At 42.7% G+C, this 72,089-nt stretch overlaps 1 protein-coding gene across 1 annotated transcript; it reads right to left on the reverse strand.

The window, feature by feature from the left end:
- Positions 1 to 24,020: 24,020 nt before the first annotated feature.
- On the reverse strand, positions 24,021 to 40,377 carry LOC128582214 (cytochrome P450 4F2-like). Its single transcript, XM_053585908.1, has 12 exons — positions 40,180 to 40,377; positions 38,205 to 38,349; positions 35,272 to 35,325; positions 35,030 to 35,157; positions 33,385 to 33,506; positions 32,391 to 32,661; positions 31,436 to 31,502; positions 31,125 to 31,254; positions 25,085 to 25,218; positions 24,926 to 24,990; positions 24,653 to 24,735; positions 24,021 to 24,218 (listed from the first exon to the last, which is right to left on the reverse strand). Exons 1-12 carry the CDS (start codon positions 40,375 to 40,377, stop codon positions 24,041 to 24,043), a joined length of 1,575 nt encoding a protein of 524 aa, XP_053441883.1. The 3' UTR covers positions 24,021 to 24,040.
- Positions 40,378 to 72,089: the final 31,712 nt, after the last annotated feature.

A 72,089-nucleotide genomic window follows, 5' to 3' on the forward strand; every position in this document is an offset into this window, starting at 1 on the left:
CTTAGAAGTGATCAAGGAATACAGCAGTGTCTCAGGTTACAAAATCAACATTCATAAATCAGTAGCCTTTATATATACCAACAATAGTCAAGCTGAAAAAACAGTCATGGACTCTATCCCATTCACAGTAGTGCCAAAGAAGATGAAATATTTGGGAATTTATCTCACAAAGGATGTGAAAGATCTCTATTAAGAGAACTATGAAACTCTAAGGAAAGAAATAGCTGAAAATATTAACAAATAGAAAAACATACCATGCTCATGGCTGGGAAGAATCAACATTGTTAAAATGTCCACACTATCCAAAGCAATATATAATTTCAACGCCATCCCCATTAAAGCTCCACTGTCATACTTTAAAGATCTTGAAAAAACAATACTTCGTTTTATATGGAATCAGAAAAAACCTCGAATATCCAAGACATTACTCAGAAATAAAAACAAAGCAGGAGGAATCACACTACCAGACCTCAGACTATACTACAAATCGATAGTGATCAAAACAGCATGGTACTGGCACAAAAACAGAGAAGTAGACGTCTGGAACAGAATAGAGAACCAAGAGATGAATCCAGCTACTTACCATTATTTAATCTTTTCCAAGCCAATTAAAAACATTCAGTGGGGAAAAGATTCCCTATTTAACAAATGGTGCTGGGTGAACTGGCTGGCAACCTGCAGAAGACTGAAACTGGACCCACACCTCTCACCATTAACTAAGATAGACTCTCACGGGATTAAAGATTTAAACCTAAGACATGAAACTATAAAGATACTAGAGAAGAGTGCAGGGAAAACCCTTGAAGAAATCGGTCTGGGCGAGTATTTTATGAATAGAACCCCCCCGCCCCCCAGGCAATTGAAGCAGCTTCAAAAATACACTACTGGGACTTGATCAAACTAAAAAGCTTCTGCACAGCCAAGAACACAGTAAGTAAAGCAAGCCAACAGCCCTCAGAATGGGAAAAGTTATTTGCAGGTTATGTCTCCAACAAAGGTTTAATAACCAGAATCCACGGAGAACTCAAACGCATTAGCAAGAAAAGAACAAGGGATTCCATCGCAGGCTAGGCAAGGGACTTGAAGAGCAACTTCTCTGAAGAAGACAGGCGCACGGCCTTCAGACATACGAAAAAATGCTCATCATCTTTAATCAGCAGAGAAATGGAAATCAAAACTACTTTGAGATATCATCTAACTCCAGTGAGACTAGCCTACATCACAAAATCCCAAGACCAGAGATGTTGGCACAGATGTGGAGAAAAGGGAACACTTCTGCACTGCTGGTGGGAATGCAAATTAATACATTCCTTTTGGAAAGAGATATGGAGAACACTTAGAGATCTAAAAATAGATCTGCCATTCAATCCTGTAATCCCTGTACTGGGCAAATACCCAGAAGACCAAAAATCACATCATAACAAAGATATTTGTATCAGAATATTTATTGCAGCCCTATTCATAATTGCTAAGTCATGGAAAAAGCACAAGTGCCCATCAATCCACGAATGGATTAATAAATTGTGGTATATGTACACCATGGAATATTATGCAGCCTTAAAAAAAGATGGAGACTTTACCTCTTTCATGTTTACATGGATGGAACAGGAACATATTCTTCTTAGTAAAGTGTCTCAAGAATGGAAGAAAAATACCCAATGTACTCACCCTTATTATGAAACTAATCTAGGACCTTCACATGAAAGCTATAACCCAGTTACAACCTAAGAATAGGGAGAAGGGGAAAAGGGAGAGGAGGGAGGGGGGAGGTAGGTGGAGGGAGGGGGATTAATGGGGATTACACCAGCGGTGCATCTTACAAGGGTATATGTGAATCCTAGTAAATGTGGAATGTAAAGGTCTTAGCAAAATAACTAAGAAAATGCCATGAAAGCTATGTTAACTAGTGTGATGAAAATGTGTCAAACGGTCTATGAACCAAGTGTATGGTGCCCCATGGTCATACTAATGTACACAGCTATGATTTAATAAATAAATAAATAAATAAATAAAATAATAAAAAATAAAAAATAAATTAGTTAATGGAATAAACAAAAAACAAAACAAACAAAAAAAAATCAAAAAAAGATCTTCAGCTATTTCTTTTCTCAGAGTTTCATAGTTCTCTTTATAGAGATATTTAATGTCCTTTGTTAGGTAAATTCCCAAATATTTCATCTTCTTTGGCACAATTTTAAAGGGAATAGAGTCCTTTTTTTCAGCTTGACTATTATTGGTATATATAAAAGCTACTGATTTGCGGGTATTGATTTTGTATCCTGAGATGCCACTGTATTCCTTGATCACTTCTAAGAGTTTTGTAGTTGAGTCCCAGGGGTTTTCCAGACATAAAATCATATCATCTGTGAAGAGTGAAAGTTTGATTTACTCTGACCCTATTTGTATACGCTTGATCACCTTCTCTTGCCTGATTGAGATGGATAAGACTTCCATTACAATGTTAAAAAGCAGTGGAGACAATGGACAACCTTGCCTGATTCCTGATCTGAGTGGAAATGTTTTCAATTTTATTCCATTCAATATGATATTAGCTGTGGGTTTCCTGTAGATGGCCTGTATCAGTTTAAGGAAAGTCCCTTCTAAACCTATTTTCTTAAATGTTCTGATCATGAAAAGATGCTGGATATTGTCAAAAGCTTTTTCTGCATCTATTGAGAGAATCATATGGTCTTTGTGTTTGTAGTTTGTTTATGTGATGTATTATATTTATAGTTTTACGTATATTTAACCAATCTTGCGACCCTGGGATAAAACCCACTTGGTCATGGTGTATAATTCATTTGATATGTTGCAATAACTCCTATAAGAAAGAAAAAAGGGGGGGAAAGCAAAAAGAATGAGCAAAGAGAAAAAAGGCAACAAAATTATCATTATTATTATTATTATATACAACTATATATATATGCTGTAGGGATCAATAGTAGAAATATACTTATGTTGCAATATCCTTTCTGGACACCAGGTGGTGCCGTGAGTGATTCCCAGGCGTATACTTGTCTCCCGCCTTAACCATTCTTGGTGTTTGCTAACTACCCGTTTGGCGTCTAGATCCTGTGGAACTGCTGATTCCACCCATCTCAAAAAATCTTCATAGGCAGGTTTCCTAAATTTGCCCTGCAATACTTCCCATGAAGTGTGGGATGTCCTGGGCCAGTTCCAAGTGTAGGACGACTGAGGGTGAGACTCAAATCACTGCACCTGGACGGCCCAGAAAGGTGCCTGCAGCAACCACCATCTCCCAAATTCCAAAACAATGGCCTCTCCCTATCCAGGATCTTTCCTGTATGAGTGTCTCTCCCACCACCTATCCATGGTGGTGCCGCAGCAGATGGTACCCCACCCTGGCTGCCTAATTCCGCTTGGGAGTCCACACTTCATCAATCTTTGCACACAATACCTAGTTTCCCCACAAACTGGGAACTGCAATACTCTGTGGAGGGGCTGGTTGACCCGCTGCCACTGCAACCAGGGGCAGAATCTTTTCCTGGCAGTTTCTGCAGCTGCAGATTATACTCCAAGTCCAACAAACTGTCACCTCACTGCACACCCTGAATTGCCACTCCACACCAATATTCCACACTGGGAATGATCCAGCCCACCCACTGTCACCTGTTGTTCCCGGAGAGCTGAGCTAAACCCTTCCCATCCACCATCATGTTCCGCCTCCTGAAACTCTGTTTTAATGGCCTCTGCAGGGGAGGGGAAAAAATCAAAGCCAATGGATGATACCAGGAGAGGAAGTTAGAAGACACTCCTTAGGTTAGGTAAGTGGAAGCCTACATCTACATCAAAAGTCTACATCTCTCAAGGTGAGAGGAAACTGAAGTGAAGAAACCTTCAAGTATGGTTTCATCTTCAACAGAAACTGCCCTAGTGATCTTAAGCACAACAAGCCTTGAATGCCATTTAAGATAATACTCAAGGAGCAGTGCTCCAAAGACTCCTCTCTAGAGAAATCTGCCTTCTTCAAATCCACAAATCTTATTTCAAATATGACAGCCAAAACCCAGGCAAAGATAGCCAGGCAAACAAAACCACTTACTCCATCAGTGAAATCCAGAGGGAAAAGCAGGCAATATAATAGACACACACCACAAGGATCAGGTGCACTGTAAAATATCCTGGCTTATTATGTTTAACAAAAATAGCAACTTGGTAGCCATAGATACACTGAAAAATGCCCTGAACACCAGTGAGCTAAATATAAAACTAAAAATAATTTTTAAAAGAAACAGAGTCTCATCTTACCTTAAAAAAATTTTTAAAGCCTCAGGGTGAAGGGATTATCATCTATAATACAGGCAAATGAAAATCAGAAAAAAAGGCAGGGGTTACAGTTTTATTTGCAATAAACTTGGTTTCAAATCAACAAAGATAACAATGGACACTACATATTTGTCAAAGGAAACACTCAACACAAAGTGATTTCAATAATTAACATTTATGTGCCCTACCAGAATGCTCCTCAATTTATAAAGTAAATCCTAACAGATATGAACAATTTGATATCTTCCTGCACTATAACAGTTGAGAGATTTTAACACCCCTTTGGCAGTTTTGGATAGATCCTCTGAGAAGAAACTAAATAGAGAAAGAATGGACTTAAACATGACCCTAAACAAATAAACTTAACAGATATCTATAGAACATTTCATATGAATAAAAATGAATACACATTCTTCTCATCAGCCCATGGATCATCCTCTAAAACTGATCACATCTTAGGTCAGAAGTCTAACCTCACAGCAGCACCTGTGGCTCAAAAGAGTAAGGCACCAGCCCCATATGCCAGAGGTGGCAGGTTCAAACCAGCCCCAGCCAAACACTGAAAAAAAAAAAAAAGAAGAAGAAGAAGAAGAAGAAGAAGAAAAAGTCTAACCTCAGCAAATTCAAAGGAATAGAAATTATTCTTTATATTTTCATATGACCATCACAGAATAAAAGTTGAATTCAACAGGAACAGGAATCCTCGTACTCAAACAAAGTCATGGAAACTAAATAAACTTATGCTGAATGATAGCTGAGTCAAAGATGAGATTAAGGAGAAATTTAGCAAATAACCTGGCAGATTAGAGCTACACCAAGGGAGAAGGTTGAAGAACGCACATCAACCGTACTAGGTGAGCTGCGACCCCAAGGATACAAACACAAGGTGCAAAATCCATCACCAAGCAGACGGGAGTCCCCTCCCCCATGAGAATGGCCCAGACTACCCCATAAACAAACGAGCAGAGTTCAAAATCCTCCCATTATACTCCACGGGAGAGACCCTCTAAAAACTGAACCTACTTCCCCTACTAGGCTGCCATGGCACTCTCCTGCCAGGCATAAAACGGTGTAAAACTGTATATATTCTCTACCTGCAATTCTGAGTTCCCAGCGCTCCCCTCCACTCTCACTCTGAGATCTGGAAGCATGTCCCCCAGGAGTCCAGATTCTTGGGTGATTTCTTGAAGGGTGTGAACAGGGCCTGGCCTGCTGCTGGCCAGTGCTGATTCTGTGGCACAGGAGTGAAGAGAGGAGAGATGGCTGAGAGGGAACCACGCCGGAGCAGCAGTGCTGTGAGGTGCAGAGCAGCAGCCGTTTGGGGCAACAATAGGGCTCACCCCTGGATATTCTGAAGTCACACTCCCTGTGTCTCTGGGCAACCAGAGGAGGCTGGGCATCTTCTCAGGTGGCAACCATCGGCCAAACAGATCTGGGATGGAAACGCAGGCCCCATAAGTAAAGGCTTTGCCTGAGGCAGTACCAGCTTGGGTGGAGCACGGGGACTAGAAAACGCACGTGCAGTGCCGCAGACTTCCAAGGTGGGGCTCACCCAGAGGACTGCTTTACTGAGCCTAAGATGCAACAGGCCGTCAGGGATTATCAGCCTAAACAAAGGAGGGCAGGAGGCTAGAACTGACAGCTAATTGTGCTGCGAATACAAACCTGCAGGAGCAAAGACAGGTCCTGAGGCACAGGCTCTGTGAACTCAAAACAGCTTCTCTTCTGCAGGGGAATTTAGCTGGGACAGAAACAAATCTGCAAAGCTGTTCTGTTCTGTCAGTAACATCAATCAGGGGCAGGGCTGGAACTGAGTGAACACGCACAGCCTCCATCAAGCCCCACCTCCCCCTGCCAAATAGTGGCAGAGAGCAGTGGCCTGGCAGAGGAGACATAGATTTCCTTGTGATGCAGGCAGGTGAAAACCCCTGGAGTATCTGCCCATTGGAGGCAACTGGGTCACAGCCCTGCGGGGTTATCAGTGGCTGGGTGTGATAGTGGTGCAATGTGGGGAAGGAGGCATCAACCTTTCCAGACTAATCTATTTCCTGGGTGGGTCCTCCTGACAACACAGAGCACCGGAGCAAGTTATATTTGAGTGGTCAGCAGACCCTGCAATCTAGTTGCCAGAGACCTTTTAAACTCTTCCACCTGAGACAGGTGCTGAATGAGACAATTGATTTTGACCTTTTGAACTGATCCAATCACCCAAGGACTATCCAAGTGGTGCCCTGGGTGTTTGCTTGTAGGAAGGTTTGATTTTCCTTTTCAAATTGTTGCCTGTGGCGGGCAAGGTGACATAATTGCTGGTATTTCTCCACAGCTGAGACTTCAACCCAGAGTAACTGTTTCACTAGGGTCAGACAGAGAACAGCTGAAAATAAGACAGAGCCACTTAGCGCCACCACAACAAACAGGTCCCCAGTTTCTCAGGCCATAGCACTGTACGGGTCCTTGGCAAAGCTCCAGGGGAAAAGTCAAATGGTGTAAATTAATCATGGAGTGGACTCAATGGAAAAATTCTGGTAACATGAATAACCAGAGAAGATCAACCCCCCAAGGAAAGATATGGCAGATGTAACTGAAGATCCCATACATAAACAGATGACTGAGATGTCAGAAATCGAATTCAGGAGAGGCGGAGCAAGATGGCAGCCGAGTAACAGCTTCCTTGCATCTGGGCACCGTGAGTCTGGGGAGATAGGATTCCAGGCATCTCTGGCTGGTGGGAACTGCCTATCATCACTCCTATGAGGATACAGGGAGTCAGCGAGAGACTTCTGGACCCCAAGAGGAGGACTAAAACAGTGGAAAACTGGCAAGTGGTCGCGTGTGTTCAATCCGTCTAAACCCGCCCACAACTGTAAGTTCAGTAGCAGCGAGACTGCAAACCAGAAAGGCCTTACCTGTGAACTGTTTTGATGTCCTTGGGCTTGGCACTGAGTTGAACTGCCCTGGGGAAGGCCTGAGCGGGAGTGCGGAGAACTTTGGCCGTTGTCTAGGACCCCAGTCTGAGCCGCTGAGCCAGACGGAGCTAATAGTGTTTGGCGGTGGGTCACACGGAACCATTGTCAGTGATCTGCCCCGGCAAGCTCCGCCCTCAGGGTCACAGAGCTAGAAACGGGTGGGAGCTTGTAACCCAGCAACCAAGTAGCCTAAGGATGGGGTCTGAGCCGCCTTGCAGCCCTAACCCCCAGGGGCAGAGTGAGACCGGTTTTGGCACACTGGGTAAGCGGATAGCCACTTCAGCAGTGATTCCAGCGAGAAAGCTGGGAAAGCTTCTGCTCAGCAAGTTTACAAGTTCAAAGTGCCTTTTAAGTGGGCTGAAGAGACATTTAGGGTGTCTACCTGCTGGGGTTTGAGAAATCAGCAGCCTCCAGTCGTATCAGAACTGTGACTAACATCTCATACCCCAGAAGACCACGTGTTGCCCAGACAATATTCAATAACATATACAAACTGCTTTGTTTTTGGTTGTGTATTTTTTTTTTTTTGGTTTGGTTGTTTTTTTGTTTTTTTTTTTTTTTATTTTGACGTTGTTGATGTTCTTCTGTTTTTTAATTTCAATCTTTTCCATACAGATCCCTTTTTCTTTCTCAACTTTTCTAGTTTAATTAGAATTTCCCATTGCTGCCTTTTTTAATAACTAGAACTTCATTTTTGCTAGTGTTTCTACCGCTATCATTTGGTTTTTCACCCAATTGTATCCCCGTAAAGTTTTCTGTTTGCTTGTTTTGGTTTGATTTATAGCATTTTTGTCTTTCCTCTCTACTTGGTGGAGGTGGGGTACTGTGTCTGATTAGGTTAGCAAAGAGCTGCTGACCTCAAGGGAACCACCCAAGTGGGCACACCCAGAAGGTGGGGTTTTTTAAGGTTGTGTCAAAGTACCCTACTGTACACCTATATTGCCCTGTCTCCCTCTTTCTGCACCTCTCTTCTTTTTGTCAATATTCCTTATCCCCACCCCCTCTCCTTTCTCTATCATTCTTTTTTTTCTTATCACTCGGTCCTCCTTTCTTTCATCCCTTTTTTGCTCCTCAACCTTCTCACACTTCTGGTCCTGTAACCCTTAGTCCACAGGCACAAGAACTTAAAGAGCAAGAGGAAGTGAAAGGAAAATTAGGGCAAGGAAACAGATAAAAGAAATCACTCATGAGGAAGAATCAGAATAAATCTCCAGGCAACATGAAAAACCAGTCCAGAACAACCCCGCCAAGGGACCATGAGGTAGCTACTGCAGAGGATTCCACCTATACAGAAATGTTAGGAATGACAGAAAGGGAATTTAGAATACACATGTTGAAAACAATGAAAGAAATGATGGAAACAATGAAGGAAACTGCTAATAAAGTGGAAAATAACCAAAAAGAAATCCAAAAACAGAATCAAATCAGAGATGAACGATATGAAGAATATCAAAAGGATATAGCAGAGCTGAAGGAAATGAAACAGTCAATCAGGGAACTTAAAGATGCAATGGAAAGTATCAGCAACAGGTTAGACCATGCAGAAGAAAGAATTTCAGAGGTAGAAGACAAAGTTTTTGAGATAACTCAGATAGTAAAAGAGGCAGAAAAGAAGAGAGAGAAAGCAGAACGTTCACTGTCAGAATTATGGGACTTTATGAAGCGTTCCAACATACGAGTTATAGGAATTCCAGAAGGGGAAGAAGAATGCCCCAGAGGAATGGAAGACATACTAGAGAATATTATAAAAGAAAATTTCCCAAACATCACCAAAGATTCTGACACACTGCTTTCACAGGGATATCGGACCCCAGGTCGCCTCAACTCTAACCAGGCTTCTCCAAGTCACATTGTGATGAACCTGTCCAAAGTCAAGACAAAAGAAAAGATTCTGCAAGCTGCCAGGAGTAAGCACCAGTTGACCTACAGTGGCAAATCCATCAGAGTGACCGCAGACTTCTCTAATGAAACTTTTCAAACAAGAAGACAATGGTCATCTACCTTTAATCTACTTAAACAGAACAATTTCCTGCCCAGAATTCTGTACCCTGCTAAGCTAAGCTTCAAAATTGATGGAGAAATCAAATCATTTACGGATATACAAACATTGAGGAAATTCGCCAAAACAAGACCAGCTCTACAGGAAATACTTCAACCTGTTCTGCACACTGACCATCACAATGGATCAGCAGCAAAGTAAGAACTCAGAAATCAAAGGACAGAACCTAACCTCAACACTGATGCAAAAGATAAAACTAAGCAATGGACTCTCACCAAATAAGACGAATAGAATAATACCACACTTATCAATTATCTCCATAAATGTTAATGGCTTGAATTCCCCACTGAAAAGACACAGATTGGCTGACTGGATTAAAAAACACAAGCCATCCATTTGCTGTCTGCAAGAAACACACCTGGCTTCAAAAGACAAATTAAAGCTCCGAGTCAAGGGTTGGAAGACAATTTTTCAGGCAAATGGAATTCAGAAGAAAAGAGGAGTTGCAATCTTATTTTCAGATACGTGTGGATTTAAAGCAACTAAAGTCAAAAAAGACAAAGATGGTCACTTTATATTGGTCAAGGGAAAACTACAACAAGAAGACATTTCAATTCTAAATATTTATGCACCCAATTTAAATGCTCCCAGATTCTTGAAACAGACCTTACTCAGTCTGAGCAATATGATATCTGATAATATCATCATAACAGGGGACTTTAACACACCTCTTACAGAGCTGGACAGAACCTCTAAACAGAAATTAAACAAAGATATAAGAGATTTAAATGAGACCTTAGACCAACTATGCTTGATAGACGCATATAGAACACTCCACCCCAAAGACAAATAATATACATTCTTCTCATCACCCCTTGGAACATTCTCCAAAATTGATCATATCCTGGGACACAAAACAAATATCAACAGAATCAAAAGAATTGAAATTTTACCTTGTATCTTCTCAGACCATAAGGCACTAAAGGTGGAACTCAACTCTAACAAAAATGCTCGACCCCACCCAAAGGCATGGAAACTAAACAATCTTCTGTTGAATAACAGATGGGTGCAGGAAGAAATAAAACAGGAAATCATTAACTTCTTGAGCATAACAACAATGAAGACACAAGCTACTGCAAAAGCAGTTTTGAGAGGAAAATTCATCGCTTTAGATGCCTACATTCGAAAAACAGAAAGAGAGCGCATCAACAATCTCACAAGAGATCTTATGGAATTGGAAAAAGAAGAACAATCTAAGCCTAAACTCAGTAGAAGAAAAGAAATATCCAAAATCAAATCAGAGATCAGTGAAATTGAAAACAAAAGAATCATTCAGAAAATTAATGAAACAAGGAGTTGGTTTTTTGAGAAAATAAATAAAATAGATAAACCATTGGCCAGACTAAGTAGAAATAGAAAAGTAAAATCTCTAGTAACCTCAATCAGAAACGATAAAGGGGAAATAACAACTGATCCCACAGAGATACAAGAGATCATCTCTGAATACTACCAGAAACTCTATGCCCAGAAATTTGACAATGTGAAGGAAATGGATCAATATTGGAATCACACCCTCTCCCTAGACTTAGACAGGAAGAAATAGATCTCCTGAACAGACCAATTTCAAGCACTGAGATCAAAGAAACAATAAAAAAGCTTCCAACTAAAAAATGCCCTGGTCCAGATGGCTTCACTCCAGAATTCTATCAAACCCTTAAGGAAGAGCTTATTCCTGTACTGCAGAAATTATTCCAAAAAACTGAGGAAGAAGGAATCTTCCCCAACACATTCTATGAAGCAAACATCACCCTGATACCAAAACCAGGAAAAGACCCAAACAAAAAGGAGAATTTCAGACCAATCTCACTCATGAATATAGACGGAAAAATTCTCAACAAAATCCTAGCCAATAGATTACAGCTTATCATCAAAAAAGTCATTCATCATGATCAAGTAGGCTTCATCCCAGGGATGCAAGGCTGGTTTAACATACGCAAGTCCATAAACGTTATCCACCATATTAACAGAGGCAAAAGAAAGATCACATGATCCTCTCAATAGATGCAGAAAAAGCATTTGATAAAATCCAGCATCCTTGTCTAATTAGAACACTGAAGAGTATAGGCATAGGTGGCACATTTCTAAAACTGATTGAAGCTATCTATGACAAACCCACAGCCAATATTTTACTGAATGGAGTAAAACTGAAAGCTTTTCCTCTTAGAACTGGAACCAGACAAGGTTGTCCTCTGTCACCTTTACTATTCAACGTAGTGCTGGAAGTTCTAGCCAATACAATTAGGCAAGACAAGGAAATAAAGGGAATCCAAATGGGAGCAGACGAGGTCAAACTCTCCCTCTTTGCTGATGACATGATCTTATACTTAGAGAACCCCAAACTCAACCACAAGACTCCTAGAAGTCATCAAAAAATACAGTAATGTTTCAGGATATAAAATCAATGTCCACAAGTCAGTAGCCTTTGTATACACCAATAACAGTCAAGATGAGAAGCTAATTAAGGACACAACTCCCTTCACCATAGTTTCAAAGAAAATGAAATACCTAGGAATATACCTAACGAAGGAGGTGAAGGACCTCTATAAAGAAAACTATGAACTCCTCAGAAAGGAAATAGCAGAGGATATTAACAAATGGAAGAACATACCATGCTCATGGATTGGAAGAATCAACATTGTTAAAATGTCTATACTTCCCAAAGCAATCTACCTATTCAATGCCATTCCTATCAAAGTACCTACATCGTACTTTCAAGATTTGGAAAAAATAATTCTGCGTTTTGTGTGGAACCGGAAAAAACCCCGTATAGCTAAGGCAGTTCTTAGTAACAAAAATAAAGCTGGGGGCATCAGCATACCAGATTTTAGTCTGTACTACAAAGCCATAGTGCTCAAGACAGCATGGTACTGGCACAAAAACAGAGACATAGACACTTGGAATCGAATTGAACCCCAAGAAATGAAACTAACATCTTACAACCACCTAATCTTCAATAAACCAAACAAGAACTTACCTTGGGGGAAAGACTCCCTATTCAATAAATGGTGTTGGGAGAACTGGATGTCTACATGTAAAAGACTGAAACTGGACCCACACCTTTCCCCACCTACAAAAATTGACTCAAGATGGATAAAGGACTTAAATTTAAGGCATGAAACAATAAAAATCCTCAAAGAAAGCATAGGAAAAACACTGGAAGATATTGGCCTGGGGAAAGACTTCATGAAGAAGACTGCCATGGCAATTGCAACAACAACAAAAGTAAACAAATGGGACTTCATTAAACTGAAAAGCTTCTGTACAGCTAAGGAGACAATAACCAATGCAAAGAGACAACCCACACAATGGGAAAGGATATTTGCATATTTTCAATCAGACAAAAGCTTGATAACTAGGATCTATAGAGAACTCAAATTAATCCACATGAAAGAAGCCAACAATCCCTTATATCAATGGGCAAGAGACATGAATAGAACTTTCTCTAAAGACGACAGACGAATGGCTAACAAACACATGAAAAAATGTTCATCATCTCTATATATTAGAGAAATGCAAATCAAAACATCCCTGAGATATCATCTAACCCCAGTGGGAATGGCCCACATCACAAAATCTCAAAACTGCAGATGCTGGCGTGGATGTGGAGAGAAGGGAACACTTTTACACTGCTGGTGGGACTGCAAACTAGTACAACCTTTCTGGAAGGAAGTATGGAGAAACCTCAAAGCACTCAACCTAGACCTCCCATTCGATCCTGCAATCCCATTACTGGGCATCTACCCAGAAGGAAAAAAATCCTTTTATCATAAGGACACTTTTACTAGACTGTTTATTGCAGCTCAATTTACAATCGCCAAAATGTGGAAAGAGCCTAAATGCCCACCAACCCAGGAATGGATTAACAAGGTGTGGTATATGTATACCATGGAATACTATTCAGCCATTAAAAAAAATGGAGACTTTACATCCTTCGTATTAACCTGGATGGAAGTGGAAGACATTATTCTTAGTAAAGCATCACAAGAATGGAGAAGCATGAATCCTATGTACTCAATCTTGATATGAGGACAATTAATGACAATTAAGGTTATGGGGGGGAAGCAGAAAGAGGGATGGAGGGAGGGGTTGGGGCCTTGATGTATGTCACACTTTATGGGGGCAAGACATGATTGCAGGAGGGACTTTACCTAACAATTGCAATCAGTGTAACTGGCTTATTGTACCCTCAATGAATCCCCAACAATAAAAAAAAAAAAAAGAAATCGAATTCAGAATTTGGATTGCAAACAAGATTAATAGAGTGGAGGAAAATTTGGAATTAGAATTCAAAGAGCAATTCAAAAGTTGCAATTAGAAATTCGAGGAGAAATTAGAAATTTGTCTCAAGAATTCAATGAATTTAAAGACAAAAACACCAAAGAATTTAACACATTGAAGCAAGAATTTGAAGTCCTCAAAGATATGAAAAATACAGTAGAATCCCTCAGTAACACAATAGAGCAAGCAGAAGAAAGGATTTCTGACACTGAAGACAAAGCTTTTGAATGCTCCCAAACTCTCAAAGTGGAAGAGAAATGGAGAGCAAAATAGATCATTCTCTCAGAGAGTGCTGGGATAAATCAAAGAAGGCTGATATCCGCTTCATTGGAATCCCTGAAAGCAATAAAGTGGCTTCACAAGGAACAGAGGCTCTTCTCCATGAAATTATGAAAGAGGATTTTCCCGATAAGACAAGAGATTCTGAAATTCAGATAGCAGACAGTTTCAGAACCCCAGCACAACTCAACCCAAATAATACATCCCCCAGGCACATCTTAATTAACTTCACTAAAGTTAATATGAAGGAGAAGATTCTTAAATCAGCCAGACGTAAGAACACTGTAACCTACAAGGAAAGACTATTAGAATGACTGCAGATCTCTCTGCTGAAACTTTTCAAGCCAGATGAGGGTGGTCATCGACATGTAATCTCCTAAAACAAAATAACTTTCAACCCAGGAACCTGTATCCAGCTAACTTGAGTTTCATTTATCATGGAGAAATTAAATATTTTAATGACATTCACATGTTGAAGAAATTTGCCATAACCAAACCAGCTCTTCAGGATATTCTCAGATCTATCCTCCATAATGACCAGCCCAATCCTCCACCATAAAAGTAAACTCACTCACAAAGTTTTGATCAAACTCCAACTTCCACACTGGCAAAAGGATTAAAAATGTCCACTGGACTTTCAAAAAACTCGATACCCAAAATTTTACCAGACTTATCAATATTCTCCATTAATGTGAACAGCTTAAACTGTCCTCTAAAGAGGCACAGGTTGGCTGACTGGATACAAAAACTCAGGTCAGATATGTGCTGCATACAGGAATCACATCTTTCCTTAAAAGATACATATAGACTCAGGGTGAAGGAATGGTCATCCATATTTCAGGCAAATGGTAATCAGAAAAAAGCAGGTGTTGCAATTCTATTTGCAGATACAATAGGCTTTAAACCAACAAAAGTAAGAAAGGATAAGAAGGGTAACTTCGGCGGCGCCTGTGGCTCAAGGAGTAGGGCGCCGGTCCCATATGCCGGAGGTGGCGGGTTCAAACCTAGCCCTGGCCAAAAATCACAAAAAAAAAAAAAAAGGGGTAACTTCATATTTGTTGAGGGTAATACTCAATATGATGAGATTTCAATTATTAATATTTATGCATCCAACCAGAATGCACCTCAATTTATAAGAGAAATTCTAACAGATATGAGCCACTTAATTTCCTCCAGCTCCATAATAGTCGGAGATTTCAACACTCCTTTGGCAGTGTTGGATAGATCCTCCAATAAGAAGCAGAGCAAAGAAAATTTAGATTTAAATGTAACCATCCAACATTTGGATTTAGCAGACATCTAAGAAATTTCATCCCAACAAAACTGAATACACATACTTCTCATCAGCCCATGGAACATACTCCAAAATTGATCACAACTTAGGTCACAAGTCTAACCTCAGTAAATTTAAAGGAATAGAAATTATTCCTTGCATCTTCTCAGACCACCATGGAATAAAAGTTGAACTTTTATTTATGAAAAAGTTTTACAGAAAACACTAGGGATTCTACTACAAAACTCTTAGAAGTGATCAAGGGATACAGCAGCGTCTCAGGTTACAAAATCAACATTTATAAATTGGTACCCTTTATATAAACCAACAATAGTCAAGGTGAAAAAAACAGTTAAAGACTCTATTCCATTCACAGTAGTGCCAAAGAAGATGAAATATTTGGGAGTTTATCTAACAAAGGAAGTGAAAGATCTCTATAAAGAGAACTATGAAACTCTAAGAAAAGAAATACCTGAAAATGTTAACAAATGGAAAAATATTCCATGCTCATGGCTGGGAAGAATCAACATTGTTAAAATGTGCATACTACACAAAGCAATATACAATTTTAATGCAATCCCTATTAAAGCTCCACTGTCATACTTTAAAGATCTTGAAAAAACAATACTTCATTTTATATGGAATCAGAAAAAAGAACTCAAATAGCCAAGATATTACTCAGAAATAAGAACAAAACAGGAGGCATCACACTACCGGACCTCAGACTATACTGTAAATCGATAGTGATCAAAACAGCATGGTACTGGCACAAGAACAGAGAGGTAGATGTATGGAACAGTACAGAGAACAAAGAGATGAACCCAGCTACTTACCATTATTTGATCTTTAACAAGCCAATTAAAAACATTCAGTGGGGAAAACATTCCCTAATTAACAAATTGTGCTGGGTGACCTGGCTGGCAACCTGTAGAAGACTGAAACTGGACCCATGCCTTTCACCATTAACTAAGATAGACTCTCACTGGATTAAGGATTTAGACTTAAGACATGAAACTATAAAAATACTAGAAGAGAGTGCAGGGAAAACTCTTGAAGAAATAGGTCTGGGCGAATATTTTATGAGGAGGACCCCCCCGGGCAATTGAAGCAGCTTCAAAAATACACTACTGGGACTTGATCAAACTAAAAAGCTTCTGCACAGCCAAGAACACAGTAAGTAAAGCAAGCAGACAGCCCTCAGAATGGGAGAAGATATTTGCAGGTTATATCTCAGACAAAGGTTTAATAACCAGAATCCACAGAGAACTCAAATGTATAAGTAAGAAAAGAACAAGTGATCCCATCTCAGGCTGGCAAGGGACTTGAAGAGAAACTTCTCTGAAGAAGACAGGTGCAAAGCCTACAGACATATTTAAAAATGCTCACCATTCTTAATCATCAGAGAAATGCAAATCAAACCTACTTTGAGATATCATCTAACTCCAGTAAGATAAGCCCATATCACAAAATCCCAAGACCAGAGATGTTGGCGTGGATGTGGAGAAAAGGGAACACTTCTACAGTGCTGGTGGGAATGCAAATTAATACATTCCTTTTGAAAAGATAGTTGGAGAACACTTAGAGATCTAAAAATGGATCTGCCATTTAATCTTATAATTCCTCTTCTAGGTATATACCCAGAAGACCAAAAATCACATTATAACAAAGATATTTGTACCAGAATGTTTACTGCAGCCCAAATTATAATTGCTAAGTCATGGAAAAAGCCCATGTGCCCATCAATCCACAAATGGATTAATAAATTGTGGTATGTGTACACCATGGAATATTATGCAGCCTGAAAGAAAGATGGAGACTTTACCTCTTTCATGTTTACGTAGATGGAGCTGGAACATATTCTTCTTAGTAAAGTATCTCCAGAATGGAAGAAAAAGTATCCAATGTACTCAGCCCTACTATGAAACTCTTAATGGCTTTCATATGAAAGCTATAACCCAGTTATAACCTAAGAATATGGGGAAGGGGGAGAGGGATGGAAGGGGGGGATGGGCGGAGGGAGAGTGATTGTTGGGATTACACCTATGGTGCATCTTAAAAGGTACATGTGAAACTTAGTAAATGTAGAATATAAGTGTCTTAACACAATAACTAAGAAAATGCCAGGAAGGCTATGTTAAACAGAGTGATGAAAATATGTCATATGGTCTATAAAACCAGTTTATGGTGCCCCATGATCGCATAATGTACACAGCTATGATTTATTTTAAAAAATAATAAAATAAAATAAAAAGATGAGATTAAGAAGGAAATCACCAAATTTATGCAACAAAATGATAATGAAGACACAAATTATCAAAACCTGTGGGATACTGCCCAGTATCTGTAAGAGGGAAATTTATAGCATTTCAAGCCTTCATCAAGAAAACAGGAAGACAAGAAGCCAACAACTTAATGTATCATCTCAAGCAACTGGAAAAGGAAGAACATTCCAACCCCAAACCCAGAAGAACAAAAGAAATAACCAAAATTAGAGCAGAATTAAATGAAATTGAAAACAAAAGAATAATTCAGAAGATTAATGAATCATAAACTTGGTTTTTTTAAAAAAAAGATTAACAAAGTTATAAAACTTTGGCTAACCTAACCAGAAACAGAAAAGTGAAATCCCTAATACTGTCAATCGGAAATGATAAAGGAGAAATAACACCTGACACCTCAGGAATTTAAAAAAATTCTTAATGATTACTACAAAAAAACCTATTCTCAGAAATATGAAAATCTGGAGGAAATGGACCAATACCTGCAAGCACACCACCTTCCTAGACTCAGCCAGAAAGAATTACAAATTTTAAATAGACCTATGTCAAGCCCTGAAAAAGCATCAACTATACAAAACCTCCCAGAAAAGAAAAGTCTGGGACCAGAATTCTACCAACCTTTAAAGAGGAACTAATACCTCTATTACATAAACTGTTCCAAAACATAGAAAAAGGAATACTTCCCAACAGATTCTACAAAGCAAATATCACCCTGATCCCCAAACCAAGAAAGGATCCAACATAGAAAGAAAATTATAGGCCAAAATCATTAATGAATATCGATGCAAAAATATTCAATAAAATCCTAGCAAACAGAATTCAACAACACATCAAAAAAATTATACACCATGACCAAGTTGGTTTTATCCCAGGGTTACAAGGTTGGTTCAACATATGTAAATCTACAAATACAATGCATCACTTAAAAAAATAAAAAACAAAGACCATATCATTCTCTCAATTGATGCAGAGAAAGCTTTTGATAATATCCAACATCCTTTCATAATCAGAACAATTAAGAAAATAGGCTTAGACAAGTCATTTCTTAAACTGATAGAAGCCATCTACAGAAAACCCACAGCCAATATCATGTTGAACAGAGTAAAATTGAAATCATTTACATTCAGATCTGCAACTAGGCAAGGATGCCCATTGTCTCCACTGCTATTCAACATGGTAATGGAAGTCTTAGCCATTACAATCAAGGAAGAGAAGGCAATCAAGGGTATCCAAATGGGGTCAGAGGAGATCAAACTCTCATTCTTCATGGCTGATATGATCTTGTACCTGGCAAATCCCAGGGACTCAACTACAAAACTCTTAGAAGTGATCAAGGGATACAGCAGCATCTCAGGATACAAAATCAATACTTACAAATCAGTAGCTTTTATATATACCAACAATAGTCAAGCTGAAACAATATTCAAGGACTCTATTCCTTTTATAGTAGTGCCAAAGAAGATGAAATATTTGGGAATTTACCTGACAAAGGATGTGAAAGATCATAAAGAGAATTATGAAACTCTGAGGAAAGAAATAGCTGAAGATGTTAACAAATGGAAAAATATACCATACTCATGGCTGGGAAGAATCAACATTGTTAAAATGTACATACTTCCCAAAGCAATAAACAAATTTAATGCAATTCCTATTAAAGCACCATTGTCATACTTTAAGATCGTGGGGAGGGGGGATAATACTTCATTTTATATAGAATTAGAAAAAACCTTGAATAGCCAAGACCTCAATAGCTAAGAAGTAAAAACAAATCAGGAGGAATCATGCTACCAGACGTCAGGCTATATTATAAATCTCTAGTGACCAAAACAGCATGGTATTGGCACAAAAAATAGAGGGATAGATGTATGGAACAGAATAGAGAACCAAGAGATGAACTGAGTCACTTATCATCATTTGATCTTTGATAAGCCTATCAAAAGCATTAATTGGGGGAAAGATTCCCTATTTAACAAATGGTGCTAGATGAACTGGCTGGCAACCTGTGGAACACTGAAACTGGACCCTTACCTTTCACCATTAACAAAAATTGATTCTCACTGGATAAAAGATTTAAACTTAAGACATAAAACTATAAAGATCCTTGGAGACTACAGGGAAAACACTTGAAGAAATTGGCCTGGGAGAATATTTTATGAGGAGGACCCCCCAGGCCAATTGGAGCAACACCAAAAATTTATTACTGGGATCTAATCAAACCAAAAACTTCTATACAGCCAAGAGCACGGTAAGTAAAGTAAGCAGACAGCCCTCAGAATGGGAGAAGACATTTGCAGGTTATGTTTCTGACAAACATTTGATAACTAGAATCCACAGAGAACTCAAACCAATCAATAAGAAAAGAACAAGTGATCCCATTTCATTGTGGCCAAGAGATTTTTAGAGGCTTCTCTGAAGAAGACAAGTGCACGGCCTACAGACACATGAAAAATGCTCACCATCTGTAATCATCAGAGAAATGCAAATCAAAACCACTTTGAGATATCATCTAACTCCAGTGAGATTAGCCCACATCACAAAATCCCAAAACTATAGATGTGGGCATGGATATGGAGAGAAGGGAAAACTTCTGCACTGCTGGTGGAAATGCAAACTAATATGACCTTTTTGGAAAGAAGTTTGGAGAATACTCAAAAATTCTCAAAAGTAGACATACCATTTGATCTTGCAATTCCTCTACTAGGTATATACGCAGATGATCAAAAATCATTTTACAACAAAGACATTTGCACCAGAATGTTTATCACAGCCCAATTCATAATTGCCAAGACATCAAAACAGCCCAAGTGCCCATCAGCCCATGAATGGATTAACAAATTGTGGTATGTACACCATGGAATATTATGCAGCCTTTAAAAAGATGGAGATTTTACCTCTTTCATGTTTACATGGATGTGGCTAGAACATATTCTTCTTAGCAAAGTATCTCAAGAATGGAAGAAAAATTATCCAATGTACTCAGCCTTACTATGAAGCCAAGTTACAACTTTCATATGAAAGCTATAACCCAATTACAGCCCAAGAATATGGGGCAAGCAGATAGGGAGGGGAGGGGAGGGGGTAGGATGGGTGGAGGGAGCATAATTGGTGGGACCACACCTACCATGCTTCTCACAAGAGTACATGTGAAATTTACTAAATGTAGAATATGAATGTCTTAACACAATAACTAAGAAAATGCCATGAAGGCTATGTTAACTAGTTTGATGAAAATATTTCAAATTGTATATAAAACCAGTACATTGTACCCCACAATTGCATTAATGTACACAGCTATGATTTAATAAAAAAATTAAAAATTAAAAAAAAATTCACCTAGAACAAATTGTGGTATATGTACACCATGGAATACTATGCAACCATAAAAAAGATGGAAACTTCACATCTTTTATGTTTACCTGGATGGAGCTAGAACATATTTTTCTTAGTAAAGTATTTCAAGAATGGAAGAAAAAGTATCCAATGTACTCAGTACTATTATGAAACCAATATATAATCACCCACACTTTCATATGAATGATAAAACACAACTATAGTCCAGAATGAAGGAGGGAAGAGGTGGGAGAGGAAAAGGGAAGAGGGAGGCTGGGAGAGGAAGGGCATTTGGTGGGACCTCACCTAACGTGCACAATGCAAGGGTACATGTCAAAACTATTAAGAGTAGAGTATAAATGTCTTAACACAACAAATAAGTAAGTGAGGTGAAGTTTATGTTAACCAGTTTGATGGAAGCATTCCCAGTTGTACATAAAATCAGTACATTGCACCCCATAAATGCAATGATGTACACAGTTACGATTTAATAAAAAATAAATAAAATTTTGACATTCAGTGTTTAAATTATCATTTAATTTTAAATATTTCTTAATTTATTTTATGATTCACCATTAAACTAAAGTTTATTTAATTAAATAGTTAGCTTTCAAACATATGGGGTTTGAAAACCTATTCTTCCTCTATGTATTTTTAATTTTAATGAATTGTAATCTATATAATATTTATGCTTTGGAATTTATGCAGAATTTTTTACATCCTATTGAAATGTGTATTGTAAAGTTTTCTGTATGCTTGAAAAAATGTTCTATGTTTTGGTTTTCTGAACTCTGTTAAAATTTCTAACTATAATTATCAACATAAATTTAACTATTTCTATCCATCTTTGTGAAGTTGTACTGATTATTTTTTAGTGACTATTCCAGAGTATATATTGGTATATACTATATATATATATATACTATATTGGTATTTAGCTTTACAATATTTATGCTTCTGGCTATGATTTTCTAACCAGTAGAAATATTATTCTTGGTGCCTTAAAGTGTGTGCACGTGTGTGTGATTTTCAAATTTTATTATCACTGAGAAAATATTGATAGCAAAAATAACCAGATCACACTTGAAATTAATAATTAGATCTATAATTTCTTGATATAATTCATACCTAATCATTCATTCATATCATAATTAAAATTGTCTCTATTGACTTAAAAATATATACAGCTGGTTTATCTCAATGAAGATCCAATCTTGTACTCTACATTAGGTTGGGCTGTTACCATCCTTGAATTTCATTTATCCTTCCAATGACCCTGATTTATTGATGAAACCAGACCAATTGCTCTCTGGAATGTTCCACCTTGTGGACTGGTCTTGTTGCTTCCTCATGGTGTCGTTAAACTTGTTCCTCTATATTTGGTGCAATGACTTTTTTTATCAATTGGCATGTTTTCAATCCAGTACCTAAATATTTCACTCAGTGAAAGTTTCATATTACACTGCATAAAATGTCCTAGTTTTATTCCATGTCCAGATCAAAATAAGCCATTTCTCAAGGAACCTTTAGTGGCATATGCTGTTAGAGACATCGTGATCATTATTTCTTTAAATTCCATTGTTTTGATTATTAAGATGGGAGCCTCAGCTTTCATTTGGTACATATTTGCCTGGCATACACATATAGGTAACTGAATTTTGCCAAAGGTGCAAAGACAATATAATGGCCCTGAGACAAGAAAAGATAATCTATTAAAGGAAAAGGATCAAGTCCAGGGTGGCTGAGCCCAGGAGGAGAGTGTTCAGCTGGAGAGGAGGTCTGAGGACTCAGCAGAGCTTTGTGGTACAAGTCCCTTACCCTGTGAGAAGAGATCACTGTAGCGAACAAACAAAATCTATCCTCTAAAAAATGTCTCAGAACGGGACACTACTTGAGACACTGACTGAAGTTACTCTCCTTCTCTACCTCTTTGCACTCTCAGAAAAAAGTGCTTCCTGTATGCGCAACTACAAATATTACAATCCTTGCTTCTGAGTTCCAAGTCATGGCAGGGAATAGATATCTTGAAAGCCAACATGCTTCAGCAGATCTTCTGAGACAGGCAGTGATAATGGCCACACTTATTGAGCACTAGTTGTGCACAGATACAGCTCCATGTCATTTTTTTTTTTTACTTATTTTTATTAAGTCATTTGTACATAGATCATAAATACATTTATGCCATTACGGGATTCGATGTGTTGATTATTTGTAACAATTGGAGTGCTTACATCCTACTAATCAACATAGCTTTCCACCTCATTTACCCAATTACAGCATTAAGACATTTGTGTTTTACAACTGATAGATCCAACTTGTACTTGCAATGTGCTCCATAGGTGTGGTCCCCCTACTATCCCTCCTCCATGTCATTTTTAATCAGCCCTCAGAACAATCCTGAGGTAGGCAGTGTTGTTATCTCAATTACATGGTTGAAAAAACTGAGGCACAGCACAGAGAGGGAAATTAACTTGCCCAAGTCACACAGCACAGCCGACACTTCAGCCCAAACCGTCAGTCTCCAGATCCCATGCTTTCAGAGGATGGAGTTTGTTTCCAATGATCTGACTTTGAATCTCAAGGGTCAAACAGGATGGCGCTGGCCCAAACCCTACCTCAAGATGAAGGAAGAACCTAGCAGTGAAAAGGGTGGGGATGAGCTCCTCATCCACACTCTTCCTGAGTGCTCCTGAGTGACCTCAATCAGGATGTGTTGTCCAGGCTGCACGGGCAGAATCAGGGGAACAGAAGGGGAAAGAGAGGGGCTTCATGAAGATAGGGGTCAGGGGTCACAGACAGGAACACGAGCGAGGACGGACACAGGGATCGACACTGCAAGAGTAGGAAGGGAACTAGCAATCTCCGAGAGGCTGCCAGGGTGAAGGCCTCCTCCCCTGTCTCCTGGAATGCTCAAGGGGCTTTGTTGGGGCTGTTCCCAGCCCCCAATCTAGGCGAAGGGATCCGCCTCTAAGAGTTCTTTCCCCGTCTCAGAGCCTCCGTCTTGCCCCTTAAATTTGTCTTTAATGCTGGTCCCTCTCCTGTACAAACACCTCCTTGGGCTCCATATCGCCTGCAGCATAAAGTCCCATACTTGGGCTCTGAGAGAACCAGCGGTCAGCCAGGGAGCTGGCCCCAGAGACACAGCCCCGCCTTCACCCACCCTGGAGCTCGCCCCGAATCTCCGCAGTCCCCACGCGCCCCCTGGTGGCAGCCGACGAGGCTCAGACAGAGGAGACCGCAGATTTTTATTCCTGGGAATCCGCAACAGTAGGAGGGTGCTGTAGCCGGCTCACTGCCCGCCAGCCTTCAGCGGCTCCACGCGCAGCCAAAGGCCGCCCTCCGCGCGCAGAATCAACTCCACCCTCCTGCGCGGCTCCGTGTGGTCACACAGGACTCGGAAGCGCAGCAGCGTGAGCGCCAGGACCACCTTTATCTCCGTCATGGCGAAGATCTGCCCTATGCAGTTCCTGTGGGCGGGGGTGGGGACTCTGAATTCGCCTGGGACAAGCATCCAGGCCACGCGCCTCTGGATGCTGGCGCGGTGCCCTCAGTCCCACCCAGATCAGCTTGAGGGCCAGAAAGTGAAGCTAACGATCCCTGGAACCCCACCCAGCATCCCTGCCCGGTGTGAAATTGCAAACTTCCCAGCCTGGCTCAGACTCTAGCCCCAGCTCACAACAGCAGACGCGGGAAGGGGGCTCTGAACTCAACCACGCTCTGCTCTTGGTGACCCCCATTCTGTGGACCTTTACCCTTAAACTCTGGAGTCGGGGAAGGAGGAAGAGCTGAACCTCTGACCATCTGCAGCTCCCCAACCCTGCACGTTTTCCTACAGTCCTGATCAGACACCTCTCCCAGAGCCCCGCCCCCACACCATCCCAGGGACACACGTCACACTTACCTGGGCCCTGCAGAAAAGGGTATAAAAGCCAGAGGCGACCTCTCCTTGATGTTTTCTGGGTCAAAGCGGGAGGGGTCATAGATCTGGAGGAGACACAGAGAGACTGAGACTGCCTTGCTGGGTGGGTTCTCCCAGGACAGCCAGCCTTGCAAAGACAAAGCAGAGTGTCTAGTAGGGGCGGGAAGGGAGGACATCTTGGATTTCCCTGTCAAAGCCCTGCCCCCTCCTCTAGGACCCCTGACATGAATACAAATCTGGAAGGGTAGTCTGCACCTCAGGGTCAGGCCACACAGCGGGATTGTGATGAGTCGCAAAAATACTGATGAGGCAGATGACACCTGTGGGGAGGAACGGATAGCCAGAACTGGACCCCTCTGCCCGACTGGATCTTCTTCCTGTCCAGGGGCCTCCTCCCTCTGCCATTGTGGGTACCTCTGGGGATGACCCGGCCGTCTGGGAGCTCAATGTCCTCGGTGCAACAGCGGCAGATCACTGGAACCGGGGGGTGCAGCCGCAGACTCTCCTTAATGCACATAGTCAGGAAAGGCAGCTGGGCCAGGTCCTCCCTAAGGAAATACCACAAACACACACCCCAACAGTTATCCAGGGAGCAAAGACAGAAACACAGTCCTCCCAGAAACACAGTTTCCCAGGGAAATCTTTTCGCCCTATAACAAAATAAGCTCCATTGGAATCAAATATTTGAGAATTAGAAAAGCAGAAAAAATCAGAAGAGCAGAGAATTAGAAAACTAAGAGGGTCCTTATCTAACAAAAGCAATCAGTGTAACCTGGTTCTGTGTACCCTCAATGAATCCACAACAATAAAAAAAAAAAAAGAAAAGAAAACTAGCAGAGGAAATTCAGCCAGTAATTTTTAAAAGATTGTTCTGAGGAAAAACACATATCCAAAAGCCAACTGTAAAAAGTTAACAAATGTGTATAAAAATATTTTTATCACAAGAAAGAAAACTCAAAATACAAATGAATGAGAAACAAAATACACAGATCCAATGTTTGCTATTATTTATGCTTATACTAGAAATGCTAGCAAATGCAATTAGGGGAAAAAGGGGGGGTAAGGCAATTTGAAATGTGGGGGGTAAATATCATTTTGACAGAGAGTGATTTTATACTTAGAAAACACAAGAGATCCCACTGGACAACTTTCATCAACATTGAAGATTCAGGAAGTAGGCTGAATTCTTTGCCCACTTGTTTCCCAGTGGTTATTTAAAATGTTAGTACCTGATAAATTAACTGCTTCAAAATTTGAAAACTCTACATCACCCACCACCATGGCCCAATGCCACCCTGCAGGTTATCTAGGTTATTAGTTTTTAGTGTATTCTTCCAAAGCTACTAAGCATGTTACTAAGCATGCATGTTAAGCATGTTTAAAAAATTATATAGTAGCGTCCTATATAACTATGCGACATCATACTGTCATATACTATCATACTATACACATACTCTGTGCCTTTTCTCATTTAACAATACATCATTCTCTTCTTGTATCAAAGAAAAGACTTGTGTTAAAACAGGGTTATCCCTAGTCTAGAGCTATAAAATAATTTCCCCATGGTTTCTTCCAGAGCTTTAAGACTCTTCTTTCTATTTTAAATAATAAATACATGACTCATCTGGATATTTCTGGACGGCTTCTTAGTTGTTCCAAGAGATTTTGATAAATGGTCTATATTTTGCCTCTTCATACTAGATATCATCTTTAGCATTTACTATGTTCATAGGGTGCACAAGTTCAATGCCTAAGTCATTAATTTTTCTATGTAAAAATAACAGTTAGTTGAAAAAGATAATACAAGAGAAGATGCTAATAATTATTATATAAAACACCTGCTTTAAATATAGAAACAATAAATCTCTATTTTACAAACTAACTTATAAAGTTCCCTCAATTTAAGTAAAAGATATACTTCACCATAGCAACAAAAGCATGTAACGGTTGATTTAACAAAACATGCATAAGATCTCTAAGCAAATATTTTAGACTCTGTTAAAAAACTAAAGATTATTTGAATAGGTAAATATCCATTTCATAATGGGAGAGAAAACATGACAATATTATGAAGCAATGTTTATTTCTTTACTTTTTTCTTTTATTCTCACTTTATTATTTTAGATTAATATGAGGGTACATATGATTAGGTTACATTATTTGGGTTTCTAAGGTAAAGTCTGAGTTGTAGTTGAGTCATCCTTTCACCCAGAAAGTATGCCATATAGCCATATGTTGTACTTGTTAGGTGAAAACTTACCAAACCCCTTCTTCATCCCCCTTCTTTTTTTTTTTTAATAGTTGCCCCCACTTTGTTGCCCTCGGTAGAGTGCCATCACAGCTCACAGCAACCTCCAGCTGTTGGGCTTAGAGCGATTCTCTTGCCTCAGCCTCCCAGCCTCCCAAGTAGCTGGGATAGAAGAACCCGCCACAATGCCTGGCTATTTTTTTGTTGCAGTTTGGTGGAGGCTGGGTTTGAACTCCCCACCCTTGGTATATGGGGCAGGCGCCCTACTGAGCCACAGGCACCGCCCACCTTCATCCCCCTTCTTGAACTTAATTGAGTTTTTCTCTTATGTAGGCCTATAGTTGCTAATCTACTTGTTTCAACTTAGTATTGAGTACCTGGGATGCTTGCTTTTCCATTCTTTTTTTTTTTGAGACAGAGTCTCAAGCTGTCGCCCTGGGTCGAGCGCTGTGGCATCACAGCTCACAGCTACCTCCAACTCCTGGGCTCAAGCGATTCTCCTGCCTCCACCTCCCAAGTAGCTGGGACTACAGGCGCCTGCCACAACACCCAGGTATTTTTTGGTTGCAGCCGTCATTGTTGTTTGGCAGGCCTGGGCTGGATTTGAACCCACCAGCTCAGGTGTATGTGGCTGGCACCTTAGCGGCTTGAACCACAGGCACTGAGCCATGCTTTCCATTCTTGAGATACTTTACTTAGTAGAATGTTCTCCAAATCTTTACAGGTAAATACAAAAGATACAAAGTCTCATCATCTTTATGGCCGAAGAGTACTCCATGGTATACATATACCACTGTTTATTAATCCATTCTTGGATTGATATGCACTTGTGTTGCTTCCAAATCTTTATGATTGTGAATTGACCTGCAATGAACATATGAGTACAAACATCCTTGTGGTGAAATGATTTTTTTTTCTCCTGAGCATGAAGCTATGTTTCCACAAATTAAACATATCTTGATATCCACCAATAGAATATGTTCAATTCAAATGCAAATCTATATGATGTTTTTGGGAACTTGATACACTTACTCTAAAATTTGTCGGGAAGAATAAAAGATCATGAAGAGGTAGATCAATTTGAAAATAAAATATTAAAGAGGGGGAAGTTACTCAACCAGGTACTAAGACCTATTACAAAGTTGCAGTAATGAAAAATAGTGTGGCACTGCTGCAAAAACAGCAAAATAGACTTGTGGAACAGGATAGAGACAGACACGTAAGTAAGTGAAAAAGTCACATTAGTAAAGGAAGACCCACAAAACGTTGACAGTTTGATAAATAATGTAACAAATAAAGAAAATGTAGACAATTTTGGCTTCACAAAAATCAACCAGAATAGCCCCCGTTCCCGAATCAAAAGGCAATCATTGGCAACACTAACAGAAAAAATGATAAATTTTGATACACATTCTAATAGGCAAATATGAAAAAGAAATGAACCCAGACAAAACGAGCAAAAATATATGACCACTTCCATAAAATGAAACAAATGGTTTCTCAACATGTGCAAAAGATGTTTGATCTCACTGTTACTTAAAGAAAGGTCCATTAAGAAATAAAAAGATAGCCAAAGATTTAAATTTCAATAATACAAAAACAGTATTGTTGAAGTTATGGGAAAGCTGTGTCACCAAACTCAGGTAGTAGGAATGGATTTTCAGTCATCAACATTGTAGTGAAAATGATCTTGGATTCACCAATTGCACTGCTTGGAACTTGTTCTTCAGAGATGCTCGCACATGGAAGCAACGGTCACTGTACGGCATGCTGACTATACCATGTTGAATTCAGCAAAAGGCTGGAAACAAATGTGCATCAGTGGGGAGATGTTTAGGTAAATCATGGTACATACACACAGTAGAATACTCTGCAGCTACAGAAAAGGAACAAATGAGGATCGCTAGTCCTATCACACACTGCAGGCTGAAAGGTATTCAGTACAGAGACTCTGGGAGGCAAATGGGCAACATCCATCATAACCGGAAATGTTTGCTTAAGTGTCTTCAACACAGGAGTGAGCTGAATAAAATATGAAATGTTACACAGCACTCAGAGAAAATAGCTATAAGACACACTGTTGAGTTGAAAAAAACAAGTATGTCTACACACACACACATACAAACATATATCTCAAAGAGGAAAAACCATATATAAGGAGATAACTGATAGGTAGGCAGACAGGTAAAGATATAAATGACAAACTGATATCTCTAGAGACCCCTGGGAAGAAAGGGCAGGGATTCAAGGGGTGGGAGGAATGTCAATGATAACCCTAGTCTTCTCTATATGTTTCATTCCGTATAAGACGACCTTGTTTTTGTGTTTTGTAATTCAAGTCTCACTGTCTATGTGGCATATATTCCAAACGGAATGCTGTCCATTCTATCACTTGTGACAAGATGGATAAACCTGGAGGACCTTATGCCAAGTGAAATAATGAGAAGACATGTGATCTTATTTATCTGTGTGATCTAAAATATATGACATAGATACCCTAGAAACAGAGCAGAGAACAGTAGTTACCAGAGGAGGGAGAAAGGAAAGGAATGGGAAGATGTTGGTCACAGGGTACACGATTCAGTTAGACAAGAAGAGTGACTTTTCGAGAGCTACTGCACAGCATGGTGATGACAGTTAATAGTATTGTTCCAAGTTGCTAAGATAGTACACTTCAAATATTCCCACCACAAAAAGGAGAAGTATTTGAGGTGACGGATATGTTCATTAGCTTAATTCTGTTGCTCCAAGTTGTACATATATATCATAATATCACACGATACTTCATACATATATTATATATACAATTAAAAGTTGTCCACTAAAATTAAAAACAAATTTAACAATAACTCATTTTTCAAAGCTCATACTTTGAGAAAATTAAACACTCTCAAAGATATATTGTTAATGTGAAAACTTATGTCTATTCACATACTCCCATCTGTACAGAGAGAGTGTTGTGTTCACACAGATGTGGGGGAAAGGCAGCCAGTCTCTGGAGGGACACAAAGGAAGTCATTGACCATGGTCACTACTAGGCTCTGGCTTAAGAAGTAAGTTTATTTTTATCGTAAATTTTTTGGGACACATTTATTTTTCACCAAGTGCATAACTTCTCTTAAATTCCTAATAAAAAAACATGAAAATATTTCCCCACCTCACGAAAACTCTTTGCAGGGCAAAGGCTTGGAGAAGAGGAGGCTACCTACAAATGCCTGTGCAGGCTGATGCTTCCTTTTCATCCCTCCATCCTTGGCCTAACTGAGGCCTCAAAACTACCCACCTGCACCATCATTTATACTTTCAATACTCTCCACACTAGCCCTAGAAAGATTTTTCTGATACCCAGATCTAACCTCTCCCTCTCCTGTTCAAACACTTCCCCTGGTTTGCCGTCAGCCTGGGATTAATGTTGACCAGTAAAATTTCTCTTTCCTTGGTCTCTCTCTGACTCTCTTCATCCCTATGCCCAGCCTTCCTCCTTGACCTAGAGCAATGTTACCCAACTGCACCCAACTGTCTACTGACCATCATTCGGGGGCTCAGCTTAGACACGTTCTTTACCCCTAGTCTTTTTCTCTTACTCTCAACTCTATTCTGTGCATGTAGGTTGGGAAAGTCCTGACCTGCGTCTGTTCCCCCACCAGGCTGGGAGCACCTGAAAAGCAAATCCCTGGGCTGGGTTTGTCTGAAATCTCCAGAGCACAAAAAGGCAAATGGGAAGGTAGTGTGGGGGTGTTTGATAAATGAAGGCAGGAGAGACAAATGATACAGGTGGAAAAGAGATGGATGAATTTTACCTTTGTCTCTCCATTGTGAATCCTTGGACTGGACAGTAGGGGAGGAATTAGAGCACAAAAGAGCAAACATTCAGTAACTCAAGATGTTTAAAATAGTATTTCAAGAAGAAAAGAAAAGGGAGTGGAGAGAAGTTCATTTACTGAATATGTGCCAACTGGCATCATTAGCCCTCACACGTTGTCACAAAGATTCTCGGCAACACATGTCTTTCTGTCCCCAAAGCCTGAAAGCAAAAAAACCACCATTCCTTGATAGCCAGGCTGGGCACCAAGTCCCGCCTCTGGGTTCTGATCCTATTACCACTAAGGAATACTGGTAGAATTGAGAAAAACTTCTCTCCTCCCCACTTGTGGAGCAGAGACAATGAGAGGGGCTCAGAAACAGGCCTTGAGGACCCGCACTCACCATTCTATCTCTTCAGACTCACGGTCCCTCAGAATTTCTTGCACTTCCTTCCGGCAGCGCTCCTGATATTCTGGGTGTCTTGCAAGGTTGTACAGCACCCAGGAGAGACCACTGGATGTGGTGTCATGGCCTGAGTGGCAAGAAGGTTAACATGGGTCTCTTAGCTGCTTCAGCACCAGAGAGGTGGACAGCACCCTTACATTGAGCCATTTAAGGAGGATGGGAAGGATGGTGTGATCCAGGCCCACCCGCCAAGTCTCTGTGATGGAGAGACCTCTACCCCCACTGTAGTCCCACACTGGTACCCTCACCCCCAAACATGAAGGTGTCAGCCTGTGATCTTATGTCCTCATCTGACAATGTTCTTCCATCTTCATCCTGGAGAGAAGATCCCCCAAATTATACTAGCTTTGAGACTCCTTTCTGAAAGATCCATCCCCCTTTCAGAAACCCAAATTGACCATTCACTCCTAGATCTATCTACATCACCATTGTCAGAGCTCTCGCCTGATGGGCTTCTTCCTTGACTTCCTTGCCTCCTCTCTTATCCCTGGTAAGAGGAATCAATAGTTTCATATTCCTGCCTAATGAGGACTTTTGGAGAAAAGGTTACTAACTGTCTGGGTCACGGGATGTTTAAATGTCCATTTGCCTTGGAACTTAGAAACTAAGTGTTGCTGCAACACTTAATTATATTTGCTTATAAACCTAAAGTGTTGCTATCTCACTGGAGAAGAGTAGTTTATACTTCAGAATAATGTGTGCTCTCCTGCTCTCTCATTGTCTTTATCTCTCTTCCTCTCTCTTTCTCAAAGGAATAAGGGAGTAATGTGCCAACTGTTCTCTATAAGTTCCAAGAATGAGAATAGAGGGGCCCCTATTTTGTGGCAAAAATACTGTTGCACTTACAGGTAAAAACATCGAATTGCACCAGGAGGAATTTGGGAGGGGGATCCAGCGTGACAATTCTAGTCTGGCTGCTATTAGCGCTGTGAATAATACATGGACTGATCTGACCCAGGGACCATGTGCTTAGGTAAGGACAAAGTAAAGTATATGAAGTAAAATCTCAGGCTCTTTATAGTATCAGACTGAGGAGTCCCATGTGGGCTGCTCTTCACAGATTCATCTCTAAAACCTATCTATGACCAGTCCCTTCCAGTCACATGTCTCCCCAGTGCCCATTGGATCAAGTGCAAGTTCTTTGAACTGGCATTGGACATGAAGCTCCATTTATCTCCAGAACTCATATCCCAGAAAGCCCACCTTGCTCAGCAGGAGCACATCAAGGAAGTCTAAAGTCTTGGCCTTGGCTCTGGCCTTGAGGAAGTCATCAATACCCTGACTGGAGAGGGTGCGGCGTCGCTCCTGGATGACAGCGTCAGCGAAGGTGTGCACAAAGTGGCAGGCCTTGCGGAAGCGCCGCCCATTGGGAGTGAGATAGTACAGGAAGTCCAAGTATGAGAGGATGTTCTGGCTTCTTCTATCTACAAGGGAACTGAGCTCCAGAATGGTGGCAATATATTCACTGGGCTTCCTGCAGGATGAAGGAATGTGAAGGAAACAGCTGAACACACCTGAAGCCCCAGGAGCACCTCCCAATGCCCAACAGGATCTACCTCCCATCAGGACAATGAGTTTCCAGAGACAGATTGCCCCACAGGTACACAGAGGGGCTCAGTAATGAGACTTAGGGCTACAAACTCTCTTCTCTCCTTGCATTCCAACACTGTGAGCTGTTCATATGCCACTAGGCACCCAGAGCATAGCTTGGATACCATGACCCTGTCTCCTCTGTTTCCTACTCTGTATCTAGTCCTGCCCCTACTCCTCCCCAAGACTTTCTACACAGCTCAGATATTACCACATCCCAACTGCTTCCAGCACCCATCCTACCCTCTTGCATCCATTGTCAGTTCTATCTAGTGTCTACATAACAGTAAGTTCTCCACACAGCTCAGCTCTGACCATGCCCATCATCAGCTCAAACACCTTCAATGGCTTCCTGGAAACCTCATGATAAATTTCATACCATTTTCTTAGGGACTTCAATGTCCTTGAGATCTAGCCCCTGTCTACCTCTGCAACCTCATTTTTACTGCAAGCATTTCTACCTACCCTTCCCTGTTCTTCAAAACTCAGCTATGACTTACCTGCTCCAGAGAGGCTCTTATAGTTGTTATGGTCAATCCTCCCTTGCTCCCTCACCTACTCCCTTGTGTCTGTGGCTCAAGTTACCATGCCATGGGCAAGGACTCACTCTTGACAGTTGCTGTCGGAGCTAAAGATGCATTTCTGCAGACTGTCCAAGGTCATCAGGCTGATGTGCTCAAACATGTCCAAACGGGCACTGCCTTCTGAGGCCAGGTGCTGCCACTTGGCCTGGGCAGAGAAGGAGACAGAGCTGGGGCTGAGCCATAGCTCCTTTGACTCCCACCCCACCCCAAACATGAGGGTGGACAACCCAGAACCAGCTTCTTGGTCCTCTGCCTCAGGTACCCATCTCCAGGTTTCGATGAAAGCAGAAGCTTTTAGTACTATGAAATGAGGACCCCATGGCTAGGAGTCAAGAGACCTGGGTTCAAGTTTCAGCTCTGCCTCCTATGATCTGAGAGCCCTCGGTCAATTCCTTGCCTTCCCATAGGTCTCATCTGTCAAATCTTCAGTAAAAGTTGGAATCTCTGTTCCATCACTCCTGGAACTTACTACATGGATAAACTTGAGCAATTGTTCTAATCTTTCTGACTCTGAGTTTCATCTGTATCAGGACAAAAATAAACTCTAACCCTAAACAGGTTGTTAAAATTGTATTAGGTATTTTATATCATGGTTGGCACCTTGGATCATTTCTGTCATATAGTGAGTTCTCAAAAATGTTGTCGTTCCTTATTATTATCATAAATTCATTTCAAAAGTACCCCTATTTGGGAGAGATAGTCCTCCATGAACCATGAGCATGCTTGCTAGGCATGCCAAGAATGCAAAGCCCTGATGTTTTTAACCTGGGCCATTGCTCAGAATTTTGTTTGCAGAGAACAGCCTTGAGCAATAAGGTAATACTTCCCCCTGGTCATAGAGAGCTTGTGTCTGCTTGGTATTATAGAAGATTCCCTAAGCCTAGCATTCTTCCCCTATAATGCAATATACTCCATCAGCAAGCATTGATAAAATCCCACCTGTGTCACCCACATGGGATTTGGGTGGCTTGGAAAAAAGGAAGCAAACCAAGCAGAAGTACAGGCTGCTTGATGTGCCATGAGTAGTAAACTACCCTTTGTCTCTGACCCTGGAGTCTTGGGTCTTCTGAAAGAAACCATGAAATAGTAACAAACAAACTTGCCACCTTGCAAATAAGAAAAAAATCCTAGGCAGTCCAAAAAAAATCATACAAAAATTCTCCTTTTTCCCCTGTACCCATAGCATTTGAAATGTGATTTTTTAACAACTTCCATCAAGAGATGGAGTCTATTTTATATTTCCCCACTTTGATTCTTGGCTGGTCTTTAGACTTTTTTTAGTCAATATGATGTGGTGAGCATAATGACATAATAACTGTAATAAAGTTATTATGGCATTGCAGCTTCCTTTCACTCCCTTGGAACTCTTTTGCTGCCATGAGAATAACCCTGGGATGACTTCTGAAGGGAGAGTCATATGGGGGGATAGTCCTGCTACCCCAGCTGAGGCCATCTTTCATCAGCCTGGTGCTGGTCAAGCCCCACAAAAGTGAGCATCTAAGACAAGATCAGCAAGGCTGCCTTGCTCATCCACAGTACTAAGTCTTGGAGGGAAACAGAAATCAATAATGACTCCTCACCCAGCAGAGCCAAAATTCCAAATAAAATCTGTCTGAAGTCACTTTGACCTCACAGTTCCAGCTGAGACCCTGACCTCAAGGAACTTACGTGCATGATGTTTGCACTCTCAGTGAAAACCTTCATATAGGGTTTCAAGATGTTGAAATGGAAGGAGGGTGTCAGCATGTGACGATGGCGTTTCCACTTGTCACCAGCACTTGTCGCAAGTCCATCCCCTAGTAGAGCAGCCAAGTGGGGTGGGCAAAGGCAACACCTTCTCCTGACCGGCAAGGATGTCCCCAGCCCCCCTCTCGCACCTGCCAAGGTTTCATGAATCTACAGATACTCACCCAGCCAGGGTTTCATGAATCTGTAGAAGACCATGTCCTTGAGTGAAATGGAAGCTGACATGAATGACGACCATCAGGGGACATGGAGAGGGGTAAAGGATAAATATGGGGTGAGGGCAGAGGCTCCAAGTCAGGAGTTTTCATTTCTACACTCCAAACCCAGCAAAGCAGGAAGGGGGACAAGGCCAGAAGCAGGGAGAGTGGGACCAGACCAGACTGCAGAAGGACAGTAAAGCAATGACACACTGTAACGTGGCACAGCAAGCCCCAGCCCACCCTGACATGGCTTCTCAAAGATGGAACATGATCTACCCCAACCAAGTAAGCTTACCCATCTACAAAACACCTTCCTGGGGACATAGGACACCACTTCTGTCCCAAAACTTTCAGACATGTCTTAGCATGTAGAGACCCAGATCCGAGATCATGGACCTAGAACATGTGGCATGTCCCCGACATGTGGTAACATGTCCTGACATGGACACAAATATATGACAGCCCTTAACATGACTCAAAAAGCTCTCACATGGACTTGTGATCATCTGACATGATCACACACACCAGCCCCTGATAGGATTTAAATACGGTCCCTTTTATATCAAAGACATGGCACAGGTATGACCCAGACTCTTCCTCAGGTATAACTCAAGCATACCCTTAGCCTAAATACTGAATACTGAAAATAATGTCTCAGTTCACAAAGGGAACCTTGGTCCAGATCTTGGACAAGTTCTCCACATGGCCAGATATGACCAGCAGGAGAAAAAGACAATCTCAAACAGCATCTCAGACAAGAGTCAGACAAATCCCAACATGCCTCACATGCCCCTGGCCACAGCTGAGGCCCAAATATGACCATCGCCACATGACCCCAGGTGGAAACATATGTCAGGAATAACCAGCTGTAACACAAACCAGTTATAACCAGGACCCAGGGGAAATAGACATGGGACAAGATGTGGCCGTTACAGCAGACATCAACAGACACACCTCGGACATGAGCAGATAGGACCTAAGGTCAGATTGGTGGAAGTCCAGTGGAGACAGAGACAGTGTCATCTCCACCCCATCCCCTCCTGTCTGCACTCTCCCGTCACATGACAGCTACAGGTAGCAGACAGACCTTAGCAGCTGAAAAGTGGTGTCCAGTCAGCTTCTACCTGGAGTAAAGAACAGGGGCTTGATGCAGGTTGGGTGGAAGATGAGAATGCTTGTGTGCTGGAGCCTCGCCCACCAGAGGAACACATCTCTCTGGGTGCCTCCTAGCCCTTGTGTGGCTAGAAAAACTTCCTCTGATCCTTAATCTGGAGAAGAAATACCAGGACCCAACCCATGCATTTCAGGCCACCTCTGCAAGGTAGAGACCCAGATCTGAGCCCTAAGAATTCCAAGCGGCATCTTATCATCCTCTCTGTGCTGAGCCTCCCCAGAGTCCCCTGAGGCTGAGGTACTGGAGGATGACATCATTTGCCCCTGGTCAGCCTGGTAGTAAGCAGCATGCCTAAGACCTGAGACTAGGTCTGTCTGAACCCCATTGCCCCAACTCTTAACTAGCAAACTTACTTCTATTCCCCAATACAATAGCTCTGCAATCCTGATACCTGCCAAGATTGGGCAATCAGTCAAAGTAATTGAATCAAAAATTCATTCTGTGACCCCTTGTTGAGGCAGTGAAAGTAAATCACAGACCATTATGGCAACACTGAAGGAAACGTTCCTTTTTCTGATGGGAACCAAGCTTCTGAGATGCCTCATTGACACCATTAAGAAGTGGCTGACTTGAAAAGTAACACAAAGAATAGAAAACCAAGAGAGGGAGATAAATTCCCAATGACATTGTGTGGAGCTGGATGCAGCCATGCCTGAAAGCAGCATCCCTGGACTTTCCAGTCAATAGATTGTCTCTATTTGCTTAGACCAAGGGGGTGAGTTTCCACCACTCACAACTGAAGGAGACCTCAGCAGCCAGACAGAGCAACAGACCTGCCCATAGGCACTCAGCATTTTTATGTCAGAGCCATAGTCTATATGGTACACTGCCTGTTTCCCTGCTCAGCATGGCCTGTCCAAGGAAAGGAAGGGCAGAGGGGAAGGGAAGGGCCCCAGGCTGTGACAAGATTTCCCATTGGAGATTCCTGGGGCATGGATCAGAAGAGCAGTCAATTTAGGGTGGAGAAGCCACAGGGTGGTATAGAAGGAACTGTTCTAGTAAGGATGAGAGTAACAGAAACAGCAGTCCAGGTCCTCCATCAGCCACAAGTCCTACTGCTTTGGGCCTGGAGATGGTTACAGCTGACACCTTGATTACCAAGAATGCCCATTGCCTTACCCTAACGTCTTTTTTAAAAATCCTATTCATTGTTCCAGACTGAGCTCCAGCAACTGGCCTCCTCCAGGAAGCCTTCCAGCCTACCCCAGCTGTCATTTCCCATCTAGCCAAGTAGGTTCTTTCCTTTTTTGAAGATTAACATGAGGGTACAAGTAATTAGGTTCTAACAATTGCATTTGTTACATAAGGTCCTGGTTGTAGTTCTGTCCCACCCCCAAGACGTGTGCCATACAACCTCACATTGTACCTATTAGGTGGGAGCACAGAGGTTTCATCCCTCCTCCCCACCCCCCTCTCTCTGGCCCTTCTCTGATCCCATAATGATGGGGGTGTCTCTATCCAAATCCGTCTTCTCAAACTTAAGAGTTGCTCCATGACAGGGCCCTGGATTGAGAAATTCTGGGGCCCCAGAACACCAGGGCAGGGGTGATGCAGATGGCAGAGCAGGGCTGGTTAGTAAACAAAAGCAAGAGGAAGATGTCTGAGGAAGAAGAGGAAGGAGGGGCTGGGGTGCTGCAGAGACCACACAGGAGCTTGGGGGAGGAGGGGCAGCAAGGCCTTGGATGTGCCACAGCACCCACCACCACAAGCTCTGCATAGGTACCTGAGGAAATGAGGACAGATCGGATGATGTTGGGGTGGCACAAAGTGATGACAGGGTAGATGGGTCCAATGCGTATTTGAAAGCCCTGAGGGTAGGTGGCCACCAGTTGAGTCAGGTCCCTCAAACCTTCCTCCATGGGGGAAATCTGCAAGTAAGGCAGGGCAGTCACCTCCCGTAATCGGTAATTTCAAGCACCAACATGACTGGGCAAAGGGGTGCTCAGAGAGCTGGTACATTATTTCTAGATGTGTCTGTGAGGGCATTTCCTGTGGAGATTAGCTTTATTAACTGGTAAGATGTGAAGGACAATCCACCCTCCCCTCTGTGGGCAGACACCACCCATCCATGGAGGACCACTGAGAACAAAAAGGCAGGGGAAGGGGCAGTTGGCTCTGTCTTCGGGAGCTGGGACATCCATCTTCTCCTGCCCTTGAACATCAGAATTCCAGATTCTCAGGCCTTTGATTGACACTGATTCCAGATCCCTGGATCTCCAGCTTGCAGATGGCACCCAGTGGGACTTCTCAGCCTCCATAATCACACAAGCCAATTTACATCCTAAATTCCCTCTTCTCTTTTTCTCCCTGCCTCTCTCTGCCTCTTTCTGTCTAGACAGAGATAATATAATATAGATAGATACAGACATAGATATAGATATGGATACAGATACGGATGTAGATAATGAAATAGGCATAGATACATCCTATTAATTCTGTTTCTAAGGAGAACCTGACTAACAGCAGGTCTGGGGCCTCTGGAGATGGTGCAGCCTCTGCAGTGAACAGCGTGTCCAGATTCTGCACAGAAGAATGGAATCTCTTATTCTTCCTGCTCTTTCTCTCTCAGGCGAGCTCCAAGTCACAAGAGTGCCTTCCAAGCAGATGGAGAAGACACACTGTGTGCCCACAGAGAGAACCACTTCAGCCCAGCAGAAACAGTTTCTTGTCCTGGAAGTGGCTCCAACCCAGGGGTAGCCGTACGAGGGGTGGGGGGGGTTAGGCACCAGTGTGGCCTCGGGACATGTCCCTAAAGGCTGATTTCCACATCCTTTCTTGATCTTCCTGATCCACATGAGCTGTTTCCTTTTTGTGAGCTTCCATTCTCAGCAGAACCCAGGGGAGCAGAGAGAAACTAATTGTCGGCGAGGAGGGTAAATCCACCTATAGACCAGACTCTGTGCATAGTGTGTCCTGTGAACCATCCCTAAGGGCACACCCATCACTCCTGCCATTTACAAATGAATTGGATGAGGCCACATCCCCCAACAGAGACCACCAGCTCTAAGTCAGAGGGCAAGGACTGGGGGAAGAGGCTTGACAAAGGCTCTGAAAGGGGAAGTGAGTGGCCAACGTGTATGCAGGTAGGACAGCAGGGCCCAGGGAAACATCTTAGTGGGGAAGAACAGGATAAGAAGGAGCCAAGGAAGAGTAGGGGGTGGGACACCCCTCACACCTGGCTTCTGTCCTTGCACGTTTGGGGTGGGGATCGAGGGGTCACAGCTAATCCTGGGGAAAGCAGCTGCCCAGAGAGGGGCAGATGAAGGAAAATGGGCCAGGCAGGGAGCAGACCCTGGTCACTCACAGAGTGACCTTTATTGCTGGTCTGACTCACTTGTCCACTGCTTGCTTTGGGTGGGGGTGGAATAGCGGTACCCCTCAGAAGGCCTCAAGTCCAGCAGTGGAGATTTTGGGAACACCAGAGGTCACTGTTCTGTGCAGCCCTCCCCTAGAACCCCTCAAGTGCAGCAATGTGGGAGGACAGACAGAGAAAGGAACCTAAGCAGGCTGGGGGTCCGGGACAAGGAGGTAAGAGAGCCCTGAGGCGGCACAGCAGAGCAATGAGGCAGTGAGCATTCCTCACTTCTCTGCACGCCAGACCCAGCCCATCTCAACCTTCGGCTCTCTGAGCCCCCTTCCCAGCCCTGGAGAAGTCCACCCACTCTGACACCCTAGAATCCTCCTGTTGCCAAACTCACCAGGTGCAGGTGACCCAAGAACCAGTTCTTCCTGGGGGGCCGCGGGTAACAGCGGAGACGGTGGCAGTTGTCATAGAGGGTGTAGGTCCAGGCCAGGATGTGAGCCAGGAGCAAGGAGGCCCCGACCAGCAGCAGCAGCAGCCATGGGGAGGCGGCCACTGGCCCCAGGCCCAGCCAGGACAAGGTCAGCTGCAGCATCCTGCAAGGCAGAGGGATGGAGGGGGTGTTCCTGAGGCCCAGGAGAGCGGACGGGAGCTCCAGGCCCAATACAAAGGGGCATGGATGGAACAAGGAGCGCTCAGAGATGGGGAAGCAGGCACTGGGAGTAGGGAGGGAGACCCAGGGACCCCAGAGGAAGAAGCAGAACCAGAGGTCAGAGAAACACACAGTCAGGAGTATCTTCTCCCCCTAGAATCTCCTCTCCCTTCCTCCTGGGACTTCTTTGCCCCTGTTCTGTTCTTATGTCCTGGACAAGGCTGAAGGGGGCTGAGATGCAATCCCTGCCTGCCTGGACCCTGCCTAGCAGCAACCAAAAGTAAAGGGCGTGGGGAGGGGAGAGAGGGAAGGAGGGAAAGGGGGTGGGGTTACCGTGTGTGACACACCTCTTGAGGGTGGGACACTATAAATAGAGGGACTTCGCCCAGCAAATGCAAGCAGTATAACCTGGCTCATTGTACCCTCAATGATTCCCCAATGATAAAATAAACAAATAGTGTGGAAAAGTGGTGTTTAAAGAGCCTGAGGCACTAGATCCAGGAAATTTAAACAGGAATCTCATGGCTCTGCACTTCTGAATTTTACCCTTTAGGATACTCAGATTTTTTAGTTATAAGTTTAAGAGAATATTCTCTGCCTGCCCAGGCTGCTCCTATAGGTGTGAGTTCACTGAGCACCTACTATGTGCTGGGCACTGTTTCAGACACTGGGACTGCAACAAATGCCTCTCCTCTATCAAGGGGCAGCATCTTGCGGGGAGACAGACTATAATCAAAAACGCAAGAATGTCTCACACAGTGATAGTGACATAAGGGCTTCAAGGAGGAGGCATCCTTTCTTGGGACCCAAATGAAGGAGGGGGGAAGACTGTGACATTAGAAAGCTCCTGTGGTCACAGGGTAAAGTGAGCCCTTGCTCCTTGGATACCCATGCCCAAGTAGAATTGGTGTCCTCGGGTACAAAATTTAGCCCAGCATTTAATCCAGAAGCAGGTGTAACAGATTCCTCCAAAGCTCAGCAGGTGTCTGCAGCCAAAGACAGGGCAAGAGCCATCAAGTGGATTCCAAGTGGGGAAGGAGACCGAAAGAAAGGGATAGTGGGAAGTAGAAACCCCCAAAGGGGGACATTCAGAGCCCCAAGAGGCTCCTTTCCCACAACTCCCCACTTTTTATTTTACAGAATAGAGATGCAGAAATCTCTCCAATTTTTTTTTTTTTTAACAAGGAACATCTCAGCTGCCAAATCACACATATGACTGGTGCAATGTCTGCAGCTGTGCCATGAGGAGGGGCTACCCTGGGGAAGACAGAGGCTGGGGCCATTCCACCCCCACCCAAAGCAAGCAGTGGACAAGTGATTCAGACAAGCAGCAAAGGTCACTCTGTGAGTGACCAGCCTCAGACACAACTTATGAACCTCTGAACCTCAGTCTTCACATATGTAAAATTGGCCTGACAAAGCTTCATAGGGTGTTGCAATTCTATCAGACAGAGCATAGAGAACAGGGAAAGCAAAACTCAAATGATAGGTGAGTGACTCTCCCATTTCTGCATAAAATGTATCTGCCTGTGTGTGTGTGTGTGTGTAAACATTTGTATATGCACTAAAAAAAATCCAGAAGAATCAACACATCACAGTGGAATTGATGGAAGTAGAATTGAAATAAAGACTCCTTTAAATTTCTATAGGTCTCTGCAGCTGTGTTTTTCACACTGAGATGCTATCAATTTAATCATTAAAACTAAACTTTTGGAAGAAATAAGGATTTCTTCCAGTGGGGGCACATAGATGGTGTACAGCACAGGTAAGCAGATCTGATTTTCTTTGCTTTTCTTTTTTTTTTAATAGCACAGGAAAAGTTTAATATCATAGGCACCATGTGAGGAGATGGAAAGAGTTTCTCAAATTCATCTCTCCGAGAATTTGGGAGAAAGGGTTTTTAAAGATAGTTTGGTAAGCAGAAATTATCTCCTCATTTGGGAGGTTTCTGGGGTAGAGTGTTTCAGGGCTGTTGGATTCATTCCCACACCTATCCACAAGTCTGGTTGGCGTCCGTAGGTCTCCAAAATGCTGAGTCTGAAAGACCAATCTTAACAGCAATGGTATCTGTAGAAGTAGTAGGATTGGAGGGGTCACAAACCTTATGTCTGTCAGAGAAGATAGAGATATTAAGCAGTGACCTGTTACAGCAGCAAGGATGTTAGGGAAACAGTGGTTGGTTAACTTCTGGCTATATCTGTACTGTTTTAAAAATCAGACATTGGTTGCTATTTATGGGCTCTACATTATTTTAATATAGATGGTTTCTGAGAGGTTCTACCTTAGAACTGGGATGAGGGTTTGCAAGAAAGGAGAGGAGGCCAGTCCAGGGACAAGGTAATAGAGGGTAAAAGGAGAATGGAAACTGACCAGGTGTCAGCTCAGCTCCCACGTAGTTGCAAAAGGCTTTTATTAGCCTTATCAGTATAGGTGGAAAGGGGCAGTGAGCCTGGAGTACTGCTCCGGGCTCTTCTCTAGTGCAGATCAGGATTATGGGGTATCCTTAGGATCATAATTATGGGTAAGATTTTCCATGAACTCTGGCCTTGAGGCACTCCAGGAATCTGGGGAGAGAATTGCTGGTTTCTGACCTGATTTTCTAAAATGACTACTTTCCTGTCAGGGTTATAAGGATTCCTTTCCTGCAACTCCCCACTTTATTTTACAGAATGGAGATGCAGGAATCTCTCAAAACTACTTCCTGCTGGATGGGAGTGCCAACAACTGTAGGGATACAGGGGGGAGTTATTAGGGTTAGGAAGGTTTTGGTGTTGTCTCGGGTAAACCTCTTTTGGAAGAAGGACCTGTGTGCCGTGTTGTTGGGATAAGTTGCAAACGGTGTTCTTGATGAACTGGGTCGCAGTAAGGAGTGGACCTAGGGAGACACAAAATAATAAAAGAAGTAGAGAGATGAATATAGGTAAGCCCAGGGGGAGCCAGCTTTGTGAGTCAAACCAAGACTGCCAGCTGTTTTCTCTTTGTCTTTGACAGCTGGCAGCCCAGTCAGCTCATCCAGGAGTGGCCACATCTCTGACCAGTTCAGACTGGCTGGCATAGAAGCAGCATTCTTGATCTAGGAATAAACACAAGCTTCCCTCTTTTGAAGTGAGAGGGTCTAAACCAGGTCTGTTTTGGAGGGTCCTGGATGCTAAGGAATCTACTTGGTCTTGTAGTTAAAAAATGTAGGAAAGAACCCATGCCTCCAAGTTTTGTCTTGATCCCTATAGCTCCCCCAGGTGGCGAAGAGTGGGATTAAGATGGGGGCTCTTTGGGGCCTGACATTTTTAATGGAAGAGGCTCATCAGGAGAGGCCATGTTTATGTGAGACATAAACTGGTACGCCAGAGTACAAGTGCCTAACCAATCAGTGGGTAGGCAAGAATACGTTTTGTTTCCTGTACAATTTTAACATTTTAAATAAGCCTAATATGCCCCTTTTAGAGTTTTGGTGGTCTTAATATTTTAAAAGCTAGGTTGAGGTCAAAAAGACTGAATTTAAAAGTATTTTAAAGGCAATACAGGAGGCTATATTGGTATAAACCTTAACTTTTTTAAGTTTAGTTTTTTTCAGGTCAGTTACTAAAAAGGAAATAAAAAAACTTAACTGTAGTGTGATTTTTAAAGGGAAACAGGTTATGTAATTTCATCAAGAGTTAATTAATATTTCAAGAAAACTTTGTTGTTTTAATCAAATTTTATAAATTATACTTAACTGGATCATATAGAAAGCCCTTCATAATTTTCCTCTTATGAATTCTATGAAGCCTGCACAATCTACAAACATGTTAAACTTTCTATTTTGTCCTCACTTTCACTTTCCTTAAATAACCAATCGTTCTATTTCAGGACAAAAGTTTACCATACAAGATCCTTTCTCATACAACATTATTGTTCTTTCTGTTCAACTTTCCTTATCAAAAACATTTTTCATAAAACAGGACCACAATTTACTATAAAGTAAGTTATTCATTTAGCCCAGCTGATAATTAGAAGATTTTAAAAGGTAAAAGTCTTATTCCCTAATAGAGAGAAGACTTAGTTTCCCAAATAAGCATAGACAGCTGAAGTATTACATCTTTACTCAGATATTTTATCATTATCTTTCTCAACCAACATAATATGACTTTAAGCTTTTAAGTTATTGAAAAGGGTCTTGAAACCATAACATAAGCGTTATCCATAATGTCTTTTTTCTTTTTTCTTTTTGTCTTTTTAAGTCTTATTTGGTGTCCAAAATGGCTGTAAAAGACGGGACTTATCTGTATTCTTCACTTGATCTTAGCCAGGACTTATCTGTATTCTTAATTAACTTAATCAGGTGGAAAGACAGAAAACAGGATGACTGGAGGATTCAGTTTCTTCCAGAATAGTCATGGGGCAAAGCTGCAGCAGGGAAGGAGGAACTCTGTGGGCTAGACTGTGCCTGATAGCTTCTGGTCTAGGCACTGAGACCATGTCCTTACACTTTATTACAGTTGTTTATCTAGATTTCAGAATTTAGAGTTTTAAAATTAAAAATGTAAGTTTATTGTAAAATTCAGCAAAATTTAGAAATATATATAAACAGCAGTTTTATGACTTTAAAGCATCTGAATTTAAACAATTTTTTAAAAGCTACCAGCTATAGAGTAGAAATTATAGAGAAGAAAATAACAGGACCATGACTAACTTTTACTAAGAAAATGAAGAATAAGAGACAGAGAGAGACAAAAATTTTCAAAGAGTGAAGAAGACTGGAAGGTAAGGAGCCTCTGACTTTTTTCATTGTGTTGGCAAAAGTTAAAGTTCTGAAGGATGCTTAAGTTAAAGGTGTAGTTTTAGGCTATTGAGAGTCATTATTAAGTTTGCATTGAGGCCTTACCATGTTACAGAAGAAAACGAGACTGAATATCAGGTGTGAGGTTGAAGTGTTTAAGTTGTGGAGAAGGTAGGGTGAGGACAAGGACTTTCAGGGCAAGCCAGAGGAGAGTTAGAGACAGTCAGGGAGTGGGGCAGTTTTAACTAAAGAGTTAAGTCTTGAAGGGAATTGGAGGTGTAAACGTGGAAGAGCTGGGTGAAAGTGAATTTGCAGCTTTCTTGAACTAAAAGTGAATTTGGGCTTGGAGCCCATAGCTCAGTGGTTAGGGCACTGGCCATATACACCGGGGCCGATGGGTTCGAACCAGGCCCAGGCCTGCTAAACGACAATGACAACTACAACAACAACAAAATAGCTGGGCGTTGTGGCAGGCACCTGTAGTCCCAGCTACTCGGGAGGCTGAAGCAAGCGAATCACTTAAGCCCAAGAGTTTGAGGTTGCTGTGCACTGTGATGCCACGACACTCTACCAAGGGCAACAAAGTGAGACTCTGTCTCAAAAATAAATAAATAAATAAGAATTTGCTGCTAAGGTGCAGAGGCAAGAAGTCATGTAGGAAGATGATTTGCTCTTTTGTTTTGCGTGAGAGCCAACCTGTGACAACTATCAACATAGAGGAAAAAGAGTTTGGAGGGATTAGGAAGGAAAATGGATGAAGCTTGAAGTAAGGCCTGCTTGAGTTTCCTAAATGGTTGAGAGACGGGGGGCTAGAGGAGGAGAGGTTCATGGGGGTTCCCAGTGGCTACCTGATACAGTGTTTTAGCTAAAATGTCAAAGTTGGGGATCCACAGATGGAAGAAATTAGCCAAGCTGACAAAGGATAGGTGACCTGTTTTAGACATGGGGAGGGGTAAGTTAGCAATAAGTTTTTCTGAGGTATCTCAAATTTTAGGATTGACCTGACATAAAGCCTTTGGAAGAGACATCTGTGTAGATAGGGGAGAGAGTAACATATGTGTGGGGAGCTGAAATGTATTATCAGTTTGGAGTGATGGATATAAAAGAGGCTTTGAGGCTCGGGACATGTAGCTCTGCGGCTAAGGGCACCAGCGACATACACCAAAGCTGGCTGGTTCGAATCCAGCCCAGGCCTGCCAAACAACAATGACAACTACAGCCAAAAAACAGCTGAGTGTTGTGGTGGGCACCTATAATCCCAGCTACTTGGGAGGCTGAGGCAAGAGAATCGCTTAAGCCCAAGAGTTGGAGGTTGTTGTGAGCTGTGATGCCACAACACTCTACCGAGGGCAACATAGTGAGACTCTGTTTCAAAAAAAAAAAAAAAAGAATGGCTTTGAGTCTAGATAATAGGTCTTGGCCAAGCAGGGAAGTGGGGCATTTAGAAATTATTAGGAAAGAAGGAAGGAATGTCAGGTGTTCTAACTGACAGGTTAAAGGTAGAGTTTTGAGTGGCTCAGAGGGGATTCTATAGACCCCAACCACAGAATGGGGGCCTTAAAAGAATGTGGCCCCTGTGTCCAGGAGGAAGGAAATTCTCTTACTGGCAACCAGAAGACAAACCCGGGACTCTGAGAGTCAGATGATAACAACGGGGGCCTCGGAGCCCAGTCAGTCTTCAGTTGCTAGTCCCAGGAGTTCAGGTGGTTAGAATCCTGGCTCAGCCACTGTCTTGGAAGGGATGGCTCCACGTCCTGCAGCCGGGGTACACTTGTCCCTCCAGTGACCTTGGATACCACAGACGAGGCAGGGTCTGAGTGGAGCTCAAGGATTAAGGAAGTGGTGAGCCCAGTGTCTCTGTTTGCCACACTTGTATCAAGGACCTGGAGGCTCTAATGACAATGCCTGTAGAGCCCTTCTCTGTCGCTGAAGGGCAGAGGCCAGCATCTGGTACCTTGCCTGCTTATTTTTGGCCACCTCCTCCTCTCTGTTGTTATAGTCCTTGAAGGCCAGTTTAACACATTTCTTTTGGGGAGTCTAGGGTCCATCTGCAAGTTTCTGAAGCTTTTTTTCTTATATCTTATATCTGAGGTTGATTGAGACATAAAGTGGGTGTTTAGGTACAGCCTTCCAGCCTCAGATTCAGGGTCGAGGTTGGTATATTTTAAGAGGGTTTCAGTTAAGGTGTCTGAGAAGTCTGTGGCTGTAGCCCAAATATGGGTGGGGGTAGGGTCCCTTACTAGTGGAGGTCAAAGAAAGCAGTACATTAAATGTCCTGCCACAAGAGGTCATAGGACTGGGCGAAATATTGGAATTTTTGTAAATTGGGTAGGGTCGTTTGAAAAAGATCCAAGGCATTTTTCAATCTGGGATAGATCTCCTAGGTTAAAGGGGACATGGGCCCTGATAATGGCCTCATGCTACTTCCTGTGAGGGTAAAATAGCTTCTGGAGACTGTCCCTAAGAGTAGCTGTGTGGAGGAGAAAAGGAGTCGGGAAGAGACAGAGGACAAAGGGGACCATGTAGAGAGGTTGTGGGGGACAGAGTCATCAGTGGGGTCAAAGTCTGAGTCAGAGACAGAAGGTTGAAGCAGTGGTTGTTCATAGAGATTTTGAAAGGTGGTTCAGGTCTGGCAGAGCAAAGGATGAGCCTAAATAAAGGAATAAGAAAGCTCGCACATTTTCATCACATTAGTTAACATAGCTTTTGTGGCATTTTCTTAGTTATTTTGCTAAGACCTTTACATTCCACATTTACTAGGATTCACATATTCCCTTGTAAGATATGGTGCCCCATGATCATACTAATGTACACAGCTATGATTTAATAAAAAATAAATAAATAAACAAAGAAAGCTTGCAGATAAGGGAGATGAAAACTTGAAGACAGGGGACCCCAGACTACTTGTCATTGCTGACAATTGATAGAATCAGATTACTGACCCACTCAGGTAGAATTAGCCCACCCAGGAAGAATGGAGTGCATGTCCCTCCCAGAAAATACTGAATGCACAAATCCCTGCATCTCTGGCCCTTTAAAATCCTCATCCAACATACCTCACATGTGGATTTTTTCCCAGTCAGGAATTTCACTCCACCTGCACCCAGGTGGAATAAAAACTACTTTGATCACACAGAAACAGGACTCCATTTTCCTTTCTTCTCCCTCCTCAGAATAATCTTTCATCTTTGGTTCTGGAACCCCTCAGTTATAAAATGTTTAAGCTTTTTGAGAATGTTTAAATTGAAAATGTCTATTTTAGGCTATTGGTTTCCATTGTCTAATGTACACTGGGGCCAGGCAGTGCTGTCAAGGTTTGATGTCTCCTTTTAAACCCAGGCTCCCAGGTTTTTTTCTTTTTTTTTGTAGTCATATTTAATTTTTTTTTTAATTTTTTTATTAAATCATAACTGTATACAATGATATGATTATGGGGCATCATACACTCACTTCATAAACCATTTGACACATTTTTATCACAGTGGTTAACATAGCCTTTCCGGCGTTATCTCAGTTACTGTGCCAAAACATTTACATTCTACATTTACCAAGGTTCGCAAATACCCCTGTAATATGCACCACAGGTGTGATCCCACCGATTCCCCTCCCTCCACCCACCCCCCCCTTCCCACTTCCCCCTATTGTTAAGTTGTAGCTGGGTTATAGCTTTCATGTGAGAGTCCCAAATTAGTTTCATAGTAGGGCTGTGTACATTGGGTATTTTTTCTTCCATTCTTGGGATACTTTACTAAGAAGAATATGTTCCAGCTCCATCCATGTAAACATGAAAGAGGTAAAGTCTCCATCTTTCTTTAAGGCTGCATAGTATTCCATGGTATACATATACCACAATTTATTAATCCATTCGTGGATCGATGGGCACTTGGGCTTTTTCCATGACTTAGCTATTATGGATTGGGCTGCAATAAACATTCTGGTACAAATATCTTTGTTATGTTGTGATTTTTGGTCTTCTGGGTATATGCCCAGCAGAGGAATTACAGGATTGAATGGCAGATCTATTTTTAGATCTCTGAGTGTTCTCCATATATCTTTCCTAAAGGAATGTATTAATTTGCATTCCCACCAGCAGTGCAGAAGTGTTCCCTTTTCTCCGCATCCACGCCAACATCTCTGGTATTGAGATTTTGTGATATAGGCTAGTCTCATTGGAGTTAGATGATATCTCAAAGTAGTTTTGATTTGCATTTCTCTGATGATTAAAGATGATGAGCATTTTTTCATATATCTGAAGGCCTTGCGCCTGTCTTCTTCAGAGAAGTTTCTCTTCAAATCCCTTGCCCAGCCTGCGATGGGATCCCTTGTTTTTTTCTTGCTGATGCATTTGAGTTCTCTGTGGATTCTGGTTATTAAACCTTTGTCAGAGTTATACCCTGCAAATATCTTCTCCCATTCTGAGGGCTGTCTGCTTGCTCTGCTTACTGTGTTCTTAGCTGTGCAGAAGCTTTTTAGTTTGATCAAGTCCCAGTAGTGTATTTTTGAAGCTGCTTCAATTGCCCGGGGGGTTCTGCTCATGAAATACTCACCCAGACCAATTTCTTCAAGGGTTTTCCCTGCATTCTTCTCTAGTATTTTTATAGTTTCATGTCTTAAGTTTAAATCTTTAATCCAATGAGAGTCTATCTTAGTTAATGGTGAAAGGTGTGGGTCCAATTTCAGTCTTCTGCAGGTTGCCAGCCAGTTCACCCAGCACCATTTGTTAAATAGGGAATCTTTTCCCCACTGAATGTTTTTAATTGGCTTGTCAAAAATCAAATAGCGGTAAGTAGCTGGATTCATCTCTTGGTTCTCTATTCTATTCCAGATATCTACTTCTCTGTTTTTGTGCCAATACCATGCTGTTTTGATCACTATCGATTTGTAGTAAAGTCTGAGGTCTGGTAGTGTGATTCCTCCTGTTTTGTTTTTATTTCTGAGTAATGTCTTGGCTATTCAAGGTTTTTTCTGATTCCATATAAAACGAAGTAATGTTTTTTCAAGATCTTTAAAATATGACAGTGGAGCTTTAATAGGGAGTGCGTTGAAATTATATATTGCTTTGGGTAGTATGGACATTTTGATAATGTTGATTCTTCCTAGCCATGAGCATGGTATGTTTTTCCATTTGTTAACATTTTCAGCTATTTCTTTTCTTAGAGTTTCATAGTTCTCTTTATAGAGATCTTTCACGTCTTTTGTTAGGTAAATTCCCAAATATTTCATCTTCTTTGGCACTACTGTGAATGGGATAGAGTCCTTAACTGCTTTTTCAATTTGACTGTTGTTGGTGTATATAAAGGCTACCGATTTATGAATGTTGATTTTGTAACCTGAGACGTTGCTGTATTCCTTGATCACTTCTAGAAGTTTTGTAGTAGAGTCCCTAGTGTTTTCCAGATACACAATCATATCATCTGCGAAGAGCGAGAGTTTGATCTCTTCTGACCCTATATGGATACCCTTGATCGCCTTTTCTTCCCTAATTGCGGTGGCTAAAACTTCCATTACAATGTTGAAAAGCAATGGAGACAATGGGCAGCCTTGTCTGGTTCCTGATCTGAGTGGAAATGATTCCAATTTAACTCCATTCAATATGATATTGGCTGTGGGTTTGCTGTAGATAGCCTCTATCAGTTTAAGAAAAGTCCCTTCTAGACCAATTTTCTTGAGTGTTCTGATCATGAAGGGATGCTGGATATTATCAAAAGCTTTCTCTGCATCAATTGAGAGAATCATATGGTCTTTGTTTTTTAATTTGTTTATGTGCTGAATTACATTTATAGATTTACGTATATTGAACCAGCCTTGACACCCTGGGATAAAACAAACTTGGTCATGATGTATAATTTGTTTGATGTGTTGTTGGATTCTGTTTGTTAGGATCTTGTTGAATATTTTTGCATCTATATTCATTAGTGATATTGGTCTATAATTTTCTTTTCTTGTTGGGTCTTTTCCTGGTTTGGGGATCAGGGTGATATTTGCTTCATAGAATGTGTTGGGTAGTCTTCCTTCTTTTTCTACATTTTGGAACAGGTTGAGTAATATAGGTACTAATTCCTCTTTAAAGGTTTGGTAGAATTCTGACGTGAAACCATCTGGTCCCGGGCTTTTCTTTTTAGGGAGGTTTTGTATAGTTGATGCTATTTCTGAACTTGATATGGGTCTGTTCAACATTTCCACTTGATTCTGGTTAAGTCTTGGAAGGTGGCGTGCTTCCAAGTATCGGTCTATTTCCTTCAGATTTTCATATTTCTGAGAATAAAGTTTCTTGTAATATTCATTAAGGATTTTTTGGATTTCTGATGAGTCTGTGGTTATTTCGTCTTTGTTGTTTCTGATTGATGATATTAGAGATTTTACTCTTTTTTTCCTGATTAGGTTGGCCAGAGGTTTATCTATTTTATTGACCTTTTCAAAAAACCAGCTTTTTGATTTATTGATCTGTTGTATTATTCTTTTGTTTTCAATTTCATTTAATTCTGCTCTAATTTTGGTTATTTCTTTTCTTCTACTGGGTTTGGGGTTGGAATGTTCTTCCTTTTCCAGTTGCGTGAGATGTCCCCTTAAGTTTTTAACTTCCTCTCTTTCCGTTCTCTTGAGGAAGGCTTGCAGTGCTATAAATTTCCCTCTTAGAACTGCCTTTGCAGTGTCCCAGAGGTTCTGATAGCTTGTGTCTTCATTGTCATTTTGTTCCAAAAAAATTGGTGATTTCTTTCTTAATCTCATCTCTGACCCAGCTATCATTCAGCATAAGGTTATTTAACTTCCATGTTTTTGTATGGGTATGCAGATTCCTGTTGTTACTCAATTCAAGTTTTATTCCATGATGGTCCGAGAAGATGCATGGAATAATTTCTATTCCTTTAAATTTACTGAGGTTAGACTTGTGACCTAAAATGTGATCAATTTTGGAGTAAGTTCCGTGGGCTGATGAGAAGTATGTGTATTCAGTTTTGTTGGGATGAAATGTTCTGTAGATGTCTGCTAAATCTAAATATTGGATGGTTAGGTTTAAATCTAAGATTTCTTTGCTCAGCTTCTTTCTGGAGGATTGATCCAACACTGACAAGGGAGCGCTGAAATCTCCGATGATTATGGAGCTGGAGGAAATCAAGTTACTCATGTCTGTTAGAGTTTCTCTTATAAATTGAGGTGCATTCTGGTTGGGTGCATAGATATTAATAATTGAGATCTCGTCATATTGAGTATTACCCTTAACAAATATGAAGTGACCATTCTTGTCCTTCCTTACTTTTGATGGTTTAAAGCCTACTGTATCTGCAAATAAAATTGCAACACCTGCTTTTTTCTGATTACCATTTGCCTGAAATATGGATGACCATCCTTTCACCCTGAGTCTGTATTTGTCTTTTAAGTTGAGATGTGACTCTTGTATGCAACAAATATCTGGCTTGAGTTTTTGTATCCAGTCAGCTAACCTATGCCTCTTTAGAGGACAGTTTAAGCCATTCACATTGATGGAGAGTATTGATAAGTCTGGTGGAATTTTGGGTATCGAGTTTTTCAAAGGTCCAGTGGACATTTTTAATCCTTTCGCCAGTGTGGAAGTTGGAGTTTGATCTGAAGTTTCTGAGTGAGTTTACTTTTGTGGTATAGGATTGGGTTGGTCATTGTGGAGGATAGGTCTGAGAACATCCTGAAGAGCTGGTTTACTTATGGCAAATTTTTTCAACATATGAATGTCATTGAAGTATTTAATTTCTCCATCATAGATGAAACTCAGTTTAGCTGGATACAAGATCCTGGGTTGAAAGTTTTTTTGCTTTAGGAGATTAAAAGTTGATGACCAGCCTCTTCTTGCTTGAAAAGTTTCAGCAGAGAGATCTGCAGTTATTCTAATATTCTTACCTTTGTACGTTATAGTTTTCTTTCGCTGGGCTGCTTTGAGAATCTTCTCTTTCATGTTAACTTTAGTGAAGCTAATTATGTTATGTCTGGGAGATGGCTTATTGGGGTTGAATCGTGCTGGGGTTCTGAAGCTGTCTGCTATCTGAATTTCAGATTCTCTAGGCATGTCTGGAAAATTTTCTTTCATAATTTCATGTAGAAGGGCCTCTGTGTCCTTGGCAGCCACTTCATCATTCTCCGAAATTCCTATAACCCTTATGTTGTTTTTTTTCGAATTATCTGAGAGCTCTCTGAGTGAGTGATCCGTTTTTGCTCTCCATTTCTCTTCTCTTTGAGAGATTGGGAGCGTTCGAAGACTTTATCTTCAATGTCAGAAATCCTTTCTTCTGCTTGCTCCATTCTGTTACTGAGGGATTCTACTGTATTTTTCATATCTTTGAGGGCTGTAAGTTCTTGTTTCAGTGTGTCTAAGTCTTTGGTGGTTTTGTCTTTAAATTCGTTAAATTTTAAGACAATTTTTGAATTTCTCCTCGAATTCCTAATTCCATTTTATTAATCTTGTCTGCAGAGGGGAGACAAGATGGCGGACTGAAGCCAGCTATCAACAAAGGCTCCCGTCCAGAAGGAGAGTTAAGGGACAGGAATAGTAAGTATCCTGGTGGACTTGAGCCTCACCAAGAGAGAAGGCTGAAGAACGCACATCAACACCGCTGAGGCAAGTTGTGATCACAAGGACGCAAACAAAAGGTACAAAATCCACCACCAAGCGGACGGGAGTCCCCCTCCCCCATGAGACCGGCTCATGAGCCCCAAATTTGAACAAGCGGGCACAAATTAAAGGCCCTCCCACTCCACTCCACGGGAGAGACCTTCTAAAACCTGGACCTACCTCCCCTACTGGGGTGCCGTGGCGTTCTCCTGCCGGACATAGGGCTGAATAAAACTTTGGGAATCCTTTGCCGGCAACACTGAACCCCCGGTGCTCCCCTCCCACCCACTGAGGTCTGGAGGCCTGTCCCCCAGGACTTCGGATCCTTGGGTGATTTCTCAAGGGGAGTGGACAGTCCCCGAGTTGCGACTGGTCAGCATTGACTCTGAGGCGTGCAAGTGAGGAGAGGGCACTGGGCTGAGGGGGAGTCACGCCTCGCGGCACTTCCCTGCGGTGCAGTGCACCAACCCTCCCCGGGCACAAGACTGAATAAGACTCTGCCCTCCCCGCTGAGAGCTGAGAGCCCCTACTCTCACTCCGGGTCTGAGGGCCTATCCCCCCGGAGTTCGGCTCCTTGGGTGATTTCTCGAGGGGAGTGCACAGTACCTGAGCTGCGTCAGGTCAGCGCTGACTCTGGGATACGTGAGCGAGGAGAGGGCACTCTGCTGAGGGGAAATCAAGCCTTGGCGGCACTTCCCTGCGGTGCAGTGCAGGAGCCCTCCCCGGGCACAAGACTGAATAAGACTCTGCCCTCCCCGCTGAAAGCTGAGAGCCCCTACTCTCACTCGGGGTCTGAGGGCCTATCCCCCAGGAGTTCGGCTCCTTGGGTGATTTCTCAAGGGGAGTGCACAGTGCCTGAGCTGCGTCAGGTCAGCGCTGACTCTGGGATACGTGAGCGAGGAGAGGGCACTCTGCTGAGGGGAAATCAAGCCTTGGCGGCACTTCCCTGCGGTGCAGTGCAGGAGCCCTCCCCGGGCACAAGACTGAATAAGACTCTGCCCTCCCCGCTGAGAGCTGAGAGCCCCTACTCTCACTCGGGGACTGAGGGCCTATCCCCCAGGAGTTCGGCTCCTTGGGTGATTTCTCGAGGGGAGTGCACAGTGCCTGAGCTGCGCCAGGTCAGCGCTGACTCTGGGATACGTGAGCGAGGAGAGGGCACTCTGCTGAGGGGAAATCAAGCCTTGGCGACACTTCCCTGCGGTGCAGTGCAGGAGCCCTCCCCGGGCACAAGACTGAATAAGACTCTGCCCTCCCCGCTGAAAGCTGAGAGCCCCTACTCTCACTCGGGGTCTGAGGGCCTATCCCCCAGGAGTTCGGCTCCTTGGGTGATTTCTCAAGGGGAGTGCACAGTGCCTGAGCTGCGTCAGGTCAGCGCTGACTCTGGGATACGTGAGCGAGGAGAGGGCACTCTGCTGAGGGGAAATCAAGCCTTGGCGACACTTCCCTGCGGTGCAGTGCAGGAGCGCTCCCCGGGCACAAGACTGAATAAGACTCTGGCCTCCCCGCTGAGAGCTGAGAACCCCTACTCTCACTCGGGGTCTGAGGGCCTATCCCCCAGGAGTTCGGCTCCTTGGGTGATTTCTCGAGGGGAGTGCACAGTGCCTGAGCTGCGTCAGGTCAGCGCTGACTCTGGGATACGTGAGCGAGGAGAGGGCACTCTGCTGAGGGGAAATCAAGCCTTGGCGGCACTTCCCTGCGGTGCACTGCAGGAGCCCTCCCCGGACCGTAGTATTGCATAAAACTGAATGAAACTCTAGCTTCCCCCCCACTCCCAATCGGGGTCTGGGGGCCCATCCCCCAAGAGTTCTGATTCTTGGGGGATCTCTTAAGGGGTGTGCACCCAGCACAAACTGCGGCCGCTCAGTGCTGACTCTGGGGCGCGGGACAGAGGAGAAAATGGTCGCCGGAGTGCCCACACCAGAGCAGCAGTTCCCTGGAGGTAGATCAACAGCCGTTTTTTCTTTAACGGCAGAACGCTCACTTCTGGATATTCTGAGGCCACACCCCCTGTCTCCCTGGGCAACCAGTGACGGCTCACAAACCCGGGAAGTTTCCAGGGCGGGCCGACCCAGAGAGGTGTTCAGACGCAATTCTCCACCAGCAAAGACATTTGAACTCAAAACAGCCCGTCTTCTGTAGGCGACGACAGGAACAGAGACAGAACCTCACAAAGTTGTCTGTTCTGTTCTATTCTGTTAGCAGCATCCATCAGGGTCGGGGCTAAGCCTGAGTGAACACCTCCTTCCCATCACCTGCATCAAACACTCAAAGATGTCAGGCCCCATCTCCTCCTGCTAGATAGCGGCAGTCTGCAGGGGCCTGGCAGACTTCCTTGCGATTCAGGCAGGTGCAAACCCCTGGAGTGTCTGTTCACTGGAGGCAACTGAGTTAGCCATCTGCAGAGATACCAGTGACTGGGTCCGACGGAGGGGTAAAGTGGGGAAGGAGACGTCAACCTTCCCAGACTGCTCTGTTTGCTGGGTGGCTCCTCCTGACTCCACGCTGCACTGGGGTGAGCTGTGTCAGAAGAGTCACCAGGCCCCTGTGATCCAGTTCCCAGAGACCTCTTGAACCATTCCACCCGAGACAAGTGCCGATTGAGACAGTTGATTCGGACCTTTTGAACTGGGCTAATAGACTGAGGACTCTTCAGGCGGTGCCCTGGGTGTGCGATTGTAGGTTTGATTCTCCTTTTCCAACTGGGGCCAGAGGTGGGCAGGTGGGGTGACTTAATTGCTGATTTTTCCACACAGCTGAGACCTCAAGCCAGAGTAGAAGTTGCAATAGGATCGAACAGAAACCAGCTGAAAACAAGACAGAACCACTTTGCTCCACCACACCAGACAGGGCCCCAGTTTCTCAGGCCACAACACTGTACGGGCCCTCGATAAAACCCCAGGGGAAAAACCAAAGGGAGTAAACCATGGGGCGGAATCAGCGGAAAAACTCTGGTAACATGAATAACCAGAATAGATCAACCCCCCCAAGAAAAGATACGGCAGATGTGATTGAAGATCCCATTCATAAACAACTGGCTGAGATGTCAGAAGTCGAATTCAGAATTTGGTTTGCAGACAAGATTAATAAAATGGAATTAGGAATTCGAGGAGAAATTCAAAAATTGTCTCAAGAATTTAATGAATTTAAAGACAAAACCATCAGAGACTTAGACACACTGAAACAAGAACTTACAGCCCTCAAAGATATGAAAAATACAGTAGAATCCCTCGGTAACAGAATGGAGCAAGCAGAAGAAAGGATTTCTGACATTGAAGATAAAGTCTTCGAACGCTCCCAATTTCTCAAAGAGGAAGAGAAATGGAGAGCAAAAACGGATCACTCACTCAGAGAGCTCTCAGATAATTCGAAAAAAAACAACATAAGGGTTATAGGAATTTCGGAGAACGATGAAGTAGCTGCCAAGGGCACAGAGGCCCTTCTACATGAAATTATGAAAGAAAATTTTCCAGACATGCCTAGAGAATCTGAAATTCAGATAGCAGACAGCTTCAGAACCCCAACACGATTCAACCCCAATAAGCCATCTCCCAGACATATCATAATTAGCTTCACTAAAGTTAACATGAAAGAGAAGATTCTCAAAGCAGTCCGGCGAAAGAAAACTATAATGTACAAAGGTAAGAACATTAGAATAACTGCAGATCTGTCTGCTGAAACTTTTCAAGCAAGAAGAGCCTGGTCATCAACTTTTAATCTCTTAAAGCAAAAAAACTTTCAACCCAGGATCTTGTATCCAGCTAAACTGAGTTTCATCTATGATGGAGAAATTAAATACTTCAATGACATTCATATGTTGAAAAAATTTGCCATAAGTAAACCAGCTCTTCAGGATGTTCTCAGACCTATCCTCCACAATGACCAACCCAATCCTATACCACAAAAGTAAACTCACTCAGAAACTTCGGATCAAACTCCAACTTCCACACTGGCGAAAGGATTAAAAATGTACACTGGACCTTTGAAAAACTCGATACCCAAAATTCCACCAGACTTATCAATACTCTCCATCAATGTGAATGGCTTAAACTGTCCTCTAAAGAGGCATAGGTTAGCTGACTGGATACAAAAACTCAAGCCAGATATTTGTTGCATACAAGAGTCACATCTCAACTTAAAAGACAAATACAGACTCAGGGTGAAAGGATGGTCATCCATATTTCAGGCAAATGGTAATCAGAAAAAAGCAGGTGTTGCAATTTTATTTGCAGATACAGTAGGTTTTAAACCATCAAAAGTAAGGAAGGACAAGAATGGTCACTTCATATTTGTTAAGGGTAATACTCAATATGACGAGATCTCAATTATTAATATCTATGCACCCAACCAGAATGCACCTCAATTTATAAGAGAAACTCTAACAGACATGAGTAACTTGATTTCCTCCAGCTCCATAATCATCGGAGATTTCAACACTCCCTTGGCAGTGTTGGATCGATCCTCCAGAAAGAAGCTGAGCAAAGAAATCTTAGATTTAAACCTAACCATCCAATATTTAGATTTAGCAGACATCTACAGAACATTTCATCCCAAAAAAACTGAATACACATACTTCTCATCAGCCCACGGAACTTACTCCAAAATTGATCACATTTTAGGTCACAAGTCTAACCTCAGTAAATTTAAAGGAATAGAAATTATTCCATGCATCTTCTCGGACCATCATGGAATAAAACTTGAATTGAGTAACAACAGGAATCTGCATACCCATACAAAAACATGGAAGTTAAATAACCTTATGCTGAATGATAGCTGGGTCAGGGATGAGATTAAGAAAGAAATCGCCAATTTTTTGGAACAAAACGACAATGAAGACACAAACTATCAGAACCTCTGGGACACTGCAAAGGCAGTTCTAAGAGGGAAATTTATAGCACTGCAAGCCTTCCTCAAGAGAACGGAAAGAGAGGAAGTTAACAACTTAATGAGACATCTCACGCAACTGGAAAAGGAAGAACCTTCCAACCCCAAACCCAGTAGAAGAAAAGAAATAACCAAAATTAGAGCAGAATTAAATGAAATTGGAAACAAAAGAATAATACAACAGATCAATAAATCAAAAAGCTGGTTTTTTGAAAAGGTCAATAAAATAGATAAACCTCTGGCCAACCTAATCAGGAAAAAAAGAGTAAAATCTCTAATATCATCAATCAGAAACAACAAAGACGAAATAACCACAGACTCATCAGAAATCCAAAAAATCCTTAATGAATATTACAAGAAACCTTATTCTCAGAAATATGAAAATCTGAAGGAAATAGACCGATACTTGGAAGCACGCCACCTTCCAAGACTTAACCAGAATCAAGTGGAAATGTTGAACAGACCCATATCAAGTTCAGAAATAGCATCAACTATACAAAACCTCCCTAAAAAGAAAAGCCCGGGACCAGATGGTTTCACGTCAGAATTCTACCAAACCTTTAAAGAGGAATTAGTACCTATATTACTCAACCTGTTCCATAATGTAGAAAAAGAAGGAAGACTACCCAACACGTTCTATGAAGCAAACATCACCCTGATCCCCAAACCAGGAAAAGACCCAACAAGAAAAGAAAATTATAGACCAATATCACTAATGAATATAGATGCAAAAATATTCAACAAGATCCTAACAAACAGAATCCAGCAACACATCAAACAAATTATACATCATGACCAAGTTGGTTTTATCCCAGGGTCTCAAGGCTGGTTCAATATACGTAAATCTATAAATGTAATTCAGCACATAAACAAATTAAAAAACAAAGACCATATGATTCTCTCAATTGATGCAGAAAAAGCTTTTGATAATATCCAGCATCCCTTCATGATCAGAACACTCAAGAAAATTGGTCTAGAAGGGACTTTTCTTAAACTGATAGAGGCTATCTACAGCAAACCCACAGCCAATATCATATTGAATGGAGTTAAATTGGAATCATTTCCACTCAGATCAGGAACCAGACAAGGCTGCCCATTGTCTCCATTGCTTTTCAACATTGTAATGGAAGTTTTAGCCACCGCAATTAGGGAAGAAAAGGCGATCAAGGGTATCCATATAGGGTCAGAAGAGATCAAACTCTCGCTCTTCGCAGATGATATGATTGTGTATCTGGAAAACACTAGGGACTCTACTACAAAACTCCTAGAAGTGATCAAGGAATACAGCAGCGTCTCAGGTTACAAAATCAACATTCATAAGTCGGTAGCCTTTATATACACCAACAACAGTCAAATTGAAAAAGCAGTTAAGGACTCTATCCCATTCACAGTAGTGCCAAAGAAGATGAAATATTTGGGAATTTACCTAACAAAAGACGTGAAAGATCTCTATAAAGAGAACTATGAAACTCTAAGAAAAGAAATAGCTGAAAATGTTAACAAATGGAAAAACATACCATGCTCATGGCTAGGAAAAATCAACATTATTAAAATGTCCATACTACCCAAAGCAATATATAATTTCAACGCACTCCCTATTAAAGCTCCACTGTCATATTTTAAAGATCTTGAAAAAACATTACTTCGTTTTATATGGAATCAGAAAAAACCTTGAATAGCCAAGACATTACTCAGAAATAAAAACAAAACAGGAGGAATCACACTACCAGACCTCAGACTTTACTACAAATCGATAGTGATCAAAACAGCATGGTATTGGCACAAAAACAGAGAAGTAGATATCTGGAATAGAATAGAGAACCAAGAGATGAATCCAGCTACTTACCGCTATTTGATTTTTGACAAGCCAATTAAAAACATTCAGTGGGGAAAAGATTCCCTATTTAACAAATGGTGCTGGGTGAACTGGCTGGCAACCTGCAGAAGACTGAAATTGGACCCACACCTTTCACCATTAACTAAGATAGACTCTCATTGGATTAAAGATTTAAACTTAAGACATGAAACTATAAAAATACTAGAGGAGAATGCAGGGAAAACCCTTGAAGAAATTGGTCTGGGTGAGTATTTCATGAGGAGAACCCCCCGGGCAATTGAAGCAGCTTCAAAAATACACTACTGGGACTTGATCAAACTAAAAAGCTTCTGCACAGCTAAGAACACAGTAAGCAGAGCAAGCAGACAGCCCTCAGAATGGGAGAAGATATTTGCAGGGTATAACTCTGACAAAGGTTTAATAACCAGAATCCACAGAGAACTCAAACGCATCAGCAAGAAAAAAACAAGGGATCCCATCGCAGGCTGGGCAAGGGATTTGAAGAGAAACTTCTCTGAAGAAGACAGGCACACGGCCTTCAGACATATGAAAAAATGCTCATCATCTTTAATCATCAGAGAAATGCAAATCAAAACTACTTTGAGATATCATCTAACTCCAATGAGACTAGCCTATATCACAAAATCTCAATACCAGAGATGTTGGCGTGGATGCGGAGAAAAGGGAACACTTCTGCACTGCTGGTGGGAATGCAAATTAATACATTCCTTTGGGAAAGATATATGGAGAACACTCAGAGATCTAAAAATAGATCTGCCATTCAATCCTGTAATTCCTCTGCTGGGCATATACCCAGAAGACCAAAAATCACAACATAACAAAGATATTTGTACCAGAATGTTTATTGCAGCCCAATTCATAATAGCTAAGTCATGGAAAAAGCCCAAGTGCCCATCGATCCACGAATGGATTAATAAATTGTGGTATATGTATACCATGGAATACTATGCAGCCTTAAAGAAAGATGGAGACTTTACCTCTTTCATGTTTACATGGATGGAGCTGGAACATATTCTTCTTAGTAAAGTATCCCAAGAATGGAAGAAAAAATACCCAAAGTACACAGCCCTACTATGAAACTAATTTGGGACTCTCACATGAAAGCTATAACCCAGCTACAACTTAACAATAGGGGGAAGTGGGAAAGGGGGGGTGGGTGGAGGGAGGGGAATCGGTGGGATCACACCTGTGGTGCATATTACAGGGGTATTTGCGAAACTTGGTAAATGTAGAATGTAAATGTTTTGGCACAGTAACTGAGATAACGCCGGAAAGGCTATGTTAACCACTGTGATAAAAATGTGTCAAATGGTTTATGAAGTGAGTGTATGATGCCCCATAATCATATCATTGTATACAGTTATGATTTAATAAAAAAAAATAAAAATAAAAAAAATAAAAAATCTTGTCTGCAAACCAAATTCTGAATTCGACTTCTGACATCTCAGCCAGTTGTTTATGAATGGGATCTTCAATCACATCTGCCGTATCTTTTCTTGGGGGGGTTGATCTATTCTGGTTATTCATGTTACCAGAGTTTGTCCGCTGATTCCGCCCCATGGTTTACTCCCTTTGTTTTTTCCCCTGGGGTTTTATCGAGGGCCCGTACAGTGTTCTGGCCTGAGAAACTGGGGCCCTGTCTGGTGTGGTGGAGCAAAGTGGTTCTGTCTTGTTTTCAGCTGGTTTCTGTTCGATCCTATTGCAACTTCTACTCTGGCTTGAAGTCTCAGCTGTGTGGAAAAATCAGCAATTAAGTCACCCCGCCTGCCCACCTCTGGCCCCAGTTGGAAAAGGAGAATCAAACCTTCCTACAATCGCACACCCAGGGCACCGCCTGAAGAGTCCTCAGTCTATTAGCCCAGTTCAAAAGGTCCGAATCAACTGTCTCAATCGGCACTTGTCTCGGGTGGAAGGGTTCAAGAGGTCTCTGGGAACTGGATCACAGGGGCCTGGTGACTCCTCTGACACGGCTCACCCCAGTGCAGCGTGGAGTCAGGAGGAGCCACCCAGCAAACAGAGCAGTCTGGGAAGGTTGACGTCTCCTTCCCCACTTTACCCCTCCGTCGGACCCAGTCACTGGTATCTCTGCAGATGGCTAACCCAGTTGCCTGCAGTGAACAGACACTCCAGGGGTTTGCACCTGCCTGAATCACAAGGAAGTCTGCCAGGCCCCCGCAGACTGCCGCTATCTAGCAGGAGGAGATGGGGCCTGACATCTTTGAGTGTTTGATGCAGGTGATGGGAAGGAGGTGTTCACTCAGGCTTAGCCCCATCCCTGATGGATGCTGCTAACAGAACAGAACAGAACAGACAACTTTGTGAGGTTCTGTCTCTGTTCCTGTCGTCGCCTACAGAAGACGGGCTGTTTTGAGTTCAAATCTTTGCTGCTGGAGAATTGCGTCTGAACACCTCTCTGGGTCGGCCCCACCCTGGAGGCTTCCGGGTTTGTGAGCCGTGTCACCGGTGGCCTCCTCTGGTTGCCCAGGGAGACAGGGGGTGTGGCCTCAGAATATCCAGAAGTGAGCGTTCTGCCGTTAAAGAAAAAACAGCTGTTGATCTACCTCCAGGGAACTGCTGCTCTGGTGTGGGCACTCCGGCGACCATTTTCTCCTCTGTCCCGCGCCCCAGAGTCAGCACTGAGCGGCCGCAGTTTGTGCTGGGTCCACACCCCTTAAGAGATTCCCCCAAGAATCAGAACTCTTGGGGGATGGGCCCCCAGACCCCGATTGGGAGTGGGGCGGGGGGAAGCTAGAGTTTCATTCAGTTTCACGCAATACTACGGTCCGGGGAGGGCTCCTACACTGCACCGCAGGGAAGTGCCGCCAAGGCTTGATTTCCCCTCAGCAGAGTGCCCTCTCCTCGCTCAGGTGTCCCAGAGTCAGCGCTGACCTGACGCAGCTCAGGCACTGTGCACTCCCCTCGAGAAATCACCCAGGGAGCCGAACTCCTGGGGGATAGGCCCTCAGACCCCGAGTGAGAGTAGGGGTTCTCAGCTCTCAGCGGGGAGGCCAGGGTCTGATTCAGTCTTGGGCCCCGTATGCCCGGGGAGGGTTGCTGCACTGCACCGCAGGGAAGTGCCGCGAGGCGTGACTCCCCCTCAGCCCTGTGCCCTCTCCTCACTCGCGCGCCTCTGAGTCAATGCTGACCAGTCGCAACTCGGGGACTGTCCACTCCCCTTGAGAAATCACCCAAGGATCCGAAGTCCTGGGGGACAGGCCTCCAGACCTCAGTGGGCGGGAGGGGAGCATCGGGGATTCAGGGTTGCCGGCAAAGCTTTCCCAAAGTTTTATTCAGCCCTATGTCCGGCAGGAGAACGCCACGGCACCCCAGTAGGGGAGGTAGGTCCAGTTTTTAGAAGGTCTCTCCCGTGGAGTGTAGTGGGAGGGCCTTTAATTTCTGCCCTCTTGTTCAATTGTGGGGCTCTAGAGCCGGTCTCATGGGGGAGGGGGACTCCCGTCCGCTTGGTGGTGGATTTTGTACCTTTGTTTGCGTCCTTGTGATCACAACTTGCCTCAGCGGTGTTGATGTGCATTCTTCAGCCTTCTCTCTTGGTGAGGCTCAAGTCCACCAGGATACTTACTAAATTCCTGTCCCTTAACTCTCCTTCTGGACGGGAGCCTTTGTTGAAAGCTGGCTTCAGTCCGCCATCTTGTCTCCCCTGTTGGCTCCCAGGTTTTTAAGGAGACTTCTCAGTGGCAGGTTTTGGGAGAGAACTGAATAGCAACTGAGTCACCTATGGATCTGAGAGGACAAAGTATAGAAGATTAAACATCATACTACAATAGTCACCAATATCATGACTCACCTGAGGAATTAATAAGAACAAGACATTCTCCTGGCAAACCTGGAAATCTCTTGTGACTTGAAAGGCAAGCCACCAAGTAACTCAGAAATCCTGGAAGAGCAAAGTTCAGTCCTATAATAGTAAAGCTATTGTTAAACAGTAAGCATTTTATGACAGTTTCTTAAAGGATTAGTGGAGAAAAATTGCATTTAGTATTTTAGAGATCATTTCCTTAGCACCCTTGAATATCATTTCCTTAAGTACATACTCTGTTGGCACCTATGAGATCATTTCCCCGAGCACGCAGCCCCTGCATGTCTTTGCTTAGTAATCTTTCCACCTATTATGTATCTTCTCAATAAAAGGACTCTGCAAGAAGTGCTCAGGGCTATCCTGCACCTATGGTTAGCCTCACCTCTTGCAGCATGTACTGTCAATACGTGTCTTGCATTATTATTTACGCAGTTGTGACATCTAGCGCAGTCAGCAGGACCTGCACTAGGCCACGGACGGAAGAGGAATAAACACTCGGGGGTAAGTGAATTCTTCGGCAAACGCAAGAGGGAGATTACAGGGAAGCAATGGGTAATTCCATATCCTTTGAATCACAAAAACATTATTGAAGTTGACTGGAGTGAAAGTGAAACAAAAAATTTTTGAAGAATTATTTAAACATGTTAAGAAACATTGTCATTGGTTCCAGCCTACAAGAAGGGCAGTTCTTAATGTAAAGGTCTGGAAACAGGTTGTGAGAGCTCTCCGTAGAACTCATCAATTAGGGGACATGATACCATTACTGTGTAAGTTAATTACTTTAGCACTGCAACCTCTTCAGTCAGAAACTGATGAAGAAGGGAATGTTATAGTGCATTAAACTCACTCAGAGGAAGACAAAAGCAAGAAAAAACTCTTGAGAGTCTATGAGCCTACTGACCCTGTGCCTTCTCACCCGTTGCCTCCTCCACCTGTTAATAAGAAACTAGGGGAGGAGGAGAATGCAACAGAAAAGGAGGACCATAGATCTAATGAAAACTCCTCTGATTCCTCCTCAGAGGAAGAATGAAGTAGCAGAAACATAAGGAAAAGGGAAAATGCAGCTGTTGCCATTATGGCCACTCAAATCAAACAGTTAGAAAGTCGATTAAATAACCTAACAACAAAAAACACCACTCCTTCAGTGCCTCCATATCCAGACAAACCTTCAAACCTAGATAATTATTCTACAACATCCATCATGAAGGCTTTACTAGAAGGCAGGAAAACAGGAGATTTTACTTTGAGGACACTTTGGGACTTTTTCCTGTTGTGATGGATATTCCACCCAGTCCACAGTATCCACAAGGGGGACAACAATATGACCATAATGTGATTACTTTAAAACCTTAAAGGACTTAAAACAAGCTGTAACACAATATGGCATGAAATCCCCTCTTTCTAGAGGCATATTACAAGGGCTAGCACAAGAAAAAATGCTGCAAGTTACTTGGTGGCTTGACTTCCAAGTCACAAGAGATTTCCAGCAGCATCACCTTTGGAAACTTTCTTCAGCTTTTTCACCATTATTTGCTTGGAGAGGTAATATTTCTGTTGATAATAATAACAATACCATGTTAACTTTCACTCATAATGAGTCCCATTTTATCAGAGCCTGTGTAAGACTTCCATATGTATTACTAAAAGGACCTGTTCAGTGGCATCCAAAAGACTCCATTGTTACTTGTTCAAACTGTACTTTATTTACTTACTTTAATTTCTCTACTCCTTTTAATCACAATCTTGAAAGCATTTTTGTTTTAAGAGCTCATATAGGTATTTGGCTGCCTGTTCAGATGAACTGCTCCAGCAAGATTCTCCATCAGCATTGCTTCTTCAACATATAATAGAAACTTTAAAGAAAAGAACTAAAAGAATGATTGGACTTATCATATCCATTATTATAGGTATTATTGCAGTAACAGCCACAGCAGCTACTGCTGGAGTGGCCCTTCATCAAAGCATACAAACGAGGGAGGCGGAGCATGATGGCAGTCAGGACGGACGTGTAGCCCACCTCTCCCAAGTTATCAGGTGAGAGGAAGAGGGGTCTGGACCTTTCCTGTATGTGGGTTATTGGTGTGGACGGACAGCTGGAGACGCTCAGCAAATTGGCAGATTGCTGTATATGAGAAGTAATTTAAAACCACAGACTCTGTTGTAGAGATTTTTCCCTGTTTGGCCGTGCTGGCTGGCAGGCCCCTCCCTTACGGAGGAGAGCAGCTTGCAAATACTGGCAAAACCCAATTGACGAAAATTTATTCCTGAGCTGAGGGTGGGTCCCGAAAGGAGAGCCACTCAAAACCACAGGGAGCTGGGCAACCTGATGGAAAATTGAAGGGAAGGGATCCCACCCAGGAAACAGACATTTTGAACTATCCGAAATGGCAGACACCTTCCCCCAGGACAACAGGAGTGATTAAATTGACAGGAGCATTCCTGGTGAGGAATGTTGGAGAGGGCTGGCAGTTTAGGCTGCGCAGGGAACTGGTGGGTCCCGATTCAAAAGGGAAACTCTGAACCACAAAACTGAGAATAAGGTCCCCGAGCACTCCAGCCACGGGAACCAGCTGGAGCCGTGGGATGCGCAAGGTGGCAGAAGCACCCTCCCCCACAGCCGATTGCAGTTCCCAGTCCGCAGGAGAACATGGGAGCAGAGTGGAAAGATTTCTGAAGTGTGGACTCCTGCACTGAGTGGGGAGGTCGGATAGGAGTACCATCTGGAACAGAGCAGCTGAGGTTGCAAAATAGTTAGGTGACAAACTTCTACAGAAACTCCAAAATGGCGGAGGGGAGACAAGATGGCGGACTGAAGCCAGCTTTCAACAAAGGCTCCCGTCCAGAAGGAGAGTTAAGGGACAGGAATTTAGTAAGTATCCTGGTGGACTTGAGCCTCACCAAGAGAGAAGGCTGAAGAACGCACATCAACACCGCTGAGGCAAGTTGTGATCACAAGGACGCAAACAAAAGGTACAAAATCCACCACCAAGCGGACGGGAGTCCCCCTCCCCCATGAGACCGGCTCATGAGACCCACAATTGAACAAGAGGGCAGAAATTAAAGGCCCTCCCACTACACTCCACGGGAGAGACCTTCTAAAACCTGGACCTACCTCCCCTACTGGGGTGCCGTGGCATTCTCCTGCCGGACATAGGGCTGAATAAAACTTTGGGAATCCTTTGCCGGCAACTCTGAATCCCCGGTGCTCCCCTCCCGCCCACTGAGGTCTGGAGGCCTGTCCCCCAGGACTTCGGATCCTTGGGTGATTTCTCAAGGGGAGTGGACAGTCCCCGAGTTGCGACTGGTCAGCATTGACTCAGAGGCGCGCAAGTGAGGAGAGGGCACCGGGCTGAGGGGGAGTCACGCCTCGCGGCACTTCCCTGCGGTGCAGTGCAGCAACCCTCCCCGGGCATACGGGGCCCAAGACTGAATAAGACTCTGGCTTCCCCGCTGAGAGCTGAGAGCCCCTACTCTCACTCGGGGTCTGAGGGCATATCCCCCAGGAGTTCGGCTCCTTGGGTGATTTCTCGAGGGGAGTGCACAGTGCCTGAGCTGCGTCAGGTCAGCGCTGACTCTGGGATACGTGAGCGAGGAGAGGGCACTCTGCTGAGGGGAAATCAAGCCTTGGCGGCACTTCCCTGCAGTGCAGTGCAGGAGCCCTCCCCGGACCATAGTATTGCGTAAAACTGAATGAAACTCTAGCTTCCCCCCGCCCCACACCCAATCGGGGTCTGGGGGCCCATCCCCCAAGAGTTCTGATTCTTGGGGGATCTCTTAAGGGGTGTGGACCCAGCACAAACTGCGGCCGCTAGTGCTGACTCTGGGGCGCGGGACAGAGGAGAAAATGGTCGCCTGAGTGCCCACACCAGAGCAGCTGTTCCCTGGAGGTAGATCAACAGCCGTTTTTTCTTTAACGGCAGAACGCTCACTTCTGGATATTCTGAGGCCACACCCCCTGTCTCCCTGGGCAATCAGAGGTGACACGGCTCACAAACCCGGAAGCGTCCAGGGCGGGGCGACCCAGAGAGGTGTTCAGACGCAATTCTCCAGCAGCAAAGATTTGAACTCAAAACAGGCCGTCTTCTGTAGGCGACGACAGGAACAGAGACAGAACCTCACAAAGTTGTCTGTTCTGTTCTGTTCTGTTAGCAGCATCCATCAGGGATGGGGCTAAGCCTGAGTGAACACCTCCTTCCCATCACCTGCATCAAACACTCAAAGATGTCAGGCCCCATCTCCTCCTGCTAGATAGCGGCAGTCTGCGGGGGCCTGGCAGACTTCCTTGAGATTCAGGCAGGTGCAAACCCCTGGAGTGTCTGTTCACTGCAGGCAACTGGGTTAGCCATCTGCAGAGATACCAGCGACTGGGTCCGACGGAGGGGCAAAGTGGGGAAGGAGACGTCAACCTTCCCAGACTGCTCTGTTTCCTGGGTGGCTCCTCCTGACTCCACGCTGCACTGGGGTGAGCCGTGTCAGAGGAGTCACCAGGCCCCTGTGATCCAGTTCCCAGAGACCTCTTGAACCCTTCCACCCGAGACAAGTGCCGATTGAGACAGTTGATTCGGACCTTTTGAACTGGGCTAATAGACTGAGGACTCTTCAGGCGGTGCCCTGGGTGTGCGATTGTAGGAAGGTTTGATTCTCCTTTTCCAACTGGGGCCAGAGGTGGGCAGGCGGGGTGACTTAATTGCTGATTTTTCCACACAGCTGAGACTTCAAGCCAGAGTAGAAGTTGCAATAGGATCGAACAGAAATCAGCTGAAAACAAGACAGAACCACTTTGCTCCACCACACCAGACAGGGCCCCAGTTTCTCAGGCCACAACACTGTACGGGCCCTCTATAAAACCTCAGGGGAAAAAACAAAGGGAGTAAACCATGGGGCGGAATCAGCGGAAAAACTCTGGTAACATGAATAACCAGAATAGATCAACCCCCCCAAGAAAAGATACGGCAGATGTGATTGAAGATCCCATTCATAAACAACTGGCTGAGATGTCAGAAGTCGAATTCAGAATTTGGATTGCAGACAAGATTAATAAAATGGAATTAGGAATTCGAGGAGAAATTCAAAAATTGTCTCAAGAATTTAACGAATTTAAAGACAAAACCACCAAAGACTTAGACACACTGAAGCAAGAACTTACAGCCCTCAAAGATATGAAAAATACAGTAGAATCCCTCAGTAACAGAATGGAGCAAGCAGAAGAAAGGATTTCTGACATTGAAGATAAAGTCTTCGAACGCTCCCAATTTCTCAAAGAGGAAGAGAAATGGAGAGCAAAAACGGATCACTCACTCAGAGAACTCTCAGATAATTCGAAAAAAAACAACATAAGGGTTATACGAATTTCGGAGAACGATGAACTAGCTGCCAAGGGCACAGAGGCCCTTCTACATGAAATTATGAAAGAAAATTTTCCAGACATGCCTAGAGAATCTGAAATTCAGGTAGCAGACAGCTTCAGAACCCCAGCACGATTCAACCCCAATAAGCCATCTCCCAGATATATCATAATTAGCTTCACTAAAGTTAACATGAAAGAGAAGATTCTCAAAGCAGCCCGGCGAAAGAAAACTATAACGTACAAAGGTAAGAATATTAGAATAACTGCAGATCTGTCTGCTGAAACTTTTCAAACAAGAAGAGGCTGGTCATCAACTTTTAATCTCCTAAAGCAAAAAAACTTTCAACCCAGGATCTTGTATCCAGCTAAACTGAGTTTCATCTATGATGGAGAAATTAAATACTTCCATGACATTCATATGTTGAAAAAATTTGCCATAAGTAAACCAGCTCTTCAGGATGTTCTCAGACCTATCCTCCACAATGACCAACCCAATCCTATACCACAAAAGTAAACTCACTCAGAAACTTCAGATCAAACTTCAACTTCCACACTGGCGAAAGGATTAAAAATGTCCACTGGACCTTTGAAAAACTCGATACCCAAAATTCCACCAGACTTATCAATACTCTCCATCAATGTGAATGGCTTAAACTGTCCTCTAAAGAGGCATAGGTTAGCTGACTGGATACAAAAACTCAAGCCAGATATTTGTTGCATACAAGAGTCACATCTCAACTTAAAAGACAAATACAGACTCAGGGTGAAAGGATGGTCATCCATATTTCAGGCAAATGGTAATCAGAAAAAAGCAGGTGTTGCAATTTTATTTGCAGATACAGTAGGCTTTAAACCATCAAAAGTAAGGAAGGACAAGAATGGTCACTTCATATTTGTTAAGGGTAATACTCAATATGACGAGATCTCAATTATTAATATCTATGCACCCAACCAGAATGCACCTCAATTTATAAGAGAAACTCTAACAGACATGAGTAACTTGATTTCCTCCAGCTCCATAATCGTTGGAGATTTCAACACTCCCTTGGCAGTGTTGGATCGATCCTCCAGAAAGAAGCTGAGCAAAGAAATCTTAGATTTAAACCTAACCATTCAATATTTAGATTTAGCAGACATCTACAGAACATTTCATCCCAACAAAACTGAATACACATACTTCTCATCAGCCCACGGAACTTACTCCAAAATTGATCACATTTTAGGTCACAAGTCTAACCTCAGTAAATTTAAAGGAATAGAAATTATTCCATGCATCTTCTCGGACCATCATGGAATAAAACTTGAATTGAGTAACAACAGAAATCTGCATACCCATACAAAAACATGGAAGTTAAATAACCTTCTGCTGAATGATAGCTGGGTCAGAGATGAGATTAAGAAAGAAATCACCAATTTTTTGGAACAAAATGACAATGAAGACACAAACTATCAGAACCTCAGGGACACTGCAAAGGCAGTTCTAAGAGGGAAATTTATAGCACTGCAAGCCTTCCTCAAGAGAACGGAAAGAGAGGAAGTTAACAACTTAATGGGACATCTCACGCAACTGGAAAAGGAAGAACATTCCAACCCCAAACCCAGTAGAAGAAAAGAAATAACCAAAATTAGAGCAGAATTAAATGAAATTGAAAACAAAAGAATAATACAACAGATCAATAAATCAAAAAGCTGGTTTTTTGAAAAGGTCAATAAAATAGATAAACCTCTGGCCAACCTAATCAGGAAAAAAAGAGTAAAATCTCTAATATCATCAATCAGAAACAACAAAGACGAAATAACCACAGACTCATCAGAAATCCAAAAAATCCTTAATGAATATTACAAGAAACTTTATTCTCAGAAATATGAAAATCTGAAGGAAATAGACCGATACTTGGAAGCACGCCACCTTCCAAGACTTAACCAGAATCAAGTGGAAATGTTGAACAGACCCATATCAAGTTCAGAAATAGCATCAACTATACAAAACCTCCCTAAAAAGAAAAGCCCAGGACCAGATGGTTTCACGTCAGAATTCTACCAAACCTTTAAAGAGGAATTAGTACCTATATTACTCAACCTGTTCCAAAATGTAGAAAAAGAAGGAAGACTACCCAACACGTTCTATGAAGCAAACATCACCCTGATCCCCAAACCAGGAAAAGACCCAACAAGAAAAGAAAATTATAGACCAATATCACTAATGAATATAGATGCAAAAATATTCAACAAGATCCTAACAAACAGAATCCAGCAACACATCAAACAAATTATACATCATGACCAAGTTGGTTTTATCCCAGGGTCTCAAGGCTGGTTCAATATACGTAAATCTATAAATGTAATTCAGCACATAAACAAATTAAAAAACAAAGACCATATGATTCTCTCAATTGATGCAGAAAAAGCTTTTGA

This window comes from Nycticebus coucang, chromosome 3 (assembly GCF_027406575.1).
Source record: "Nycticebus coucang isolate mNycCou1 chromosome 3, mNycCou1.pri, whole genome shotgun sequence".
Lineage (NCBI taxonomy): Eukaryota > Metazoa > Chordata > Mammalia > Primates > Lorisidae > Nycticebus > Nycticebus coucang.

Bases quoted from the DNA above. Each gene is read 5' to 3' on its own strand.
- LOC128582214 (XM_053585908.1), bottom strand. From the start codon at position 40,377: ATGCTGCAGCTGACCTTGTCCTGGCTGGGCCTGGGGCCAGTGGCCGCC. The intron at 31,255-31,435 runs GTGAGGGTACCA...CTTGCCACTCAG, and splicing joins TGACACCTTCATGTTTGGGG to GCCATGACACCACATCCAGT. The intron at 24,736-24,925 runs GTGCAGACTACC...TGTCTCCTCCAG, and splicing joins CTGTGTGGCCTGACCCTGAG to ATCTATGACCCCTCCCGCTT.